This window comes from Erythranthe guttata, chromosome 7 (genome assembly GCF_056151865.1).
Source record: "Erythranthe guttata isolate IM_541 chromosome 7, IM_541, whole genome shotgun sequence".
Taxonomy (NCBI): domain Eukaryota; kingdom Viridiplantae; phylum Streptophyta; class Magnoliopsida; order Lamiales; family Phrymaceae; genus Erythranthe; species Erythranthe guttata.
The window spans coordinates 7,882,501-7,952,500 of NC_142539.1; the positions used below are offsets into that span (position 1 = coordinate 7,882,501).

The window sequence follows — 70,000 nt, forward strand, 5'->3', positions numbered from 1 at the left end:
GCATTCTTAGTTTCCTTTTGGCATTAACTTTGAGCTAAGCATTCTTACTTTCCTTTTGGCGTTAGCTTCGAGCTAAATATTCTTACTTTCCTTATGGCATTAACTGCGAGCTAAGCATTATTCCTCTCCTTATGGAATTAGCTTGTGCTAAACATTCTTACTTTCCTTTTAGCATTAGCTTCAAGCTAAGCATTATTCCTCATCTTATGGAATTAGATTGTGCTAAGCATTCTTACTTTCCTTTTGGCATTAGCTTCGAGCTTAGCATTATTCTTTTTCTTATGGAATTAGCTTGTGCTTAGTATTCTTACTTTCCTTTTTAGGCATTAGCTTCAAGCTAAGCATTATTCCTGTTCTTATGGAATTAGCTTGTGCTAAGCGTTCTTAATTTCCTTTTGGTATTAGCTTCGAGCTAAGCATTATTCCTTTTCTTATGGAATTAGCTTGTGCTTAGCATTCTTACTTTCCTTTTGACATTAGCTTTTAGATAAAAATTGTTACTTTCCTTTTGGTAGTAGCTTCGAGCTAAGTTTTATTCCGCTCCTTATGGAATTTGCTTGTGCTAAGCACTCTTACTTTCCTTTTTCCATTGTCTTCGAGCTAAGCATTATCTTCTCCTTATGGAATTTGCTTGTACTAAGCATTCTTACTTTCCTTTTGGCATTAGCACGAGCTAAGTATTCTTACTTTCCTTTTGGCATTAGCTTCGTGCTAAGCATTATTCCTATCCTTATGGAATTAGATTGTGCTAAGCATTCTTACTTCCCCTTTAGCATTAGCTTCGACCTAAGCATTCTTACTTTCCTTTTGGCATTAGCTTCGAGATAAGCATTATTCCTCTCCTTTTGGAATTAGCTTCTTTAGAGAATTCTTACTTTCCTCTTGGCAGTAACTTCGAGCTAATCATTATTCATTTTCTTATGGAATTTGTTTGTACAAAGCATTCTTACTTTCTTTTTAGCATAAGCTTCGAGCTAAGCATTTTTATGTTCCTTTGGCATTAGCTTCGAACTAAGATGTAGCTCTTACAAACGCATACACTGTTGTTTCGAAGGATCCAAATTACGGGACTAACCACACGATAGGAGGTATGTGGAAGAAAGCTATGTCTACCATGAAACAGATTCTTGATGAGGAGGGAATTACGTATAATATTAGAACAAAAGATGCCATACTTAGTCGGTGTAGAAGACAAAGTTATAAGTATTTGAACCATTGGAATTCAACAACTAAAGAAGCATCAATAGTTTGCGGTAGCGGAGGAAACCAGGTCGATGAGGTAAATGTTATTAAAATAGTATGTTGTATTATTTATATATTTGCATGAAGTATATTAATTCTTAGTTTCCTTTTGTCATTAGCTTCGAGCTAAGCATTATTGCTCTTGTTATGGAGTTAGATTGTGCTAAGCATTCTTACTTTCCTTTTGGCATTGTTTTTAATTTTATTTTTATTTCTATTTTTTTTTCTTATGTAATTAGCTTGTGCTAAGCATTTTTACTTTTCGTTTGGCATTAGCTTCGAGCTAAGCATTCTTCCTCTCCTTATGGAATTAGCTTGTGCTAAGTATTCTTACATTCCTTTGGCATTAGCTTCGAGCTAACCATTGTCCTTCTCCTTATGGAATTAGCTTGTGCTAAGAACTCATACTTTCATTTTGACGTTAGCTTTTAGCTAAACATTCCTACTTTCCTTTTGGGATCAACTTAAAGCTAAGTATTATTTCGTTCCTTATGGAATCAGCTTGTGCTATGCATTCTTACTTTCCTTGGGCATTAGCCTCAAGCTAAACATTATTCCTCTCCTTGTGGAATTAGCTTGTGCTAAGCATTCTTACTTTTGTTTTAGCATTAGCTTCGAGGTAAGGATTATTCCTCTTCTTTTGGAATTAACTTTGTTATTTATTAATTTATTAATTTATTTTTTTAATATTATGTTATTAGCTTGTGCTAAGCATTCTTATTTTTCGTTTGGCATTAGCTTCGAGCTAAGAATTCTTACTTTCCTATTGGCATTAGCTTTGAGTTACGCATTGTTCTTCTCCTTATGGAATTAGCTTGTGCTAAGCATTCTTACTTTCCTTTTGGCATTAGCTTCGAGCTAAGCTTAACACCCTCCATGAATTTTAGTTAAATAAGAATTATTTTAGTGGACTTTATTAAAAAATTTGGATCAATTTGAACTTGAGGAAATCTATTTATATTATATCAAAGTATTTTCCTTTACTTTAAATATACCCAGTACTCAAAGTTACGATTTTCATAAAGAGTGCTACGTAACCATCATCGGGGTTAAGAAAACACTCGTAAGACAGCGGAAGGAAAAAAAACTTGATTTAAATACCCCCGTTTAATAGACTGGATTCCTAAATCAGAGTAAAGTGAAAATCTCCATTTTTACAGAAAACCTTTTTACAGGCGAAAGTGAAAACATGATCTTTTAAGAAATCCGGGTAAGACGTGCAAGGCAACAAGGTTCGTGATTCCTCGAACTTCGCTCCGCTGCGCACTATGATTACTTCGAGAACCTGAAAGGGGAAATTCGCATAAAGTGTGAGCCCAACCACTGGCTCAGTAAGAACTTTGGCCAGACGATACTCACGCCTCTCTCAACGTGTCACTCACGTCCTATAAGAGCCCTAAAGTCATCGTCTCTATGTTCTTTCGTGTAGGGATAAGCCTAAAGCTTCCACTATGTCCTCTATATTCAATTTATTCATTTCGACCATGACATCCGATCATATACGTGAAAGCACATAACATCGCAAATGAATATAGTACTTTCATTCTTCAAAACTAAGAACCACGATGCATGAATATTATCATAACACATAGTCGAACATATAGCTCTGCATATAAACATATAATAATGTTTACCTCATTCTTGATATATTGGACACACAGTTCTCTTTCGTACTATACGGATATAAAATCCTTATATTGCTCACGGACATAAAGTCCCTCTAGTATCACTTTAACACTTTACGCATATAAATGCAATGCAACATGACCCTTATCAGAATCCCAACGTGACCATCTAAACATCGGGTAATATACGACGACACACCAGTCACAAAAGCACGTCATTTCCACATAAATAACTGTAATATGAACAAAGAACAAAATGCACGTGATGATGCTAATTACTTAGATCACCTAGGGTAGTGCAGAAAACGAGTTGGGAGAGCAAAGTTGATCAGTAGCTTGACAACTTGATGATCCAGAGGTCTTTGCGAAATGAGAACACGTGAACTAAGCCGGGGGTTGATCCGGCGGAAACCCCTCTGACGCTCAAGTTAGACGTACGAATCGTGGAGATAGTAGAGAGAATAAAGCTCTAGATTACTTGTGAATTAATAGAACGTACCTTTACAAATGTGTAAAACATCTATTTATATGTCGTTGATTGGGTTGGGCTTACTTTGTTGGGCCCAAACCTTACTTTGAAGGTGCATGGACTTTCGTGTAGTGGGCCCAATTGTAAGTGATTGGGCTTTCGTGTATCGGGCCTAATTATTAGATAAATTAGGGCCCATTGGGTCGGCCCAATTAGGTATATCATTAAGCCCCCCAACTCTCGAGTCGAGATAGTCGTGTATCGGGCCTAATTTTTGTTTCTTGATTGTTCTTCGGGGAAAAATATTTCTTATGTCGAACCCGGGTAATTCGAAATCTTTGCGAATTAAACTTCGAGATCCGGTTGAAGGGGGCGAGAAAAATTTCGGTATGGTGGGTATGGAACGCGAGAAACTTGTGTTATCGGGTGCGAAAATGGGATCCGCGGTAGGCGTTGCACGAATCGAAGGAAGAAGGGGGATTGATGGTGGCCGGTCTAAGCTCGGTGGCTTGAGCCGTTTAGCCGCGTGTGAAAGGCAGAGAGACAGCGCGCGCTTCGAGGCATCTGATGGCGGGGGCGGCTCGGCTGGATTCGGAGGCTCGGCGGCTTGCACGAGGACCGATGAAAGGAGAGAGAGAGATGGAAAGGGCGAGAGTACGCAGCGCGCGTCGGGCGTGGGGCAACGCGCGTCGCTGATTGGGACGTGCACCGACGCGAACGTGCTGGCAGAGGGGGGTGGCGGTGCTGACGCGCGCGCGCTGCCCAATAAAGGGGCGTGTGCGCGCGCGTCGATGGAGGATAAGGGAACCACCGACGCGCGCGCGCGTGCGCGCGCGTCGTTGGGGGGAATGAGAGCGCGTGAGCGCGCGTCTGAGGGGATGGAGCACGCGCGTGAGGAGGCGACATCCGAGGGGACGCGCACGCGTGAGGGCGCGTCCGGAGCTCTTTTTCGGCGCGCTTCGTGCGATCGGGTCGGTCGAACTGAGGAGCGATTCTATGTTGAAGATGATGTGTGTAAGCGGAGTTCCGAGAGGCGTGAAATCATTGAATCTTGGAGTGACGATGTAGAAACGAGTGATAAAGCGTTCGAGCAAGTAGATGGAATTCTAGCTAGTAGGCGTTATTCTCGACGCCAAGTCGTGGATTTTGGGAGTGATAGAGATGAGTCTACTCAATCGTATTCGGCGAGTCAGCCTGCGGTGCCGAGTAGTGAAGTTGATTCGATTGTCGAAGTTGAGGAGGAAGATGATATTCCGTTGGGTGATGTTGAGATTGATACAAGGAGGCAAAAGAAGATTAAGCCTATCAATTTGAACTTACTCGATTTTGATAGTGTGCTTACGGAAGATCGTTTGCAGCCACTTCGTCGACTAGTTGGGGCGCCAAGAAATATCGAGTTGCTGTTGCCTCAGAAAGGCGACCGTTTATATTTGCCACCCGATGGGTTTCATACGGTTTTTGTGGCGTACGTGACGTGTACATCTCAAATTACTCCGCATCCAACCTTGTTGAAGATTTGCGAGGAATTCAAGATAGGGTATAGTCAGCTAACCCCGACTGCTGTTCTGATGTTCGAGGCGTTTCACCATCGAGTGTCTCGAGTAGGTCTGCTTGTTATTGTGAGTTTGTTTAAGTCCTTATTTACATTGCATCGGCCGACTAATCTGCCTTTCTTTTGCGTTCACCCTCGCGTTCCCTACCAATTTTTGAAGAGTGTGAAGTTATCCTTGGGGAAATGGAAGTCCCATTTCTTTTATGTGAGGGCTCCCACTTTCGACGTCCCCCTAGTTTGGAAACCTACGTGCGAGAGCTTCAAGATTACTGCGAATATGGCGAAGAGGATTGAAGAGTCTAGGCTGTGTGATGTGGAATTTGACCCGAGGTGTTTGATACCGGATGGTCAGCACCATATATCCTTTTGTTGCATTGACTTTTTTTTGTTTTTTTTTTTTTTTGTTTTTTGGTGTTGTTCTTTGGTTGTATTTATCTCATGTCTCTTATGTGGTTATTTTCTTTTGTAGATGGGTGTATCACCTTTGTGGCACTTCGAGCTAAGGCGAATGAGACGTCGAAGAAGGCATCGAAGAAGGTTCCCTCTACGTTGGGAGGTTCTTCGGGTGGTTTGCTTAGAGAGACGGTCCATGTAGAGACTCCTCGAGTTATTGAAGACGACCGTAGCTGTGCTGGTGAAGTGGAGGGGCGTACACCTACGAGATATCGTGGCAAGGGAAAGAGGGTAGATACTGAGTATGTGGCTGTGCCAAAGCGTCCACGGGTAGACCCAGAGGAGACTTATGCTTTCCATGGTGGGGCAGGGAAACAATTGTTTACCTTTGGCGTGATTCATGAAGGGAAGGAATCGTATTGGGATGTGTCGGACCATGATTTGCCTATGTTGAGTACCGAGGGATTCGTTCGGGAGTACGACCGTGCTCGGATGTCTGGTAAGGGCCCTTCTCACATGTTGGAGTTGGCTGGTGGTGACATATGTCGGGTGAGTACTTGTCTTTTGAAAGTAAGATTTTATGTTTATTTATAATAAATTTTTGCTTTTGTTTTTTTTTTTTTTTTATAGTTGGTTGCGACTTGGAGATATCTCATGGAGCAAGATGGGAACGTGGAAGCTAGGAAGGAAGAGGAGAGGGCTCGAAGTCAAGCGCGTGAGGACGAACTTCGTAGCCAGTTGGAGATAGCGCGGTCCGATCTTGCTCATCGGACGGAAGAGCTTGCTGAGAGGACAGATGAGCTTGCTCAAAGGACAAAGGAGCTCGAGATTTTCCGAGGTGAAGCGAAGGCGTATAAGGATGATGTTCAGAAGTTGAACGAGTGCTATGACCAGCTCAAAGAGAAATACGAAGTTGAGAAGGCAACGGGGAAGAGGTTCCTCGCGACGTCAGGTGGTGCTGCTTTTAAGGAGTTCATCGTGGAGAAAACCAAGCTTAGCTTCCGAGGTAGTGCTGAGTGTGCTACTATGATTGAGGAGCATTCTTTGGCTGTGGTCTATAAGCCATTAGTTCGTGCCTGTCGCAAATACCTTCGCGAGGCGGGTGGTATCAGTGAGAAGGTTATTCGTGGGATGGAAGCCGGCATATCCGATGAAGAGGAGGATGAGGTAGATGTCAACGAGACGGGCACAGAGCTCGTGGATGACATGGTTGCTGATTGATGACCCCACTGTGGGGGCGTCTTCCTCCCGTGGTGGGGGAGTTTAGATTTATTTGCTAGGGTAGTTAAACTATTTTTTATTTATTATTTGCTATGGATTGTTAGTTTATTTTTGTCGCTGATGTAGATGGGTATGTCCACTACTTTTTCGTTTGAATTTCTTCCTTGTTTGACATTTGAATTTTGATATCATTGCTGATGTAAGTAAAATTACTAGCCACCCAGTTTACGCACCTCGTTATGGAGTAGAAAGTTTCCAAGCATGTAGAGACAGTTTTGTGAGACGAGGGACGTGGAAGGTTGCGGAGACTGCAGGGGTAACGATTTGTGAGTAATTTTCATATAGGAGGGGTATGGGAGGTGACTTCAACAGATCTTAAGTAAGGTAGAAGTATACCTTAAGCGTAGAACCGTTTGACGTTCCCTATATTCCATGTTCTGGGTATAGGATGTCCGTCAGTGTTCTCGAGGCGATATGCTCCAGTGTTGACCACTTTTGTGATTTTATATGGTCCTTCCCACTTTGGATCGAGCTTACCAATGGGGTGAGAGGCTTCAGCTTTTCGGAGGACTAAATCTCCAACTTGAAAGGATCGAGGGCGGGCCCTTGAGTTATAGGCCTTGGCCATGCGTGATTTATACATCTGTTGCCGGATACATGCGATCTCTCGTAGCTCATCTACGAGGTCTAGGCTTCCCTACATAGCTTCTTCGTTAGCTGCTGGATCATAGTTGGTGATTCTCCAAGATAGTTCGTCGATTTCAACGGGTGCGATAGCCTCTATGCCGAAAGCTAGATTAAAAGGCGACTCTCCGGTTGCTTCTCGTGGGGTTGTGCGATAAGCCCATAGAGCGTTAGGCAATTCTTCCACCCACTTCCCTTTGGCACTTCCAAGCCTTGTTTTAAGGTGTTGGAGTATGGTGCGGTTCGTGACCTCCGTCTGGCCGTTAGCCTGTGGATTGGCTACGGATGTGAATAACTGTTTGATGTCCAAGCCGAGGCACCAATTCTTTACTTTGTCGCCGCAAAACTGGGTTCCATTATCTGAGATAATGGAACGTGGGATCCCAAAGCGACACACGATATTCTTCCATAGGAATTGGATGACTTCTTCTTCTCGGATGCGTGCTAAGGGTTCAGCCTCCACCCATTTGGTGAAGTAATCCACTGCTACAATGAGGAATTTGCCCCCTCCTGTGGCGGGCGGGAATGGTCCCACTAAATCCATTCCCCATTGGGCGAAAGAAATGGGGCTGTTAATCGGTTGCATTAATGCCGCTGGCAGGTGAGGGATATTGGCAAGCTCTTGGCAGGGCTTACACCTCCGGACTAATTTCTTTGCGTCTTCATGCATCGTTGGCCACTAGTAACCTTGCCTTAGTAGTTTGAGAGCTAAGGTTCTCCCGCTCAAGTGATTTCCGCAGATACCTTCATGTACTTCTCGAAGTACGTAATTTGTTGTGGTCGGGTCGAGGCACTTGAGATAGGGGAATGAGAACCCACGTTTGTACAATTCTTCTCCCACTATGACGAAGCGAGCGGCTCTCGTTTTTAACTTCCGTGCTTCGGTGAGATCAGTTAGGAGTTCTCCCTTCTTGAGATACTTCATGATTGGAGTGAACCAGCATGGTTCATCCTCCCCGGTGTACTGTACTTCACTGGGTGAAGTTATCTCCGGCTGAGGTGAGGTGAGGAGCGTCACCTTCCGACTTCCGATGCTTGCCATGGAGCTTCCAGGCCTAGCTAATTTTTCAGCATGGATGTTACTGGAGCGAGGTACTTGTCTTATCTCGTAGCTCTCGAATTTATATAACAGAGTGTGCGTGAGAGCCAAATATTTGGCCATGGAGTCTTCTTTGACCTCGTAAATTCCATGTACCTGGTCAACGACGAGCTGAGAATCGCTTTGGATTAGGAGCTTACGCGCTCCGGCTGCTAAGGCGAGGCGGAGTCCTGCTATCAGTGCTTCATACTCAGCAACATTGTTTGAAGCTGTGAATTCGAATCGTTGAGCATATCCGAATTCATCTCCGTCAGGGTTCGTTAGTACGATACCTGCGCCACCTCCTGTGGCTGTGGAAGATCCATCAACGTTGATAGACCAAGTAGGGAGAGAGGTGCTCTCTTCTACCGAGATCATTTATACTAAAAAGTCGGCCAAAACTTGTGCCTTGATGGCGGGGCGGGGTTTCAATTCTATTCCGTACTCACTCAGCTCTATCGCCCATTTGGCTAGTCGTCCGGATGTCTCGGGACTCCTTAATATCTGCTTCAAGGGGTAGTTGGTGAGAACCACCACTTGATGTGATTGGAAGTAAGGTCGGAGTTTTCGAGCTGCATTAATGAGGGCGAGAGTGAGTTTCTCCATATTTGTATAGCGTTGCTCGGCTCCTTGGAGGGCGCGACTTATGTAGTATATGGGTTGGTGACTTTTTCCTCCATCTCTGATGAGGACTGCGCTGATGGCATCGGCTGAGATAGCTAAGTACAGTAGGAGGGTGTCTCCGGGCTGAGGTTTTGTAAGCAAGGGTGGTGATGCGAGATATGACTTCAGCTCAATGAACGCTTTTTGACATGCCTCATCCCACTCGAACTTTTTTCCTCCCCTTAAAATTTTGAAGAAGGGGAGAGCCTTGTCTGCTGATCTAGAAATGAACCTATTCAGAGACGCCAAACAACCATTAAGCTGTTGGACTTTCTTGAAAGATATTGGTGGAGCCATTGAGGTGATTGCTTCGATTTTTGCGGGATTAGCTTCGATTCCGCGCTGTGAGATCATATATCCCAAAAATTTACCTCCTCGAACTCCGAACGAACATTTTAGGGGGTTGAGCTTCATCTTATATCTTCGTAAGGTGGCGAAACACTGATCCAAATCGGTTAAATGGTCTGAGACCTTGACACTTTTAACGATCATGTCGTCTATGTACACCTCCATATTCTTGCAGATTTGATCTGCGAACATTGCGTTCACTAGACGTTGGTAAGTGGCTCCCGCGTTTTTTAATCCGAAAGGCATGACTTGATAACAGTAGATGCCTTGCTCTGTGATGAAGCTGGCCCTCTCTTTGTCTTCCGGGGCGAGTAAGATTTGGTTATATCCTTGATATGTGTCAAGGAAGCTGAGGAGCTCGCATCTGGAGGTCGAATCGATGAGTTGGTCGATTCTTGGTAGAGGAAAAGGGTCTTTCGGGCAAGCTTTGTTGAGGTCAGTGAAGTCCACGCATAGCCTCCATTTGCCACCGGGCTTGGGAACGAGTACTACGTTCGACAACCATTCGGGGTACTGAACTGGTCATATATGACCTGCCTCTAGAAGTTTCGCCACTTCTGCCTTGATGTGCTTGTTTCGTTCGGGACCGAATGTCCACTTCCTTTGTTTAACCGGCTTCAACCTTTTGTCGATGTTGAGCCGATGCAGAGCTACTTGAGAGGGAATGCCTACAAATCTTGATCTTTCTAAGCAAACACATCTCCATTGCGTCGCAGGAATTTGATTAGTTGCTTCTCCATCTCTGGATCTAAGTCGGATCCGATGCGTAAGAGTTTGGAATCATCTCCAGGTGTGAGCTCTATGAGCTTAAGCTCTTCAACGGCCGCTAGCTTGATGCTATCGTCAGGTACACTGATGAGGATTTCTCTATCGTCCTCAATGATCGCGTTGACCCATTTTCGTTTGTCGGGTTTTTGGGTGTCGTCTCCCCTTCCGGACGGTTTAGGCTTCTTGGAAGATTCTCGTAGGGCTCTTTCATAGCACCCTCGGGCGAGACGTCTATCTCCAAGTACTTCACCCATTCCATAGGGAGTAGGGAATTTCCACTTCTGATGGTAGGAGGAGGGTACTGACTTGAATGTATGGATTGCTGGCCTCCCTAGGATGATGTTGAAGGGGGACGGCTTGTCGACGATTAGGAATTTGATTATCTTGGTGGTTCGACAAGGGTTTTCCCCTAACGAGATGGGCAGCTCCAGTTCTCCCATGGACAAAATGCCCTCTCCCGTGAATCCTTTTAGGGCGTGGAGATGGGGCTAAACCGGGCATTATCTATGCCCAGCTGCTTGAAAGCGTGGAGGTACATGATGTCAGCTGAGCTTCCCCCGTCCAGTAATATTTTCTTAACCAAGAAGTTGGCCACCGACGTTGTGATTACTAAGGCATCAACATGATCTTCGTCTGGACATTCAAGGTCCGAAGAGTTGAAGACTATGTTATTATCGGGTCTCCGTATTTGGTAGATAAACGCGGATGAAGAGGCATGCTCTTGATTCATAAGTGCTGATCGAGGAAGGTTGCGTCTCGCATTTTGTGAATCGCCACCCGCCGGTCCTCCGGAGATAAATGCAATGACTCCCGAGGTGGGTTGATTATCATTGTTATCTTGTTCTCGCCGATGACCTCCCTCCTCTCTTCTCTGTGGTTGATCTCGATTGTTATCTCGGTGTGGAAGGTCATCGCGGCGCTTGTTTCGAGTCTTATCGATGTACTCGCCTAAGTGGCCCTGCTTGATAAATCTTTCAATGGCTACCTTGAGTTGTGCACAGTCCTCGGTAGTATGTCCTCTATCCTTGTGGAATCGACAGTAGCGATCCGACTTTTCTCGTTTCGCATTTGGCTGCATAGGACGTGAAGGTTCGGCTAAACCTCTTTGTTCTATCACATGAAGGATTTCAGTGAGGCGAGTGTTTAGCGGAGTGAACCAATTGTATGAGGAAGATGATTGGCCTTGAGGTGGGGGCGGTGGACGTCTATCATCTCGTCTTCTAATGTCTTGTCGATCATCTTCCCTCTTCCTCTTGGGAGGAGCATGGGTAGAAGCTTCCTCTATTCGTACGTATTTCTCAGCTCGGTTCAGCAACTCCTCTAGGTTGCCTGGAGGCCTTCCGGCGATAGATTCTTTGAATCTACCCGGCTTCAAGTTTTGTTGCATAATCCCAGAGAGCATGTTTTGCCCTACACTGAGGACTTCATGGACGGCTTCTACGAAATGCTTGATGTAGTTGTGGAGCGTTTCGTTATCTCTCTGTACTACAGAGAAAATGTGGGCTGGGGTCTTGGCATACTGCTTGTTGATGGCGAATTGATTGGTGAACCGTGTTGACAGCCGAACGAAGGTGTCAATCGATCCTGTGGGTAGAGAGTTGAACCAATTCATAACTCTCTTTGAGAGAGTGGTGCGGAACATTTTGCACATCGCAGCGTCCGTCGGGCCGTATAAATCCGCCATGGCGATGAATTTCTCTATATGCTCTTGTGGATCGGTGGTCCCTTCAAATTGAGGTAACCCCGAGATCTTCACTCCTTGAGGTAATACCTCGTTGAGGATGTCTATGGTGAGTGCTGACCTCGTTGAGGGACTCTCTGTGGAGACGCATTCCCCCGTGGGGGTGAGTGCTGACGTTGTTGTCTGGGTTGTGCCCCTCTGTGATTGGTGGATAGCTGCACTCGAGACCGTGGGTCCGAGGTGGAGGAGGAGACACTTATTTGGTTCTGGACTGGCGGTGGTGCCATAGGTTGCACCACAGGTGGAGCTGGCGCTGGTATCGCATTGGGAGTGTTTGCTCCCATCGTGGCGATATATTGAGTCACGGCCTCGATGGCGGCGCGAGTTGAGGCTTCTACTATCATGCGTTGGAGCGCATCCTCGGTTATTTGAACTGTTCGAGAAGCAGGGAGTGGTGGATCGGCGAGTGGTGGGTCCCGAGGGGGGATCACCTGAACCTCGCGAGGCGGATCCGCGACACGTGGAGGAGGTGGCAAGCCAGATCCTCCACGGATTGGGAGGTTATTAGCTGTGTCATTTTCTCTCCGAGCAGACGTCTCAGGAGGATCTTGTTGGCTACGTGATCTGGTTTGCATCGTTCCCACAGACGGCGCCAAAATGATGATGCTAATTACTTAGATCACCCAGGATAGTGCAGAAAACGAGCTGGGAGCGCAAAGCTGATCAGTAGCTTGACAACTTGATGATCCTGAGGTCCCTACGAAATGAGAACACGTGAACTAAGCCGGTGGTTGATCCGGCGAAAACCCCTCCGACGCTCAAGTCAGACGTACGGATCGTGGAGATGGTAGAGAGAATAAAGCTCTAGATTACTTGTGAATTAATAGAACGTACCTTTACAAATGAGTAAAACATCTATTTATATGTCGTTGATTGGGTTGGGCTTACTTTGTTGGGCCCAAACCTTACTTTGAAGGTGCATGAACTTTCGTGTAGTGGGCCCAATTGTAAGTGATTGGGCTTTCGTGTATCGGGCCTAATTATTAGATAAATTAGGGCCCATTGGGTCGGCCCAATTAGGTATATCAGCACGTGAATGCAATTCGTGTTAAAAATTCATTTTTCATTTTATCGGATCCATGAAAGATTAATTTATATACTTCGATAATGAACCTGTTACGAGCCCGTTTTCATTAACGGGAGCTACCCACCCATTTCATCATAGTTGGATACCGGCCCTCTATATCCGAGTTGTTTATTACCGAGCATTCCATTAATCTTCCAATTTCCAAACACGTGTTATGTATGGACATAAACACTTAGACCATAATCCTATTACCGTTTAAACCCCACAAATAACACACATATATATGTCACAATAAAATACCACAAACATTATTAACCACATAGTATCACATAGACTAATTAAATCACACATATGAGACAGATACAAACGCAGCTGTACACACAGTGATATCCAATCAAGTGTAGCACACTAAACACAAATCACGTAAAGATTATTGTTCATCCACGCACATACACATATAGTTGTACACACCCATACATATATTTATAATAGTATAATTTATATTTACATACACTATGGATCGGAGTTTTCACTCGATGACCACGTAGGTTGCTATAGAGATATAATATAGTATAGTACACATATTGTAACACCCCGCATTTTCGGTAAAATAATTTTACCACCTTTATGTGCATATTTGTGAAATTAGAATTTATAATAATTCTTGCATGATTAGTATTTACGTGAATTAGGTAATTATATGATTATTATGTGAATTATGTGATTATGTGAATTATGTGATTATGTGAATTATGTGATTATGTGAATTATATGATTATGTGAATTATGTGCTTAGGAAATATTTCGAGATATTATTTCGAAATAAATTATTTTCATGAATTAGGATTTTATTCTTGCATGTAACTTAAATGAGCATTTCATCATATTATGCATGCACAAAATTTTAGAAAAATGAATTTTCTCATGCATTTTAGGATTTTTAATTTATTTATAAAATTTGAAAATCCTCCCCACATTTTCTTGAATTTTCGGACACCACACACACACACACATGATTTTTAAATTTTTGCATATTAATTGGTAGAAAAACATGCATTAGTGTGGTTGTACTTTGAGCATAGAAAGAAATACCTAAAAGCCTAGTTCCCTACTCTATAGACTAGGCATGCTTTTCACTCCTTTAAGTAAGACCAAAGGTCTTCTTCTTCTCCCTTCCTTCTTCATTTCGGCAGCCTCACCCCCACCACCATAACCACCATTTTCTCAAGCTTGAACCACCCAAGAACCACCACCACCTCCTACTTTCGGAAATTGCAAAATCACCCCCACAAAAAATGTATTTTCCTTTCTTCTCCATTGGCTTTGAACTCTCCAAAAACTCTATAAATACCTCCCATGCCCAAGATCAAAATACACTCTCAAACTCCACTCTTACAATCCTTAAGTTCAAAGTCTCCTTCTATTTCAACAAGAGGAGAATTTTCGGCCAAGCTTAGGAGTAAGCTTCTCCTCCCTCTTCTTTCTTCTTCTTTCCCGAAAGAGCAAAGCTCTTCCTCCTCCTCTTTCTTTTGTGTTTCCTTTTATTTTCTTAATGCCTAATCTAACTCTTAATCTCTTCTTGTATTAGAGAGAAAAGAGCTAACAAATCCTTCCCCTAAAGAGTATAGGTGAGAATTCTTGAATTCTTGCTCAAACCTACAACACCACTAGTATTTTCGGTTTTTATATGTTTTCATTGTTGATTCTTGCATATTATGTGATTATATGTTTTAGATGATGATTGCATGTTAGTGTTTTGAAAAGATAACTTTATCCTTGAAATTTTATGATTTTTCGAAAATTGGGGAAAAATGTTTTAAATGGCTTATTTGGCTTAATTAGTGCCTTGCATGTGTTGATCTAGTATTTGATTGTTGATTTTTGAAAAGAAAATGAATTTTTGGCCTAGCCATGAAACTTTCAGATTTTTGGGGAAAAATGTTTTAAATGGCTTATTTGGCTTAATTAGTGCCTTGCATGTGTTGATCTAGTGTTTGGTTGTTGATTTTTGAAAAGAAAATGAATTTTTGACTTAATTAAGGAACTTTCGAATTTTTGAGGTAAAATGCTTGAAATTGCTTATGTGGTTTATTTTGTGTTTTGCATGTGTTGATCTTGTGTTGATTGTTGTTTTAAGGCCTTGCATGTTAAGATTGGTGATTGATTGTTGATCTAAGGTCTTGCATGTTAAGATCTAGTGATTGATGGTTGATCTAAAGTCTTGCATGTTAAGATCTAGTGTTTTCTATGAAAAATGATTTAAGAACTAAGAATTTGTGCTAACTTGATTTAGATTACTCTTGCATGTGAAGATCTAGTGTATTTACTTGAATAAATGTAAGGATGAAAGTTTTGAATTTTATTCTTGTAAAAATGCTAGAGTTAGTGAACTCTTGATGTTAGATTGTCTTTGCATGTTAAGATTTCGATTACTTCTATGTTTTTATGGCTAAATGATTTTGTGAAAGCTTTATGTGTATTTTCTATGTGCTCCTATGTGCTCTTGCTTGCTTATGTGAATCATTGGGTGTAAGGATGAGAGAAGGGTAAGTAGAAAGGGTGCATGGGTGGGTGCATTAGTGTCATGAATTTTTAAAAGATAAAACTATGTTGGAAAGTCTTTCGAGGTTACGGTAAATTTCTCGGGTACGGCGAGCCGGTACCGTAGGGCCTAGGGGTAGTTTTATCCCACGTAGTTAGTCATGGTTCGAATTATATGGGGTTATTTACCGGTAACTTAGATTGACTCTTCCGAGGGATTCCCGACAATTTTTCATGTCATGCATGTTGCATTATGGTGTTGTTGATATAGGTGGGAAAATCTCACTCTATGGTATTGGGATCATAGGGTTATAAAGGGGGGAAATTCCTTCTATAATCTTCAATACGTGTCATGGCATAGGGTTATAAAGGTGGGATATTCTCACTCTATGGTCTTGGGATCATAGGGTTATAAAGGTGGGAATTATCTCACTCTATGCGTGTGGCAATTATGTGAATGAAGAACGCCGACGAAAAAGGGAAGTATATGATTGTTTTACTTCATGTTGTATGTTCATGTATAAGATATATGTATGTATATATATATATATATATATATATATATATATATATATATATATATATATATAGATATATGTATGCTCTATGTGCTATGTGTATTCGATATTACTTCAAGATTCTCATTGAGTCCTCAAAGACTCATATAGGTGTTGTATGTTTGTAGGTATACCCGATTTAGGGCCCGAGGAGTGAAGTTGGGAATCGAGCTCGAGAATCGGAAGGAGATCGTATGGAGGGGTTGTGGATTGTGTTGGCTCTTAATTTGGTTATGTGGTTCTATTTGTATAATATACTTGTAAAAACGTTTGATACGGTTTTAGGTATTTTCTACCGATCGCTTCCTCCGATCGGTGGAAATTATTAAAAGATGATATGCGTAATAGTAATTAGGATTGCCCTATTTTGGATAATTAATCGGTAATCCGTAGCCTTTTGTAAGCGAAAGCAAATTTTCACTATTTATATGCATGCATGCTTCCGGCTAGTAATTTCTTCGTGTTTTGTCTCCATGTTCTAAAATTATTTTCATATAGGTAATCTGCTTAGAAAATCATGATATTTTAGGAGTCTCTGCATCTCTCTGTTTTCATCATATTGATAGGTCTTGTGCATGATTTGGGTAAGTATTTATTTAGTTATGATTTGTTTCTCACTACTGCATTGAAAAAGGGTCATTCGGGTGTTTTCTGGTATAACTGGAGTTTTACTCACTCAAATGCCTTGTTTCCACTCGGAAAATGTTTTAAACTTACCTTTCTGCCTTGGGGTAAAGTTTGGTAGTTTTTGGGTCAGTGAGGAATTTATTATGAATTTTCAAAACTCCCTCCCCTATTCTGGATTTTTAAACTGAGTGACTGTGCCATTTTATTTATTTCTCATAAATGGCCATGCATCTTTCAAAACTGTTTTAACTGAGTGATCTAGACCCGTGTTCGATGGTATGGTATAATTTTGGGGTTATTTGCATGAGTAGTTTAAGAGGAATTAATTTTTAAAGCTTCTGCATTGAATCTGTCCGCATTTGCATTAAGTCCATCATGCCTAGTTAATTTCTAGTCTTGCATGTAGTATGCATTGGTGTTAATTGATCGATTAGGGTTTAGCAAGTTGTGCCCTCTCTCCCTCTGATTTATAAAGAAAAAAATTTTACGTAAATTTTATATCCACAAAAAAAAACATGTTTTCAAAAGTCTTCCGCTGAGATTACATATAATAAGGGTAATCGAGAAAGGGGTGTCACACATATATAAGCCATGGATCGAGAATTATTCCTACGACCACGCAGGCTAGGATATATAAACATATATTCGTTTATTTATCATATATATAAAGTATGACATATAGTATATACTATATATCTTTAAAGAGTGTAATTAACCAATAAGTCCACAAGTAATCTCAACCATTTCTAATACTTACACACATACGGAACACATATAATGAATCTCAAACCAACATACCTAAAACGATTGAAACATATAGATAATAGCACATAATGACTTAAATGAATCATTCATGACCATAACTATAATTATATTCAACTTATCTTATTTAAACCCTATTTATAAAACATATTTTCTAGTTCAAATTTCACAAGATGGTCACCTATAAGTATATTCTACCTTGTTAAAACAGTTTAGCAAGAAACTTAACCATTTAAGAGAAATAATTAATTTAGTGCAGTGGCTCGGTCAGTTTTCCAGAACAGAGAAATCAACTTCAAAAATACCAATTAATTCTACAAAAAAATGTATCTTGTGTGACGCAGAAAATCGTCATATAATGTCTCAATTTCGTCACAACACTTTGTTATGACAAAATAATTCGTCACAGTGGTTGTCACATAAAGCCTGTCACGAAAGGTGTGAAGTAACGAATTGTACATTCGTCACGAATGACTGTGACAAAACCTCAATTCGTCGCGATAGTGCATGCTTTCGTGACGACATTTGTGTCATATAAACTCATAAATGTTGTCTTACAAGCTGAATTCGTCACAACACATCGGTCTCTTGCTTCGTTGTTGTGACAAACGTTTTTGTCACATGAACTGAACAATCTGTTGAGACATATATTTCGTCCCAATATATCCAACAGATTGTCACGATAAGAGAGTCCATATGACAACATGTTTTGTCACGTAAACTAAATAATTTGTTGAGACAATTCATTTTGTCTCAACATGTTTAATAGGATGTCTCAATAAGTTATTTATGTGACGAAATAATTTGTCTCGTCAACTAAATAATCTATCTGACAATTGCTTTTTCCCCAAAGATTAAATAAGTTGTCACAATAAGAAAGTCTTATGACGAAATATTTGTCACTTCAACAAAATGATTTACTCTTGTCGGTAAATATACTGTAATTTGACTAAACATTTGCTCACAATCATATCAATTCACTACAATAACATATAAAAATTAAAAATTCTATTCCATTGAAATCAAGAGTCATTCTAAAACTAAAAATACTTGAATACTAGGTTCAAATCTACATCTGAAATGAATAAACTATATATCCAAGTGCGTAACTAAAAATCATTCAAAACAAATTTAAATTTCTCATTGAAACAAAAAAAATAAAAATAAAATCCAATACGTTGAACCATCTACTTTGCCTGAACACCATCACAAGCTCCAGCTACCAAATCCAGCACTAGAAAGTAGCCAATCACATTGATTGATATGTCATAACAATAATAATAATAATAATAATAAAAAAACAAATTAATATCTGCCCATTTCAGCAAATATAAAATATATTTCTATATGATTATGTCAAACATGTATATTTCTATATGATTATGTCAAACATGTACAGTGGAAATAATTATATAAATCTGACCATTAAAAATAACTTAGAAATAAACAATATTACATAATGGCAGAATTCAACAACAAAGCAAGCGATACCATTAATCTAACAACGAATTTTCATCGATCCAGTCCCTTCTAATAATTCCACTTAAAACATGTATCAGAAAGCTCAACAAATCTAATAAAATAAAGGACATATTAAAAAGTTGTAGTCATAAAGATTCTTACCATTAGATGTCTGTGAAGTGTTAGTCCCTTGCATCAATAAAAAGAATTGATGCATTTGTTGCATTTGTACTACCAAATTCTCTATTTTTCCTTCATAACTCTTGTTTTTTTCCTTTTGCTCCGCTAGTTCTGTGGTGAGGGTACTAATGATGCTCTTTGCATTCTGAAGTTCAATTTGACTTTCTTGTTGAGCATTTGATGAATATTTATAGCCACAAGATACATCTACCCCATATCCCATGCCTTTTTGATATCCTGATCTACGACCAAGTGTTGTTACAAGAATTTCATCCTCAAACATGGAAGTTTCTCCTTCGTCCATTGATGTTTCTTCTAATTCCATCATTTTACCCTACAACGTTAACATATATATCAAATATATAAAATATACTGTATAGAAAGAATTTCTAGCATAATTGTAAATTATCTTACAAATTTCTTTGCCGCTTTAGAGTTAACAAATTGACCAGTTTTGTCAACACGAGTTTTCCTCCATAGTTCAATCTTGCTCGGAGTAGCCTGTACGTAAACCAACAATAACTAGCTCGTAAACAATAGTAAGATAACACATTATTATATAATTACATATTTGAAGTATGAAGCTGGCTTATAATATTGAGAATAAAAAAATTCATACCATTTTCCTACAGCGAGAAAGGTATCTAATCTTCCCTGAAGTATGGTTGAAAGGCAAACAACTTCTACTATTTATATTGATCAACGATCGTTCCTACATTAATATGTATATATAGTTCACTAATTTACTCAATATGCAATTACATACTTATTTTTTTAGTTAACCAGATGATTAACCTCATATTCATCGAATTCAAGCCAATCACATATTGCATGCCATTTTGCTATTGGTACTTCCTCACGTGGACTCATATCCCTTGGATTTTTTCCTTCTTCTACCAAATTCTTGTAGCATCCACTCAATCTGTTTCTCTAATGTCGATACGCAGTTTGAAACATTTGATCAACAATTCTTTGAACACGGTCCGAGTTCCATTCCTCAATTTCAAACCATTGCTTAAAAGAAAAAACAAAAAAAAAAAAAGATAAAGTTCATTATACTTGAACAAAAATAAGTAATTATTAAAAACAGATATATTTTTCCATTAAACCTTAAAGAAATGAAGTAATAATAAAGATTTACCAACAATCTTCTACGACAAACTTCTTTGTTTGTCTCTTGAATTTGTCTCCACCTATATACGCCTTCAAGTTCTGCACATGTTCTTACCGGAATTCATATACCCTCAGAAATTTTTTCCTCATTTTGAGACGGTATTTTCTCACGAGGATTGAACACAATCTTCATCTTTCCTGTAAAAAACGATCATGCATTTCAAGAACTTATTATTACAGGTTTGACAACATTATAAAGCATTACCTGTTTCACTATCTTGTCCAGATTTAAACTTCTGCTTACACCACGACCACTTCGTTTAACAATGGTTCCTAACCACCAATTTTAAAGCTGGAAAAATTCTAAACAATATTTCAAAAATATTTTAAACTTACGAAAACTCCCAATTACATAATACAACAATCGCTACTTTAATAAATCGAACATTATAGCATGTTATAAAACGCAATTAATTGCGCAAGGAGCTCCGATACCACTGTTGGGAATCGGACACGTGTACACAGCGGAAAACGAAAATTTTATGCTGTAGCACCCCCCTTCTAGACGGGCGATAAATCGAACCGGTTTATCGGAATATTATATACTTAGCGGAAGCAAAAAGGATCTATGTGCAATTTTAAAACTTTGGTTTGGGGCGAAAATGCAATTATCAAAAATATTTTCTTTTGAGTATTTAGAAGTTTGCATTTTCGAAAACCTTTTTAGGTTACTTTAGCCGAATAAAGGTTTTGGTTTGGAAATTAGTTTCGAGGGGAGGTTTTTCGTTCAAGCGCTACATTATCACTATCGGTTTTCGGTTCGAGAAGAAATCAGAGTTTGGAAAGGTTATTTTGGTGAATTAATTCGAAATTACTAGTGGAGGCATGAAAATAGCAAAAATTACAAAACGGACTATTTTATAATAGGGGTTAAGTACGATTCATTTCGGTAACGAGTTTAAAGGGTACGAAAAGGAAATAGTTAGGTTTAATATTACATCACCAAAAGAAAATAACCAAAAGACTTTAGCATCATTCATAGGTCCTCGTACGACTTCCAAAAACCCGGGCAAGATCTCGATCCGCTACTCGATCCATCCCGGTTGAGGGTTACTAGCACTACTACCTGCAATTAAAAGACATCTATATGAGCTATAAAGCTCAGTAAGAAATCCGATGAAATATCGAACTTTGAAAATACGTTATACATAATATATAATATTATATATCCATTCTTACCCATATTCCAAAACAACACAAGACAATCGGTACAATCACATAATTCACGAAAACATATATTCGCACATAATCACGTACTTATGCAAAATGACTAAAATGCCCCTTTTTATAAAAATCGTGAAAAACATATTTTTCGTTTTATCGGATCCGTGAAAGATTAATTTCTGTACCAGAATAATAAACCTGTTACGAGCCCGTTTTCACTAAGTGGGATCAAACCACATCATTTCATCCTAGTTGGATACCGGCCCTCTATATCCGAGTTGTTTATTACCCGGTATTCCATTAATCTTCCAATTTAAAAACCGTGAAATGCATCTTTTCAAAATTATGCTTATGACCCACACATAACATCACAAATGTCAATCAAGTGCCACAAAATCACACAATAATCACAATTCACCACATATAATAATTTGGGGCAAAATCCCCAATTTTACACACAATCACACACGGCACACACACATACACATTCAGCACACACACACTCACACATATTCAGCATACACACATGCAGCCACACATTAAAACATCACCATTTAATATTAAACCAAGCTTGTAAAGCAAGCACCCTTTTTTACCTTTCATTTAATGAACTTATTACCACTTCTAGGTAATAATCCATTACAATAAATTCCAGCAGTAATAAACACATCCATGCAGCCATTTAAGGTACAAAAACCCAAATCGCATCACTCATAGTTATTTAACCAAAGACATGAAAATAAAGGCACAAAGTATAATAAGTGACATGCAAAATGTCCTAATTTCAAAATAATAGCAAACTAATTCCAAAACTTCCAAATTAAATCCTAGTACTCCTAACTGATCCAAATTTTAGATTCTGAAATTATTTTAGATTCTGAAATTATTTTAAATTTTCACAAAGTTTCGAATTTTCTTGAAATTAAAAACTCAAAAATTCCATTTTTCTTTTAAAAATCAAAAACTCTAAAATAACCTTACTTACTTTAAAACCTTTGTAAATAAAACTTTTTCCCCATGTAATACTTGCTGGAAAACAGATTCCAAAATTTAAAATGACAGATTTTTCGGAAATTACAGTTTTGACCCAAAAGTTTCAAGATTTACACATGCAATCACACTAAAAGTTCAAAATCCAATTTTTCATGAAAAACCCCTAACAATCTGAATTTTTACTCTATTAGATGCCGAAAACAAAGTTAAAATGTTACTGTATGCAGAAATTTCGAAAATTTCATATTTTGCCCCAAGATCTCTAGATCTATACATGCAAGACCACTGGAAGTTCAAAAATCACTTTTTCTTACAAAACTTCTTTAAATCCGAAATTTTTGTTTAATAAATGCTGGAAAATAGTTTTGAAAACACATTTAGGACAGACTTCTTAAAAATTACAGATTTGACCCAAAACTTCTTAAGATCTACACATGCAACCCCATAAAAGTTTAAAAATTCATTTTTCTCGAAACCCCTTTTTGAAATCCGAAATTTTTAATGTTTTTGGCCAATAAAACTTGTATCTACCCACTACCAACATAGATGATGCATGCAAGAACAAGAAATCAACATTAAACACATCTTTTCCACTTTTCCCCAAAAAAGCCCTATTTTTCGAAATCACTCCAAATCTTTTAAGAAATTTTCGAAAACCAGTTTTTTACTATTGATGCCATTTAATTGCAGCAAGAAATCGGAATTTCTTACCTCAAAATCGAAGAGAAGAAAACAACCGAAGGAAGAGAGGCTTTCAAGCACCGAAATCTAACCAAGCTACTTTGATTGTGAATGAAATGGTGTGAGCTTCAAGAAGGGATGTGTTATTATCTCCCGTAAGGAGGCAAGTAGTTTTGATGGTGTTTTTGGTGTAGTCTATAGCAAGGGTTAAATAGGGGACCTTCATTTTTATTTTTGATTTTCTTGAAATTTTGGAGGTTGAGGTGGAAGAAGGAGAAGCCGATGGTGGTGGTGATGGCTTCGGTGGAGAGAGCTAGGAGGAGGAGACAAGTAAGGGGTTGAGGTGTTGAAAGAAAATAGATGAAGGGTGTCTTTTGGGTTACTTTGAGTGTGGGTTTAGGGAATGATTAGGGTGTACCAAGTGTAAAGACATGCACACTTAATCACTAATTATTTTATTTAAAAATAAACACTACTTGCTTTCGAGCCATTTCGTTTTCTCTCTTGCACTACCCAACCCTCCAATCGTTCTTGCAACGATAAGTTAGACTTCGATTGAACTGATGGATTTGATATTTCTTCAAGAGGAATCAAAACACCGTATTTTTTGATTGGAAGCCTTTTCACTCCTAAAGCCGACTTTTCTTCTTGTCGGGAAGGAAATAAGTGATACATATTCCTTTCACTTGTTTCATTTTGTGTAACATTTGTAGGAAAGTCAATGAAAACTAGTCTTTCAAAAAATATACAGTCTAGATAGTTGTGTTTATATTTCCTAGTTATATGATCATTAAAAGCAACTTATCAAAAAAAATTACGATCATCAGAAGCGTAAATATATATAGTTACATATATGGGCATGAGTTACACATTTTATGTGTCGGTCTTAGTGCAATAATTTTGGGGAATAGTAGCAATAATCTCTTATATGGTAATAAATTTTGAGTTCATTCAAAAGTAGTTCGAGGAAATCTTAATTTTACATAATAAATTTTCATATGTGGAAATTCTTATGAAAAATTATGATATTGTTCAACTTGTATGTGCTATTAACCTTGTCAAATAATGTTTTTCATGTATATTCCATTATAATAATAAAATTTCTAGGATATAATTAGGTGGTGTTTGTAAAAGCTTATTTAAAAGCGGAAGTTAGTGATTGTGACTTAAGTTGGAATTAAGTGATTGTTTCTAAAAGTTGGGGTGTTTACAAATTTGCTGGAAAATCAACTATAATAGAAAAAGCAGATAGATGTGCTTTTAAAATTAGCTTAAATCAGCTTATTTTAATAGAAGCAAAAGCAAAAGCTTGTTTCGCAAACACCTAAAAACAGATTATATGCAGAAAAAAGCTCATAATCTTTTTCTAAAAGCATTTGCAAACACCACCTTAGTGAGATATAAAATTGCTTAAAAATAGCCAATTTAATTCAAGAATCTTTAATCTATTTTTGGCAACTTGATGATGTCATTTTAGTTGACCATTTCTCTTTATTTCAATTTTAAAAAAAATTACGAAAAGAAAAATGAAGAATATCATGGACAATTGCAATCTTGACTTAGCTTGGAATATAATTTATGTTTTTATTTTTACTTTACGATTTTGATATTTTTACGCAATTTTGGTACCAAAACACGAGTACAAAGCACAACTTAGTTTTAGTCATTAAGTTCAATGGCCAATATTGTATTTTTCTTAAAAGTTATTGTGATCCATGTAATCGAGGTCTAACAGTCGCATTTTCAATACCCATCCGTGCACATACATCACCTGATCAATGCACACGTCTCTCTAAATGCACATGCATGTGCACAAAAACCTCACATGAAATGCAATTACTGTTTAGGACAGTAATATTACTGTTTTGGTATTCAATATTACTATATCAGACAATAATTTTATTTTTAACACAGTAATTTAGAGAGACAAATAAAGTTATAAAAAATGTCAACACCAGAGACCGGCGGTTGACTGGCCAGAAAAAAAATTTCAGAAAAAAAAAATTCAAAAATTATGAAAATGGGGGTTAATGTGATATATTTGTTCAAATCCGGGGTCAATGTGTAATATTGAGGAAGTTAGAATATAATGGATGGAATTGACAAAAAATATATTATGGAGGGTATTTTAGACGAAAGACATGGGGATGAGTTTATTTGCAAGACTGTTTATTGTCTGGACCTATCAGCATTTAAGTCCCATGTCATGGGCTTATTTGCCCTTCGTCCAAATCAATATAGTTCTACCTAGTGTAGATCTTAATAGTGTATTGCACGGCTCTCTATTTTGCAAGGCGTAACTTAAATTTATTAGGGTTGAAAAGATTCCACCCCTCTAACTATTTTAAGTTTATTGAGTCGGAAAAAATATTTATTTTGCTTCGGAGTTTGGGATTTTTTTAGAGTGAAAAATCTTCGATTAGGTTCCTTGGACTGGATATCCGAGTTGCCGAAAGACATCTTGCGGAGAATACTTTATTTCTGATGAGGTCCAATTTGGACCTCCTCATCATATTTCGCGTATTTGTATGTATTTTGTGTGTATTTTTTATGTATTGTGTGTTTTTGGTGTAATGTGTGGTTTTGTTGTGATTTCTCTGGTTAGTTGTGTTCACTCATTTTTTATCTTCTTATTTGTATTAAGTCTAGAGAGAGAAGAGAGGACAGTGGGCTGGACCTTTAGAGGGTATATAATGGGTCTTCAGAGGGTAGACAATGGGCTTTTGGGCTTAGGCAAAATAGCCCGGATCAATTTCACCTCCCAAGAAGATGCAGTCCGAACATTTGTCTTGTCCAAATCATGGTGTGACATCTGGTGCACTCGTCCCAATCTTGATTTCCAGCTATTATAGTTTCAAAGGATAGAGAAAAATATTTCTATCTATTATGAACAAGACTTTACAGCGATGCTATGATCGAAGCCTGTGCGTAGAGGAATTTCACCTTCGTATACAACTAAGAGATTTGTCTTATGATTTGGATGATGAATCGGCTCCGTTTATTGAAAAATGGATCCCATTACTCACAAATACGGGTACGAAGAATTTTTGTCTTTCTATTCGTACGATTTGGAACACCGGTCACGTTACAACTGCCTCCTGTAGTCTTTGGAGCAGAATCACTCCAAGATTTGCATGTGGAACGATTCAGCTTGGACGAAAAGGCTATTGAAAGTATAGTACTCTTGAAGCATCTAAAATCACTTCGTCTGGAAAAAGTCAGCATTGATGACAAGAAGATAATCACACTGTATTCTTATCGAAACTTTGGTCGTCAAAGATTGTAAAAGGTTGAGAACAATCGAGGTGAATGAACTTCACAATCTCAAGTACTTCTTCTTTACGGTGTCTCAGATAATCTTCGCAGACGGACTTTGTCCCATTGAAGTCCATCCCCCGTATCTTGAAACCATCGACATTGGTGACGGTAATCTTCAGTTCTACAAAGGAGCTGATTTTCGTAATCTCAAAGATTTATCTATGTGCGATGTGGAATCGTCGTTGGACCACTTGTCGTCGTGTAAATTCCCGAGTCTCAAATACTTGAAAGTTTCCGGTTGGCCGGCGGGTCTCAAAGAATCCCAGATATTTATTGATGCCCCAAACATTACTCTATTTTGATTTTATAGAAAACTTTGTCCCGTCCATCTCTTTTGCCGAAACTTCCGGTGAGTGGGATTCGGCGATATACATAAACTTTGAGCTTCCGCAGGTTACTTCGTCGTGGTTCCTCAAGCTAAAAAAACGCTGCAAATTAAATAGAAAAAGCACAAAAACCCAAAAAATCACGAAAATACCCCAACAACACACACAGTGTCAGTCAGAGTAAACTGCAAAAAGTACCCCCGTGTAATCTCTAAATAGCGAAAACCCCCGTATGATAAATAACCCCCCCCCCCCCCCCCCCCCCCCCCCCCCGTTAAATTATTTAAATAGCACACTCGGCCCATTACTCATTTGAGGATTGACTTCATATAAAAAGACCCAAATACCCCCTAGTTTTGCAATTAATAAATTCTTATATTTTTTAAATATTTTAATTATTTTATTTTTGTCATATCTTAATTATAAAGGTATAATGGGGTCTTTAATTTATATCTATTTTTATTATCACATAATTTTTGTATATATTTTAAATTATCCCTACATCAAAAGAAAACTTAAATTTCATTATTATATATTTAAAAAAATATATACTTAATTTGATTAACAAATTTTTAATAATTTTTCAATTTAATTATTTACTATTTTTTAACAATATTTTAATTTTTAAACAACCAAATTAAAAAGAAATTATATATACATATAATATATATACATATAAATACATTTTAAGGGTCAATTTCGTCATTTCACGTCCAAAAATCAACTCCCAGTTGCGCTACCCGCGAGTGAGCCACACACAAGTCAACCAGGGGGGTTTTTTCCTTTGACTAAATTTCACATGGGGGTTTTTGCTAGTTTATTTATCACAGGGGGTTTTTTGCTATTTAGAGATTACACAGGGGTACATTTTGCAGTTTACTCGTGTCAGTCACCAGAATTAGGAGCAAAAAGAAAACCTCACCATTCTCCAGCCTCTATTCTCTCTCACACTACTAATTCTACTCCCATTATTAATTAATTAATATACTAATATTAATTACAAATTAGCCACACACAGATACACACACTGGCCCGGATCTTGGAAACACCACTACTACTGCTACATTTTTTCTTAATAAATAAAATTGTTTAATAATTTGATATTGATAATTACTGTTATGTGAGGTTAGACATAGGTTGTAGTAGGGTTGAAAGATGTCTGGGTTTTTCTCATCACTAACTGCTAAATTAGGTTAGTCATATATATATATATATATATATATATATATATATATATATATATATATATATATATATATATATATATATATATATATATATATATATATATATATATATTGAATTATATTACTGTATTAAACTATTAAACTGTGGTATAGTTAATTTTACTGTGTTTAACAGTAATATTGTTAATATTACTATCAACCACAACAATATTGTTGGTTAAACGGGCGGCAAAAAGATGTTAAAGAAAAAAAATCAAAAAAAAATAAAAAAAGGTCAACGGCGGTGACGAACGAAATTGTCCATAAAATTGTTTTTTGGGTAAAAATTGAATAATTTGTGAAATTTGGGGTCACATTGAGGTTATATTAAATTAAAGGATAAAATTGAAGCATATTAAAATATGAGAGGCTATTTTAGTCTTTTACAAACCTCTGGACCATGTGTGGACTTTTTTTGTAAAAGATTTTATTGTCTGCGCCCATTTATGAATAAGTAGTCATTGATAAGCTTATTTGTAAAATTTTCTAAAAATTGGGGGCTCTAAGGGACTGCCTCTCTCGCCTGTAGTTAGAATCGACTCTTCCTAAAAGACAACTTAATACTCCAACATATACACATTGTCTTTCTATATATTTCCCTTCTAGTTCAAACATTCTAAATCTAATACACAATTCAAGATAGTACAGTTATTCAAATCTAATTTATATTAAGCTTAAGTCATCTCTTGATATAACAATCACATTTTTCTTGAAATCATTGTTAAACATGTATGATTACTATGATTGCCAGAAAAACATAACCTGCAAACTTATCAAAGCCAAATCCACCGCTCATCCCAACAATCCCTACAATTTCATTCATCATTCAAGTGGTTGAATCATCAGCATGCGTACTTTTGTTTGAAAGTAGAAATTTCCAATTGAGTTATGCGCCAAGATTCTACGGAGCCATAGTTCGTTAATCGATTTTATTGTTGGAAATTAAACTTGAATAAATGAGTCAAAATAATAATTAAATTGTGTTAATTGTAAGTTCATGTACGTAACTATTTTATGTACATGAATGTATTTGTCTAGTCATATTCTAGAGTATTTAAAAAGTCTAAGTCTTAGTCAAATATAATATTTATTATATTAGTCTAGAATTCTCCTATCCCTTGTATAAATAGGAGTGTTCACCATCACTTTGGGTGTAAGAAAATCAGTCGAGAGAAAACAAAAAATAAAATTGAGAGTACAAGTGTTGATTGAGTTGAGTTTTCATCTCCTCTCCACTAGAAACTAATAGTTCTTTTATTTATATTTTAACCCATCTTCCAACATTTATCCATCTGCAAATAATTGCTTAGTCTGTTTGAGTCCCAAAAAATTCTCGAGTTTCCAGGAATTCTAAGAAGAGATGGATCAAGTTCTAGAGATGTGTTAGTGAAAGGTGTTGCCTTTTTTTTCTCATTTTTTTATTTTTTATTCACAGTACAAATATGTCTAACACAATAATACTATTTTTTTAATTCTTCTTTTTTTTTTTTGACTTTTTGGCTGTATTACCTGTCAACAGAATTCTTTTTATATGATATAATTTATTAATCTATTTAAAAAATTTGATTTTTTAAAAAGAACGTAGCAGTAAACTTTTTTTCTTGCACGAGCAAATGCAATACCATGGGTGATAATCAAGATTACCACCAACAAGCGCTCTCGTGCGATCTTACCCGCGTTGAATTCACCGCCCCAGAGGAAGAAACCGACGATCACGATAATCAATCGGAAATCAACTTGAACTTCTCTTGGAAAGTTGATTTTTCCGAGTGGATAATTCCACATGCAGTTCAAGAATATTCTAATACATACCCACAGTTGGTTAGACGATCCAATGAATCCGCAACCAATTTCTCATTCGGAGTGAGCCGCATGCAGGTTCTGTGTCTCAATGAATTAAGGGGAGTCATGGAATTTGAGCTGAGGGGCATGTTGGGCGATTACGATGTGCGCAGAAACGTGGCTGATCATGTTCTTGTGATGACACTTGCAAGCGTCGACAACGATATTCTCGCAGAGGGCAGAGTTTTGAATTTTTACTTCGATGCGTTGGTAGATAACCAACATATTGTATTTGGAGTAATTTATGATGAGGAATTTAATTGTATGGTTCCCGCGGCGTTGAAGAGGGTGGCCGTTGATTGTGATCAGAATACTAGTTGCTCGATTTGTTTGGAAGATCTCCGCCGGGCGGCGACAATGATTTTGAAGAAGCTTTATGCATGCCGTGTTCGCATATTTATCACGGAGAATGCATCAAGAAGTGGTTGAGCACTAGTCATTATCGCCCACTTTGCCGCTTTGAGATGCCAACCACCAATTAGATAGATGGATGTAAATATGATATTGTTTAACTTTGATGTCTTAAGGCTTCACAACTATTGTATTTTTTTCAATGTAATCTTGGAGTTAATTTTATAATTATTTTTTTTTTGTTTGTTTGAATTAAATGTTATATATGCAAGTTTAATAAAATTGGGTCTTTTATGAATCTGGACTTTTAATTACCTGCACAAGAAAAGATAATATATATGCTTCATCCACACAGACCGATTAATTAGGTATCTCTTTTCTAGAGTGGTCTCAAGCTGATTTACACATCAAGTACATGACATGCAATCTAAGTTTGAGTATTATAGGTTCTGATTTTTTCTTGAATATTTTATTAGTAGTACGTAGTGCGTAGATATGGAACTGTGTATGCAAAGAATTTTCATCAATATTATTGCCTCGTCTGTTACATTGCATGGATATGATAAATTTGAATAATTAGAGCTGTGGTTTTGAGATTCGGAGGAAGTGAGAATGGAGATTTATGACGAGAATGAATAGGAATGGCATACGATATGTTTGTCGGAACTGCCGAACGATGAACAAAGGGGATTTCATTCTATTCGCTTCGCATTGAAATGGAGACAAACCTTTGTGAGTCTTTTGAGTCCTAAGTTTCATAGAATTATGCATTGAGGAAATTTTACGTCGACAGCCTTCGTTGCTTTCAATTTTGTTTTAAGTTCTATCAACGAGCCCAATTTTATTTAATTATTTCTAGATCCAAATAATCGTACTATTGAGAGATTAGTATGTTGTGATGTTCGTCTTAATTTTTTATTTTTTTTTATTATGTTTATTATCAGATGCTAGAACTTTTGATTTTTACGTCGTTGATTATGAGTTTACGAAGCTTTTGGTTCACAGATCGAGTTCCACCTGCAAACAACGGCGTTTCCATAATCCTGCAGATTATTTCAAATTAGTTAAAACATCTCAAAAAGTTAAGTTATAGTGTACATAAACAATATCAGATTACTTTGAAAAAGTAATCTCTTGCTTCTTAGACATTTATCAAACACCTTCTCTGATGCTTTAATTGCTCAAGCTATTCAATATCAATAATCTCATTTGTGACCCCTCTTCTTATTGTAATTCTTAAAAATCCGTATTCGCAAAATCAGGCCAGTTAGTTTGCCACATGATAAAATTAAGGGTAAATAACACTTAACCTCCATGTGGTCGATAGGAGTAGCGTAAATTTGACACGCACAGTTAAGTTTGTCAGGAAAAACTAACGGATGCTACGCCTTATCAACTTCAAGGGAGTTATGCATAGCACAATTAAGTTTGTCAGAAAAACTATCGCGCATTATCAACTTCAAGGGAGTTATGTGCTCTGCACAGTTAAGTTTTTCAGAAAAACTAACGGATGCTAACGCCTTATCAACTTCAAGGGAGTTATGCAGAGGGGGTCATCTTTGAAAGTTTGTAATCACACATGGAGGGGGTTTAATTGCTATTCACCTAAAATTAAATTCAAGCAAGAGATGACCGAAAAATGCTAATTAGTTTGCAAAGATATTCCATTGAAAATAGGATAAGTTATAGGACTAAATCCCCGACTCCGAGTACACCAAAATTACAATTTTCCCTTCGATTTATATGTGTGTGTATATATATATATATATATATATATATATATATATATATATATATTTTGATGATGCTAATTACTTAGATCACTTGTAGTAGGGTAGTAGGCGAGCTAGGAGAACAAAACTGATCAGTAGCTTGACAATTTGATGATCCTGAGATCCCTGCAAAATGAACACACGTGAACTAAGCCGGGGGTTGTTCCGGCGGAAACCCCTCCGACGCTCAAGTCAGATGTATGGATCATGGAGATAATATGCACTATAGAATATTTGTGAATAATCGAACGTACCTTAACAGATGAGTAAAAACCTCTATTTTATATGTCGTTGATTGGGTTGGGTTTACTTTGTTGGGTCCAAGCCTTATTTTGAAGGTGCTTGGGCTTTCGTGTAGCGGGCCCAATTATTAGATAAATTGGGGGCCCATTGGGTCGGCCCAATTAGGTATATCATTAAGCCCCCCAACTCTCGAGTCGAGACGGGAGACTTTTCGAGGGGAACCCGGCTCCTGTCGAGAGTTAATTGTGTCGTGGCTTGACGAGTTTCCATTGGCGTTGAATTAATCTCATTAATTAAAGAAGGGATAATTGTATTTATTCGGCAGCGAGGTATATATTTAAGGGTTTTAAATAACATATAGGGCCAGATAAATAGACACCTTTTGCGGTGGAAAGAATTAAATTCCAACTCCTGTGGAATAAATATGGGTAAGTATTTTTAACTTTGGGTCTTCTTCCGTGCTCTTGCTTCTCTAAATTTTTTTTTTGTGGTAGAGTAGAAATTTTTTGTTTCTAGATTGTTTCTTCGGAGAAAAATATTTATCATGTCTAACCTGGGTAAGTCGAAATCTTTGCGAATTAAAATTCGAGATCCGATTGAAGGGGGCGAGAAAACTTTTGGTACGGTGGGTATAGAACGCGAGAAGATTGTAGTGTCGAGGGCGGAAATCGGATCCGCATCAACTAGTGCACGGATTGATGGAAAAAGGGGGTTGGATGGTGGGGGGCTGCGAACGTCGGCTCGAGCCGCATAACCAGCCGTTCGAATTTCTGTGAGGGCGCGCACATCGAGGGTGGAGGGGAGCCAAGCCAAGCCGTGGAGTTGGGGGCTTACACAATTTCCGAGGAGAGGAGAGAGAGAGAGGGAGGGGCTGTTCTGCGCGCGTCGGGCATTGGGCGACGCGCGCGTGTGAGTGGGCCGTGCGCCGACGCGCGCACGATGGGAGGGGAGGAGAGGCTGACGCGCACGCGCTGCCCAATAAAGGCGCGCGTGTGCGCTCGTCGATGGGGGAGGGGAGAGGTGATGACGCGCGCGCGCGCTGCCCAATAAAGGCGCGCGTGCGCGCGCGTCGAGGGGAGATATGGGGGGGCGCGTGAAAGCGCGTCGGAGGGGGGGAACCGCGCGCGTGGGAGCGCGTCGCTCGAAGTGATGCGCGCGCGTGAGAGTGCGTCCGAAGTCTTTTTCGGCGCGATTCGCGCGAGCGGGTCGGGGGAATTGAGGAGCGATTCGCGTCGAAGATGATGTGAGTAGAAGGAGCTTTGGATAGCGAGAAATCATTGATTCTTGGAGTGATGATGTAGGACCGAGTCTTAATGGTTGTGAGCATGCGGATGGGGTGGAATCTAGTAGGCGTCGTTATGGGCGTCAATTTATGGATTTTGGGAGCGATAGTGATGAGTCAAATCAATCACATTCGTCGAGTGAGTGTGTTGGGCCGAATATGGCGAAGAGGATTGAAGAATCTAGACTGTGTGATGTGAAATTTGACCTGAGGTGTTTGATATCGGATGGTCAGCGCCGCATATCCTTTTTCCGCATCGCATTTTTTTTTTTTTTTTTTTTTGTTGTTCTTCGGTTTTATTTATATGTTGTCTTCTTTTTTATTTTTCGTAGATGATTGTATTAACTTTGCGGTGCTTCGAGCTAAGGAGAATGAGACGTCGAAGAAGGCATCGAAGAAGGTTCCCTCTACGTTGAGAGGTTCTTCGGGTGGCCTGCCTCGAGAGAAGGTCCGTGTAGAGACTCCTCGAGTGAGTGAAGATGATCGTAGCTATGCTGGTGAAGTGGAGGTGCGTGAACCTACGAAAGATCGTGAAAAGGGAAAGACAGTGGACACCGAGTATGTGGTTGTGCCAAAGCGTCCGAGGGTAGACCCGGAGGTGCCTTATGCATTCCTTGGTGAGGCACGGAAGCAATTGTTCACTTATGGTGTGAATCGTGAGGGGAAGGAATCGTATTGGGATGTGTCAGATCGTGGTTTGCCGATGATGAGTACCGAGGGATTCGTGCGGGACTACGATCGTGCTCGGATGTCTGGTAAGGGCTATTCACATATGCTGGAATTGGCTTGTGGGGACATATGTCGGGTGAGCGTTTGTCTTTTTAGAACAAGACTTTATGTTTATTTTTCTATTTTTCTTGCGTAATAATAATATATATATATATATATATATATATATATATATATATATATATATATATATATATATATATATATATATATATATATATATATTATACAGTTGGTAGCGACTTGGAGATACGTCATGGAGAGATAGGAACGTGGAAGCTAGGAAAGAAGAGGAACGGACTCGAAGTCAGGCGCGTGAGGATGAACTTCGAAGCCAGTGTGAGATAGCACGGTCCGATCTTGCTCAACGGGCGGAGGAGCTTGCTCAGAGGACAGAGGAGCTTGAGGTTAGCTGAGGTGAGGCGAAGGCCTATAAGGATGATGTTGAGAAGTTGAACGAGTGCTATGATCAGCTGAAAGTGAAGTACGAAGTTGAGAAAGCGACGGGAAAGAGGTTTCTCGCAACATTGGGGGTGCTATATATAAGGAATCCATCATGGAGGAAATCAAACTTAGCTTCCGAGGTAGTGCTGAGTGTCGTGCTATGATTGAGGTGTGTGCTTGGGCTGCAGTGTATAAGCCATTAGTTCGTACCTGTCGCAAATACCTTCGCGAGGTGGGTGGCATCAGTGAGAGGGTCATTTGAGGGATGGAGCCTGGTATATCCGATGAAGGAGAGGATGAGGTAGATGCTAATGAGACAGGCACTGAGCTCGTGGATGACATGGTTGCTGATGATCCTACTGCTGGGGCGTCTTCCGCTCGTGGTGGGGGCGCTTAGATTTATATGGTAGCTTGCTAGGATAGTTGAACCCCTTTTTTTTTTGAAACATTTAGTTTATTTTTATCGTTGATGTAGATGGGTATGCTTACTACCATTTCGTTTGAATTTTTTTCTTTATTTAACACTTGAAGTTTGATATCTTTATTTATATTTTGACATTGTCAAGAGTTTATTCGTTGCTTATATGTATTTTTATTTAACATTGTACGCGATGTACTTGAGGAGGGGATCAATCTCCCAAGGTTTTTGTTAAGGGTCGTGCCCTTTGCTCGGACCACGTGGGTCTTAAGGATGTTAGGTCGGTGGCCACATTTTAAAAGTATGACCCAGTAAAACAAATAAAGAGACTTAGATAATCCAACTGGCCAGGCTATATAGATTATCTTATTTTCTCTAACTGTTTGTAGGGTTGTAATGAAATGAACTTGTCGTAACGGTTAAATAGTATAGAGATAATAACATCGAGAGTAAAGCAAAAGCTTGATTTATTCAATGGTAGAAAGTGAGAATTGTTACAAGCCTACGTGAGGCGAAGGGAAATAAAGTTGCGAATGTAAATAAGTTGAAATTGTTAGAGTAGGTAATTAACCAAAAATCCAACATGTGGCTGTGGTCTTTCGTATTTATTATGGTAATAAACAAATCTTTTTCGTATTAATGATAAAACACCTTGGCATTCTATATATTTGTCCCTTTGTCATAGGCATAGATAAAGTCCTTATAGTTATTACAAGTACTAGTAATTGAGCGTTAGGATCGTGAGATATTTACTTAAGTATTATAACTGTTAAACGTGTTCCTAGTCGAAGGGTTACGCCACCACCGAGGATATCGACCTTTCCCATTAAGATACTAGCACTTAGTGTATGTGTACTGCATCTCATCAGTAAACGGCATTGTGATATCGGCATGCATAAGTTGGTGCTCATAAGTTGACGAGTTCACTGAGCTCCCTTACCCTAAAAATCTCTAAGTGGTTCCCAATAATCGAGTAGAGATATCTATGGTATAGTTGTACACCATTAGTCCTTATGACCTAGACATCACCGTGACTTCACTAGAGGACCAACTGTATCGTGACCTGTCCCTGATTTCCACCGAAGACCACCCCAAGGGCCAGTGTTCGTGCAGTCCGAAATCTAGTAGGAGGTCTGTGCATTGTAGTCGGGGATTGGATCGCTAGAATAGTCTTGGATGTCCTGTGTGTTCTTACAGTTTGTAATCTCTTTAAGTCTCTGGCCAGAGCTGACTAAGTGATGATTAGAGAATTCGATTATCTAAGTCATGCACGTAACAATTAGAACACTTAGAACGATCGCACCGTCATTGAACAAATAAAGAGGTCTCGATGAACCAATGCCTCTAGTTCAATCGGGACATATGTATCGAAGGGATCATACAGTACGCTAACTATATCAAAAGGTTCTTGTAGGCACTTCATTTGTATCTAGGGAATCATGACGCATAGTTGCTAGACGCCAATCTTGATTCGTTGGGTGATTAAGGTGAAATGAGCTTCATCTTAATCGTAACTATAAGGGATGAGTTTTGACCACAAAGGATTGTGGGCCCACGGCTAGCTTACACCTGAACCATCGAGGGTCACACTGCTCGTGAACATGAGATATTTGAATAAACGGTCAAAGGTTAAAATGGTTTATCTTTGCATGATTGGAGGTCAATATGATTGGGTCCAACATTTGTAATTTGGAATTATGAATGAGAATAAGAAAACGAAAAGAATAGGCTAACATCTTAGTGGACTTTCTAAATCGGGAAGTTTCCAAATTTAGAAAAAGCACTGAATTAGGGTTTCCACTTTTGGAAAGTTGGAAATCGAGAGTTGGCACTCATAATGACGAGGACATTTTAATGATTCCGAAAATGTAATAGTTACAATTTTCCGATCATTGAATTGAGAGAAACGAGCGAATAAAAGACTAACGAACTTAAGCTGTTGGGCCCAGTCCAACTTAAGCCCGTTAGGGCTTTTATGCAAGACACTATAAATACTTGATTTATAGGTCTTGCACACAAGAGTACACACGACCCTAACCCTAGCCGCTCCCTCTCTCGGCCGTTCTCCCCCCCTGCGGCCAACACCGCCGTTCGTTCGCCGGAATCGGCCTCGTCTTGGCCGATTAATCGTGCTAGATCTTTTTCCTTTTTATTCTTTCCGTTTTATTCTAACTACTTCGTGTCTAGTGCCACGTTTTAGTAGATCAAAGTATACAAGGTGAAATCCGAGAGGAGGAAGATCGAAGATCGAAGAATCGAGGAGCAGCCACCGAGCCGACGACGCACGCGCCTCTACGCGCCGCCCGAAAACAGCGCGTGAACCACACGAGCCGCTGTAGCTCGGATGTTCGCCGCTGCTGCATCGCCGTTGCTGCCCCGGATTACACGGATTGGTTTCCGTGGCAATCTAGCTTTGCTTAGTGCGTCTACCTCACGCTTCAAGAGGTAAATTTTCGAATCCCTTGTCGTTATATTCGGTTACGTTTAAATTGAATATATATGTTCGTTCTAGTACGAAACTTGTATGATTTTATGTGCTATATGAAATTGTATATTTATTGCGAGCATGATTATTTGATTTAAACGCGAGCGTGCTAATTGATTTAATTTCGATTAAGTAATTAAGCATGCATGTTGTTTTTAAATTCGCTGGAAGCGCAAAGGTACACAATTAATTGATTTCAATTATCGGGAATGTGTATATGTGTTTTAAATTCGTTTAATTCGCATATTTTTTTGTTTTTCGCTGCGTACACGTGTACGATTCCCAACAGTGGTATCAGAGCTCGTTGCGCAATTAATTGCGTTCGTTATAATATGCTATGATTTTATGCATGTTCGATTTATTAAAGTAGCGATTGTTGTATTATGTAATTGGGAGTTTCGTAAGTTTAAAATATATTTGAAATATTGTTTAAATTTTTCCAGCTTTCAAATTGTTTAAAATTGGAAAATTGGATCTGAAATTATTTTTAAAACATCGGTTTTTTAAGTATTCTGATCGAACCGGTCGAATCGGACGGTTCGATGGTTGTGTGTGATCCAATTGACCAAATCCACGTGGATTCAGGTCGGTCAGACCGGTTCTCGGTCCGACTGACCCGGCCCACTGATTTGGGTCAACTGGATCGGGCAGAACCGGACCGCTTCGGTCCGAACCGGTCAGACCGGTCGGGCGAACTGGTTCACTGAAATTAAAAAAAAAAAAAAAAAAAAAAAAAAAAAAAAAAAATTGATTTCTATAATTAAACTTAAAACAAATTGATTTTAATTTTCGAAAAATTATTTTCAAATTATCCCAATATCGAGTCAACAATCATCTATTTTAGTAAATAGGTGTTAGATTAATTAATTAATTGAAATTGTTAAATTGATTTGAATTAATAGAACACACATATAATATTGATTATAGTTCAACTTAATTGATAGTACCTCAACATTATTTGAATGATTTATGCTAGTTGAGGTTCTATAATTATTTTCAAGAACCCGATAATTAATTATGTAGTTAGGTCGTATGTTCCTCTTAGGACAATATGCGTTTCCATATACCTATAGAGAACATAGATGTATGAATCACATAGACCAATCCGAACCTTATGATGAGATAAAACTTTTTAATAAAAATCCCTCATTCTTAATTTAATTAAGAATTATTTCAAGCTATAAAGAAAAACCAATTTTTTGAATTTTTCTTTCATTCTGCCAACGGTTGAATTATGTGTAGCCCTTTACTATAGTGCAGAAGCCGTGTTAGCGGGGATAGCTATGGTAAAGAAAGCTGTAATTCAATTGACATAGCGATGAAGGTATCCATAGAAAAGGGTTATGCTAGATTAACGTGGTCGGCTAGATTAACTAGGGGTTGCATTAGTTTTGCATAATCAAGTTCTATGAGCATCTTTGATTGGTAGGTTAGACCTGACACACGACGATTTTGAATTCGCGAGATTAACTTAGGTCATTAACAAGTGTGAGGAAAATTTATTTAGGGTCGTATTGTGGATATGATTGATTGTGATCTACCCTTGGGAAAATATAATCGGGCTAGATTAATTACGGGTTATATTTGTCTATTGTACCTAAAGCCCATTAAGAAAAATCAGTTGTCTCGTTTGTCTACTAGAGGGAAGTGGAACTCGATAAAATTAGTGGGAGAATAATTAAATAACATAAGGCCAAACATTTAATTGTAACAATCATTTAACGCGAATCTCTAATAATCCTCTTCTCTATACCTCTCAGATAATCATGTCTAAGAATCCCATAATGTCAATCCTCGACAATAAACTCAATGGCCCTAGTTATCTAGATTGGTTGCGTAGTATTAAGCTTGTGCTAACCGTTGAGGGGCGTATCTATGTTCTTAACGAGAGACTTCCTGCCACTATACCTGGCACAACGACTGATGCTGAAAAGGAAACTTATGAAGCATGGAAGAAAGATGACACTCATGCTAGGTGTTATATGATAGCCGCCATGGAGCCTGCGCTTGCGAGGAAATATGAGTCTCACATGCATGCTTTTGCATTAAAGGCTCATCTCGATAGTATGTATAGTGAGAATATTAGGGCATCGAGGTACGTTGCTACAAAAGAGTTGATCACGGCGAGACTGCGCGAAGGGACTTCGGTCCACGAGCACTGTCTCAAAATGATTAATCTCCTTGAAATGCTAGTGAATCTCGATGTCACCCTCTCGGCGGAGCTCTCTTTGGATTTGATCTTGTTGTCTCTTCATAGTTCCTATGAATCGTTCAAAGTGAACTTCAACATGAACAAACTAGATCCTCTCTTGGATGAGTTAATGAACATGTTTGTCAGTTTCGAGTCCACCATTAAGAAAGAGAAGTATGTTCTCATTGCTGCTACTTCTGGAAACAAGGGTTCTTACCAAAAGAACAAAAAAAAAAGAGTTCCCTTTCCAAACAGCAAGTTCGAAGTGGGTGAAGGTAGTGGGGGCCCCAAGGCAAAGGTCAGCAAGCAAGTTGATGATGCTTGCCATCATTGTGGAAAGAAAGGACATTGGCGCCGCAACTGCAAGGCTTACCTAAAGCAGAAAAGTTCTGAAAAGGGTACGTATTTCATTGACGTAAATTTGTCTATCAATTCTTCTTCTTGGGTATTGGATACGTGTTGTGGCTCACATTTGTGAAATGATTTTCAGCTAATGACAAGAAGTAGAAAGATTAGAGCGGGTGAGACCTACCTAAGGATGGGGAATGGAGCAAGAGTTGCTGCTGAAGCCATTGGCACTATTTACTTAAATGTTTTGGACTCTAGTTTTCCTATTCTTTTGAACGATTGTTTATTCGTTCCGTCTCTTATTAGAAACCTTATTTCTATTCCTGTATTAGGCATTGAAGGTTTTACTTTTGTTTTTGGAAATTCGATTTGCATTATACAAAAGAATGAGAATTTGATTTGCAAGGGACGACTATTAAAAAACTTGTATGAACTAAGTCCAAATGAAATACCTATTATTGTTATATCAGCAAAACGTAAGGAGATAGATCAAAACCCCGCACAACTTTGGCACGCTAGATTAGGTCATGTCTCTTTAAGAAGGATGAACGATTTTGTTAGTGAAGGATTGTTCTCTTTGGAGGACGTGAAATCACTACAAACTTGTGAATCTTGCCTTAAAGGGAAAATGACCAAGTCACCCTACAAAGGGAAAATAGAACGAGCCGAAGGTCTTTTGGATTTGATCCATACAGATGTATGTGGTCCACTAAGTGTTAGTGCGACGGTTGGATACAACTACGTGTAGTTGATGAAGTACAAGTCCGAAACATTTGAAAGTTCAAAGATTTTAGACACGAAGTAGAAGCAACTCAGACGAAGTATTAAGAAGCTGCGATCCGATTGTGGTGGAGAATACTTGAGCATCGAGTTCATTGACTATCTAAAAGAGAATGGAATACAATCTCAATGGACTCCACCTGGAACTCCTCAACTTAATGGAGTTTCCGAATGTCGGAATAGAACTTTAGTAGATATGGTTCGATCAACGGCATACTTGTGGGGTCATGCACTTCGCACTGTCGTGTATTTACTGAATAGAGTTAACACCAAAGTAGTTAAATCCACACCTTATGAACTTTGGTATTCCCGGAAACCCAATTACAAACATATTAGGATATGGGGTTGTCCCGCTTATGTGAAGCGATTAGTGGGAGACAAGTTGGATAGTAAATCCGACTTGTGCTATTTTGTGGGATATCCCCAAGACTCAATGGGATACGAATTCTATTATGTCAAGGAAGCAAAGACGTTTGTTTCGAGAAATGCCACCTTTTTGGAAAGGGAGTTTCTATCTGATAGAAAAGGAAGCACGATAGAACTTGAAGTAGTTCAAGAACCGCAAAGTGAAGTTCAAGCGCAAGAACAAGTAATCGAATCAATACAACAATCCATTAATATACCTCCTGAACCTACGGTACGTAGATCCGAAAGAGTTCGGAAAATGCCAAATAGGTCATTCCTCCTCGAAAATGATGAAGATCATGTTGATCTTGGACGAGATTCAAGAACATACAATGAGGCCGTATCGGATGCGGTCATGGGACATTGGCTAACTGCCATGAAATCCGAGATGGACTCCATGTACTCCAACAAGGTGTGGACCTTGGTAGATCCACCTAAGAGAATTGTTCCCATAGGCTGCAAGTGGATCTATAAGAAGAAAATTGGACTGGATGGAAAGGTATCGACCTATAAAGCTAAATTGGTAGCGAAAGAATATACTCAAAGGCAAGATGTTGACAATGAGGAAACCTTTTCTCCAGTCGCGATGCTAAAGTCCATTAGGATTTTGCTGGCCATAGATGCATGGTACGACTACGAGATATGGCAAATGGATGGGAAGACCGCCTTCCTTAATGGAGATATTGATGAAGAAATTTACATGGTGCAGCCGGAAGCTTCATATCTTCTGGAAGTGAGCAAAAGGTTTGCAAGCTCCAGCGATCCATTTATGGATTGAAACAAGCATACCGTAGTTGGAACATTAGGTTCGACTCAACTATCAAAGAGTTTGATTTTGAGAAGAATCCGGATGAACCTTGTGTATACAAGAAGGTTAGTGGGAGGGCAGTTATTTTTAGTGCTTTACGTTGATGACATTCTGCTCATTGGGAATGACGTAGGAATGTTGCAACAAACAAAAGCATGGTTGTCCACATGTTTCTCAATGAAGGATTTGGGAGAAGCATCTTATGTATTGGGAATACGCATTTATATAGATAGAGCAAGAAAGATGCTTGGCTTATCCCAAACCCTGTACATAGTCACCGTTATAAAATGGTTTAGCATGGAAGAATCGAAGCAGGGATTCTTGCCAATGTCCCATGGGGTTCGTCTCTCAAAATCTATGTGTCCGCAAAAACTTAGTGTAATCGAGGAGATGAAAAGGACGCCGTATGCTTCTGAGATAGGAAGCATAATATATGGCATGCTATGTACGAGACCCGATATTGCGTATGTTGTGAGTGTCACAAGCCGATATCAGTCTAACCCCGGCCCGGCTCACTAGAAGGCCGTGAAAGATATCCTCAAGTACTTACGAAGGACTAAGGATATATTTTTGGTTTATGGGGGTGCCGAGTTGAAATTAGAGGGCTTTACGGACTCTAGTATTTAATCGGATGTGGACGACTCAAAGTCGAACTCGGGATTTATATTCACGATTAATGGTGGTACCGTGTGTTGGAAGAGTTCCAAGCAGAGCACGACGGCTGATTCCACTACCGAAGCGGAATACATTGCAGCATCCGAAGCTGCAAAAGAAGGGACTTGGATAAGGAAGTTCATCCAAGAGTTGGGTGTCATTCCTAATGTTAGTGATCCAGTACCGTTGTACTGTGATAACACCGGAGCCGTGGCGCAAGCTAAGGAGCCGAGATCTCATCAGAAGTCGAAGCATATTCTGAGGATATATTATGTGATCCGAGAGATCATTGATAGAGGTGAAGTTAAAGTAGAACGAGTCACCTCGGAAGAGAACGTTGCAGACCCCTTCACGAAGCCTTTACCGAGATCGGTCCACGAGAAACATCGAGAGTCGATGGGATTGCGATACATGGGTAGTTGGGTTTAGGTCAAGTGGGAGATTGTTAGAGTAGGTGACCAACAAGCAAACATGTGGTTGTGGTCTTTCGTATTTATTATGGTAATAAACAAACCTTTTTCGTATTAATGATAAAACACCTTGGCATTCTATATCTTTGTCCCTTTTGTCAGAAGCATAGATATAGTCCTTACACTTATTACAAGTACTAGTAATTGATCGTTAGGATCGTGAGATATTAACTTAATTATTATAACTGTTAAACGTGTTCCTAGTCGAAGGGTTACACCACCAATGAGGATATCGACCTTTCACATTAAGAGACTAGCTCTTAGTGTATGTGTACTGCATCTCATCAGTAAACGGTATTGTGATATCGGCATGCATAAGTGGGTGCTTGTAAGTTGACGAGTTCACTGAACTCCCTCACCCTAGAAATCTCTAAGTGGTTCCCAATAATCGAGTAGAGATATCTATGGTATAGTTGTACACCATTAGTCCTTATGACCTAGACATCACCGTGACTTCACTAGAGGACCAGCTATATCGTGACCTATCCCTGAGTTCCACCGAGGACCACCCCAAGGGCCAGTGTTCGTGTAGTCCGAAATCTAGTGGGAGGTCTGTGCATTGTAGTCGGGGATTCGATCGCTAGAATAGTCTTGGATGTCTTGTGTGTTCTTACAGTTTGTAATCTCTTTAAGTCTTTGGCCAGAGCTGACTAAGTGATGATTAGAGAATTCGATTCTCTAAGTCATGCACGTAACGATTACAATACTTAGAATGATCGCACCGTCATTAAACAAATAAAGAGGTCTCGATGAACCAATGCCTCTAGTTCAATCGGGACATATGTATCGAAGGGATCGTAGCTAACTATATCAAAAGGTTCTTGCAAGCACTTCATTTGTATCTAGGGAATCATGACGCGTAGTTGCTAGACGTCAATCTTGATTCGTTGGGTGATTAAGGTGAAACGAGCTTCATCTTAATCGTAACTCTAAGGGACGAGGTTTGACAACAAAGGGTTGTGGGCCCACGGCTAGCTTACACCTGAACCATCGAGGTTCACACTGCTCGTGCACATTATATCTTTGAATAAACGGTCAAAGGATAAAATGGTTTATCTTTTCATGATTGGAGGTCAATATGATTGGGTCCAAGATTCATAATTTGGAATTATGAATAAGAATAAGAAAAGGAAAAGAATAGGCGAACATCTTCGTGGACTTTCTAAATCGGGAAGTTTCCAAATTTTTAAAGTGCGCTGAACTAGGGTTTCCAATTTTAGAAATTTGGAAATCGAGAGTTGGCACTCGTAATGACAAGGACATTATAATGATTCCGAAAATGTAATCGTTACAATTTTCCGATCATTGAATTGAGAGAAACGAGCGAATGAAAGACTAACGAACTTAAGTTGTTGGGCCTGGTCCAACTTAAGCTCGTTAGGGCTTTTATACAAGACACTATAAATACTTAATTTATAGGTCTTGCACACAAGAGAACACACGACCCTAACCCTAGCCGCTCCCTCTCTCGGCCGTTCTTGTTAGAGTAGGTGACCAACAAGCCAACTTGTGGCTGTGGTCTTTCGTATTTATTATGGTAATAAACGAACCTTTATTCGTATTAATGATAAAACACCTTGGCGTTCTATATCTTTGTCCCTTTGTCACAAGCATAGATATAGTCCTTACAGTTATTACAAGTACTAGTAATTGATCGTTAGGATCATAAGATATTTACTTAAGTATTATAACTGTTAAACGTGTTCCTTGTCGAAGGGTTACGCCACCAATGAGGATATCGGCCTTTCCCATTAGAAGACTAGCACTTAGTGTATGTGTACTGCATCTCATCAGTAAACGGTATTGTGATATCGACATGCATAAGTGGGTGTTCGTAAGTTGACGAGTTCACTGAACTCCCTCACCCTAGAAATCTCTAAGTGGTTCCCAATAATCGAGTAGAGATATCTATGGTATAGTTGTACACCATTAGTCCTTATGACCTAGACATCACCGTGACTTCACTAGAGGACCAGTTGTATCGTGACCTGTCTCTGAGTTCCACCGAGGACCATCCCAAGGGCCAGTGTTCGTGCAGTCCGAAATCTAGTGGGAGGTCTGTGCATTGTAGTCGGGGATTCGATCGCTAGAATAGTCTTGGATGTCCTGTGTGTTCTGATAATTTGTAATCATTCTAAGTCTCTGGCCAGAGCTGACTAAGTGATGATTAGAGGATTCGATTCTCTAAGTCATGCACGTGACGATTACAATACTTAGAACGATCGCATCGTCATTGAACATATAAAGAGGTCTCGATGAACTAATGCCTCTAGTTCAATCGGGACATATGAATCGAAGGGATCGTACTGTACGTTAACTATATCTGAAGGTTCTTGCAGGCACTTCATTTGTATCTAGAGAATCATGACGCGTAGTTGCTACACGCCAATCTTGATTCGTTGGGTGATTAAGGTGAAATGAGTTTCATCTTAATCGTAACTCTAAGGGGACGAGTTTTGACCACAAAGGGTTGTGGGCCCACGGCTAGCTTACACCTGAACCATCGAGGGTCACACTGCTCGTGCACATGAGATCTTTGAATAAACGGTCAAAGGTAAAATATGTTTATCTTTGCATGATTGGAAGTCAATATGATTGGGTCCAACATTCGTAATTTGGAATTATGAATGAGAATAAGAAAAGGAAAAGAATAGGCGAACGTATTAGTGAACCTTCTAAATCGGGAAGTTTCCAAATTTAGAAAGTGCACTGAATTAGGGTTTCCACTTTTGGAAAGTTGGAAATCGAGAGTTGGCACTCGTAATGACGAGGACATTATAATGATTCCGAAAATGTAATCGTTACAGTTTTCCGATCATCGAATTGAGAGAGATGAGCAAGTAAAAGAACTAACGAACTTAAGCTGTTGGGCCCGGTCCAACTTAAGCCCGTTAGGGTTTTATGCAAGACATATAAATACTTGATTTATAGGTCTTGCACACACACAACTAAGAGAACACACGGTCATAACCCTAGCCGTTGCCTCTCTCGATCAGCCACCCTCTCCCACGGCCACCACCACCGCGCCGTCGCCGGAATCGGCCACCCGTTGGCCGATTTCTTTCGGTATTCGTTTCCTTCTTTCTTTTCTTCCGTTATTCTGACTATTACGTGTCTAGTGCCACGTGTTTATTAGATCAAAGTATACGAGGTGAAATCCAAGAGGAGGAAGATTGAAGAATCAAAGATGCGAGAAGGCAATTCTGAAAAAACTGCTCTCGGATTTTCTGCGCTGTCCAGCGAGAAAATTCTCCATAAATCAACCGGTGATCGGATGGACGTGAAATTTTGTCAGAAGCTTCAAGACTCAGAAATATACATTCTTACAGAAGGAATTGTCCATCCAGTAAATAAGCATGGAGATATCTAAGTCGGAGCAAGGCTGTAATTTCAGATCAGCAAACAGGTTGGATCAATAGGAGTGGGAAGAGCAGCTGGCCATCTTCTCGAGTCTTCGTTCGATTGATGCTTCAAGGACAGCACGTGAATCACACGCGCCGCCGTTGCTGCCCCGGATTGCACGGATTGGTTTCCATGGCAATCTAGCTTTGCTTAGTGCGCCTACTTCACGCTTCAAGAGGTAATGTTTCGAATCTATTGTCATTCGATTCGGTTACGTTTAAATTAATATATGCATGTTCGTTTTAATAAGAAACTTGTATGATTTTATGTGTCTACATGAAATTGGTTTTATTATTGCGAGCATGATTATTTGATTTAAACGCGAGCATGCTCATTGATTTAATTTCGATTAAGTAATTAAGCATGTTGTTGTTTTAATTTCGCTGGAAGCGCAAAGGTACGCAATGTATGTTGTTTTTAATTTCGCTGGAAGCGCAAAGGTACGCAATTAATTGTTTATAATCATCGGGCATGTGTTTATGTATTTTAAAGTTGTTTAAATCGCATAAAATTTTTGTTTTCCGCTGCGTACACGTGCCCGAAAAAAATATTTTAGATTTCTAAAATTAAACTTAAAACAAATTGATTTTAATTTTCGGAAAATTATTTTCAATTAATCACAGTTAGATAATCGAGTCAACAATCATCTATTTTAGTAAATAGGTGTTAGATTAATTAAATTGATTTAAATTGTTAAATTGATTTCAATTAACAGAACACAAATATAATATTGATTATAAGTTCAACTTAATTAGTAGTACCTCAACATTATATGAATGATTTATGCTAGTTGAGGTTCTATAATTATTTTGAAAATCCGATAATTAATTAATGTAATTAATTATGTAGTTAGGTCGTATGTTCCTCTTAGGACAATATGCGTTTCCATATACCTTTAGAGAACATAGATGTAGGAATCACATAGACCAATCCGAACCTTCTGATGAGATAAAACATTTTAATGAAAATCCCTCATTCTTAATTTAATTAAGAATCATTTCAAGCTATAAAGAAAAACCCAATCTGTTGAGTTATTTCTTTCCTTCTGCCAACGGTTGGATTATGTGTAGCCATTTACTGTAGTGCAGTAAGCCGTGTTAGCGGGGAGTGCTATGGTAGAGTAAGCTGTAATTCAATTGACATAGCGATGAAGGTAGCCATAGAAAAGGGTTATGTTGGATTAACGTGGTCGGCTAGATTAACTAGGGACTGCATTAGTTTGGCATAATCAAGTTCTATGAGCATCTTTGATTGGTAGGTTAGACTTGACACAGGACGATTTTGATATTCGCGAGATTAACTTAGGTCATTATCAAGTGTGAGGAAAATTAATTTAGGGTCATATTGTGGATATGATTGATTGTGATCTACCTTTTGGCAAATATAATCGGGCTAGATTAACTACGGGTTATATTTGTCTATTAGACCTCAAGCCCATTAAGAAAAATCAGTTTTCTCGTTTGTCTACTAGAGGGAAGTGGAACTCGATAAAATTAGTGGGAGAACAATTAAATAACATAAGGCCAAACATTTAACTGTAACAATCATTTAACGCGAATCTCTAATAATCCTCTTCCCTATACCTCTCAGATAATCATGTCTAAGAATCCCATAATGTCAATCCTCGACAATAAACTCAATGGCCCTAATTACCTAGATTGGTTGCGTAGTCTTAAGCTTGTGCTAACCGTTGAGGGGGCGTCTCTATGTTTTGAACGAGAGACTTCCCGCCACTATACCTGCCACAACGGCTGATGCTGAAAAGGAAACTCATGAAGCGTGGAAGAAAGATGACACACATGCTAGGTGCTATATGATAGCTGCCATGGAGCCCGCGCTTGCGAGGAAATATGAGTCTCACATGCATGCTTTCGATATAAAGGCTCATCTCGATAGCATGTATAGTGAGAATATTAGGGCATCGAGGTACGCTGCTACAAAGGAGTTGATCACAGCGAGGCTGCGCGAAGGGACTTCGGTCCACGAGCACTGTCTCAAAATGATCACTCTCCTTGAAAAGCTAGTGCATCTCGATGTCACCCTCCCAGCCGAGCTCTCGTTGGATTTGATCATGTTGTCTCTTCCTAGTTCCTATGAATTGTTCATAGTGAACTTCAACATGAACAAACTAGATCCTCCCTTGGATTAGTTAATGAACATGTTGGTCAGTTTCGAGTCCCCCATTAAGAAAGAGAAGTCTGTTCTCATTGCTGTTACTTCTGGAAAGAATAGTTCTCCCCAAAAGAAGAGAAAGGAAAGAGTTCCCTTTCCAAACAGCAAGTTCGAAGTGGGTGAAGGTAGTGGGGGCCCCTAAGGCGAAATTCATCAAAACGTAGTGAGATATTAATGATAAAGAACTTTGGCATTCCCGGAAACCCAACTACAAACATATTAGGATATGGGGTTTTCCCGCTTATGTGAAGCGATTAGTGGGAGATAAGTTGGATAGTAAATCCAAATTGTGCTATTTTGTGGGGTATCCCGAAGATTCAATGGGATACGAATTCTATTATGTCAAGGAAGCAACTGAAATAATAAAAAACTCGTTTAATTCGCATAAAATTTTTGTTTTCCGCTGCGTACACGTGTCCGATTCCCAACTGAAATAATAAAAACTCTTTTAAGTGATTATACTAATTTGTTTTTCTTCCACGTCTTCCTTGCATTCATCCGTGTTGTTGTGCTGATGGTAAGTCGATTTCATTTGTGCTAATTATATAAGCAGGGGTGATGTGTACTATGATATCACGTACCCACTAAGGGGATTATTTCTCTTTCTCTCACTCCGAGATATGAAATCAACTCGTGAGTTGCTGTGATTTGCTGTGTAATCATGCCAGTTAAAGGAAATGACCTTATCATGTTAGTATGAATACCCAAGAACATGCGTGTGATATCTTTTGGTGGAAGTAGTGTTACCCTTGGCGATGTGGTATGGAGTATCTTCGCTCTTTGGGTCAGTGATGAATAGTAGGCATCCCCTCGTAATTGATTCTCCATCTATAAGAAGGTGATGAAAAGTGATTATGGAATGTCGATGTAAGTAATATTACTAGCCCCCTAGTTTGGGTGGGACGTTTACACACCTCGTTATGGAGTAGAAACTTCCCGAGCGTGTAGAGACAGTTTTTGCAAGACGAATGACGTGGAAGGTCGCGAAGCCTGTAGGGGTAATGGTTCGTAAGGAACTTTTTTATGAGGAGGACATGGATGGTACTTAAACAGATTGAAGTAATGTGAATGTATACCTCAAGCGTAGAACCTTTTGAGGTTTCCTATATTCCAGGTTCTGGCTATAGGATGTCCGTCAAGGTTCTCGTGACGATATGCTCCAGTGTTGACCACTTGTGTGATTTTGTATTGTCCTTCCCATTTTGGGTCGAGCTTACTAATGGGGCGCGAGGCTTCAGCTTTTTGGAGGACTAAATCTCCCACTTTGAAGGATTGAGGGCAGACCTTCGAGTTATAAGCCTTGGCCATTCGTGTTTTGTACATCTGTCGTCGGATGTATGCAATCTTTCGTAGCTCATCTACGAGGTCGAGGCTCCCTCGCATAGCTTCTTCGTTAGCTGCGGGATCATAATTGGTAACTCACCAAGATTGATACGATCCTAGCAAGCTCAAAGATGAAGAATTGGAGGAAGCGCAAGCGTACGAGTTTTAAGAAGATATTCAAGTTTTCCTTGGAGAAGAAAGGCTGGAATCGAACGTTTGAGATGTGTATGGTTTGGAATTGGAAGAAAAGAGAGAGGAATTCGTTGGACAAGTCGAATTCCATGCATCCGAGATTCTCGCATATTCTGGCAGATTTTACAATTCGAGTTATAAATCATGCATCTGAAGTCCATTTAATCTGATTCAAAATGATTCGGAAAGCTAACTGAAAGATCTACAACTTTCATGTTTTGAGAAAAGATATATTCGAAGTGAAACAGTGTCGAAATTGAGCATTAATTGCATGCACGTGCACAACCCAACGTCTACGCGAGTTAAGAAGGGTGATCGAGAAGTCGACTTGAAGATCAAGATATTTAATTTACTTATTCACGTTTTTAATTTAGGATTTATTATGTTTTTATTATTTTACAGTCTTTTATGGTTAGGATTTGTTTATTTATGATTTTCCTTATTATAGATTAGGTAGGAGTCCTTTCCTTGTGAAAAAAAGGAGTCTTCTTAGATCTTATAAATAGGTTACCAATTTGGCTTATTTTATAGGACGAATTTTAATAATTAATTGACTATTTGGTGAGATTAATTCTCATTCGCTGTTCTACAGCAACTTTCGGGATTTTACAAGTTGATTCTTGTAATTTTCTTAGCGCAATAATATTGGGTTCTGGTTGTTTATAACCACGGGGTCAATATTATAAGTCACCTTGATAATAATGGTTTCTAGTTCTTCATAGCTATGGGGTCATTATTCCTTGCTTCCATCAATCTGAATACTTTGTTTTTGGATGTCTTCGATCTTGCTTCCGCGTAAGGTATTGGGTCTCGTAACGAGTTCTACGGGGTTCGTATCAGTACCTTACGCGGAAGCAAGATCGAAGACATCCAAAAACAAAGTATTCAGATTGGCGGAATCAAGGAATAATGACCCCATACCTATAAAGAGCTAGAAACCATTATTATCAAGATGATTTATAACATTGACCCCGTGGTTATAAAGAACCAGAAACCAATATTATTGCGCTAAGAAAATTACAAGAATCAACTTGTAAAATCTCGAAGGTTGCTGTAGAACAGCAAAGGAAAATTAATCTCACAAAATACTCAATTACTTATTAAATTTCGTCCTATAAGATAAGCCAAATTGGCAACCTATTTATAAGATCTAAAAAGACTCATTTTTCACAAGGAAAGGACTCCTACCTAATCTATGATAAGGAAACTTATAAATAAGAAAATCCTAACCATAAATGACTCTAAAATAATAAAAACATAATTAATCCTAAATAAAAAACGTGAATAAGTAAATTAAATAACTTGATCTTCAAGTCGAATTCTCGATCATCCTTCTTAACTCGCGTAAACATTGGTTTGTGCACTGACTTGGATGGTTCTCGTAGGGCTCTCGCATAGAACTCTCGAGCGAGACGTCTATCTCCAAGTACCTCCCCCATTCCATAAGGAGTGGGGAATTTCGACTTTTGGTGGTAGGAGGAAGGCACTGACTTGAATGTATGGATTGCTGGCCTGCGTAGGATGATGTTGTAGGGGGACGGCTTGTAGACAATGATGAATTTTATCATCTTGGTAATTCGACAAGGGCTGTCCCCTAAGGAGATGGGAAACTCCACTTGTCCCATGGATAAAATGCCCTCCCCAGTGAATCCTTTTAGCGGTGTAGTGATGGGGCTAAATCAGGCGTTGTCTATGCCCAGCTGTTTGAATGTATGGAGACACATGATGTCTGCTGAGCTTCCCCCGTCCACTAAGATCTTCTTAACCAAAAAGTTGGCTACTGATGGTGTGACTACCAATGCGTCGACATGGTCTTCGTCTGGTCCTTCGAGGTCCGTGGAGTCGAAGACTATGCTATGATTAGGTCTTCGTATCTGATAGATAGATGCAGATGGAGAGGCGTGCTCTTGATTGATACGTGCTGACAGAGCGAGGGAGCGTCTCGCATTTTGTGAGTCGCCACCCGCCGGTCCTCCGGAGATAAAGGCAATGACTCCCTGGGTGGGTTGATTATCATTGTTATCTTGTTCGGGCCGATGACCCCCCTCCTCTCGTCGTTGCGGTTGATCTCGATTGTTGTCTCGGCGTGGGAGGTCATCACGTCGCTTGTTTCGAGGCTTGTCGATGTATTCTCCTAAGTGGTGCTGCTTGATCAACTTCTCAATTGCTAATTTGAGTTGTGCACATTCCTCGGTAGTATGTCCTCTGTCCTTATGGAATCGACAATAGCGATTCGATTTTTCTCGTTTCGCATTTGGCTGCATTGGGCGTGGAGGTTTTTCTACACCTTTTTGTTCTATCACATGAAGGATTTAAGTGAGGCGAGTGTTTAGCAGAGTGAACCGATTGTAGGAGGAAGATGTTTGGCCTTGAGGTGGGAGTGGTGGACGTCGATCATCCCATCTTCTAATGTCCTATCGGTCATCTTCTCTCTTTCTCTTGGGAGGAGCATGGGTAGAAGCTTCCTCTATTCGTACGTATTTCTCAGCTCAGTTCAGCAGTTCCTCTAGGTTGCCTGGAGGCCTTCCGGCAATAGATTCTTTGAACCTACCTGGCTTCAAGTTTTGTTGCATGATCCCGGAGAGCATGTCTTGTCCTACGCTTGGGACTTCGTGAAAAACTTCCACAAAACGCTTGATGTAGTTGCGGAGCGTTTCGTTGTCTCTCTGTACTATAGAGAAAAGGTGTGCTGGGGTCTTGGCATATTGTTTGTTGATGGCGAATTGGTTGGTAAAGCGTTGCGACAATCGAAAGTAGGTGCCGATCGATCCTGTAGGTAGAGAGTTGAACCAATTCACGGCCCGCTTGGAGAGAGTGGTGGGGAACATTTTGCACATCGTGGCATCTGTTGGGCCATACAAATCAGCCATGGAGTGGAATTTCTCTATGTGTTCTTGTGGATCGGTGGTTCCTTCAAACTGAGGTAACCCTGAGATCTTCACTGCTTGAGGTAGGTAGTACCTCGTTGAGAATGTCCATGGTGAAAGGACTGCGTCTTACTGGGGCATTCATTCTTCCGCCAATTGGATTGTTCAATTGGGGAAGGAGGCTTGGCGAGACATTCTGCTGTTTACCTAGCCTTCTCCCTCATTAAAGAGAGGGACTCTCTGTGGAGACGCATTACCCAGTGGGGGTTCGCGTTGACGTTGTTGTCTGGGCTGTGCCCCCCTGTGATTGGTGGATAGTTGTACCCGGGACCGTGGGTCCGATGTGGATGAGGAGACACTTATTTGGTTCGGGACTGGCGGTGGTGCCATGGGTATGGCACCACAGGTGGAGCACGTGCTGGTATCGCGTTGGGAGCTTTTGCCCCATCGTGGCGGTATATAGGGTTACGGCCTCTGTGGCGCCGCGAGTTGAGGCTTCTGCTATCATGCGTTGGAGCGCATCCTCGGTTATCTGAACCGTCCGGGGAGCAGGGAGTGGCGGATCGAGGAGTGGTGGGTCCCGAGGGGGGATCACCTGAACCTCGCGAGGCGGATCCGGAGCACGTGGAGGAGGTGGCAAGCCAGAGCCTCCGCAGATTGGGAGGTTGTTAGCAGTGTCATTTTCTCTCCGAGCGGATGCCTCAGGAGGATCTTGCTGGCTACGTGATATGGTTTGCATTTTCCCATAGACGGCGCCAAAATGATGATGCTAATTACTTAGATCACCTATAGTAGCGTAGTAAGCGAGCTAGGAGAGAAAAGCGGATCAGTAGGTTGACAACTTGATGATCCTGAGGTCCCTGCGAAATGAACACACGTGAACTAAGACGGGGGTTGATCCGGCGGAAACTCCGCCGACGCTCAAGTCAGATGTATGAATCGTGGAGATAGTAGAGAGAATATGCACTCTAGAATATTTGTGAATAATCGAACGTACCTTAACAAATGAGTAGAAACCTCTATTTATATGTCGTTGATTGAGTTGGGTTTACTTTGTTGGTCCCAAGCCTTATTTTGTAGGTGATTGGGCTTTCGTGTAGTGGGCCCAATTATTAGATAAATTGGGGGCCCATTGGGTTTATTTGATAGCCTTTTTTTTGGTGGACTAATGTGCATTTAAGTCCCATGTGTTGGGTTTATTTGCCATTCGCCATATATATATATATATATATATATATATATATATATATATATATATATATATATGGCGAACGGCAAATAGACCCATCACATGGGACTTAAATGCACATTGGTCCACAAAAAAAACAGTCTTTAAAATACCATCAATAATATAAGGGGTTTTTTGCAAAAACCACCCCTGTGTAATCTCGAATTGCTGAAAACGAACTCGTGTTAAAACAATTAGCAAATACCCCCCTATAAAAATTAGTCAAAGGCAATAAGGCCCTTAAGAGCTCACCGTGCACTTCACTCGCCATGGATGAGAGTGGGGGTTCGTTTTTTGACACGAAATACCAAAATGCAACAATTTTAATTTTATAAGTACCAAAATGAAGTTTTTAAAATTTTCAATTGAGTCCTTTATATTTTCAATTAAGCCATCTTCTTCAACCTCAAGAGCAAACCTCCAATTTTTTCACCATGATTTTTTTCCAGCAAAAACCATCAACCAAATCCATATCTGAACATAAAGTTCATTTCTATTCGAAATCCAAGAAAACAAACGGGAAGAAAAACGGCGCCACCAAATTTTTCGGCACATCCCTGCCCAAACAAAAAAATATACAAAAATACCTCAAGGGAACTGTTCGAGTTTCGAAAAGAATATTCCTCAGAGATGTGTAAAGAATCCCACAGTTTCAAATAGAATGGGGGTTTCGAATATTTCGCGGGCGAATGAAGTCGTCGTAGCTTCGCTCCAAATAAATGTTGGCCGTGCGGGGACAAGCCGCGAAAACGTTGTGGTACCGACCGAACACACTCTGAAAACACCGGGCGTTGTTTATAATTGTGGGCCCGCTACAGTTGTAAGACTTGCCAGAATTACGACTCCAGATGGGAAGACCGTTACTCGAGCTTTCAGTAAGCTATAATATTATTCAGCTAGATTTAATTAGTTTAATTTTATGAAATATAGATTTAAAAGGGGGCAGATGGGTCTAATTAAGATTTTCATTTCTTTTTTAAAAAAAATGAAAATTACAAAAAAAACATATTAGGGGTAGTTTAGTCATTTCATATAAGTCAACCATCAATTTTGAAGTAAGGGGCAGTGTGTTTCGTAAAACACAACATAGGGGGGTCCTTGCTAATATTTTTAACACGAGGACTTTTTCGGCAATTCGAAATTTCACAGGGGGTTATGTGCAATTAGCTCATAATATAAGTCTTATCAATTCCATCCATTATGCTCTAACTTCCTTAATATTACACATTGACCCCAAATTTAAACAAATATATCACATTAACCCCCGAAATAATAATTTTTTGAAAAAATATTTTTTTTTCTGAATTTGTTTTTCCCGGCCACATTCCGGCGTTGACCGCCTGATGGCGTTGACTTTTATTTTTTAGAAAAAAATATTTTAATTAATATTACTGTCTTGGCTACTAAATTACTGTCTCGGACAATAATATTACTGTTTGTGACACTAATATTACGAAAATTATTTTCCCGAACAGTAATATTATTAATATTACTGTCTGAGATAGTTAAATTTGGGGCTGGGCATTTGGGACCGGGATTCGGGATCCCGTCCCGTCCCGATCGGAATATTTCTATTTGGGACTAAAACTTCGGGATTTCGGGATTACGGGATTCGGGATTGGGATTAGGAACAAATACGGGATCAGTATTAAGGAATTGGTTCAATCCCGATCGGGATATTTTAATCCCGAATTAGGAAAAAAAGAAAAAAAAAACTAATAGAAAAATACACATCTCCTTGACAATATATATATATATATATATATATATATATATATATATATATATATATATATATATATATATATATATATATATATATATATATTGTCAAGGAGATGAGAAATAAAATATAAAATATATTGTTTCAACTTATTTTTAAATTTTTAAACTTTATTTGTAGTAAAAATAATACTAATGGAAAAAAAGAAGCAATATTTCTTAGTTTTTAGGCAAAATATGGGATTTCCCGATCCCAATCCCGAATTGCCGAAATATTTAGGGATACCGATATAACCGGGATTTAATAGTATGGGACGGGATTGCGATTTAAAATTTCTATCCCGAATCCCGAAATCCCGATCCCGAAAATCCCGAACTCCCGAAATCCCGTCCCGAACTCACCCCTAGTTAGATTACTGTTAGAGAAAATAATTTAGCAGCCAAGACAGTAATATTAATTAAAATAATATTTTTTAAGAAAAAAAATTCAAAAAAAAAAAAACACAGTTAAATTATTGTCTCCCACAGTTAAATAACTGCTGGAGACAGTAATTTAGCAGCCAAAACAGTAATACTAATAAAAATATTTTTTTTAAGAAATAAAAAGTCAATTAACAATTGAATTACTGTCTTCGACAGTTAAATAACTGCTGGAGATAGTTATTTAGCAACGAATACAGTAATAGCAATTAAAGTATTTAAAAAAAAAAAGTCAATTAACAGTTAAATTACTGTCTCTGATAGTTAAATAATTAATTAAAATATTTTTGAAGAAAAAAAAAGTCAGTTAATAGTTAAATTACTGTCTCGGACAGTTAAATAACTGTTGGAGACAGTAATTTAGTAGCCAAGACATTAATATTAATTAAAATATTTTTTTTAAGAAAAAACAAAATTATAAAAAAAAAAAAATAAAAAAAAAAACAAGTCAACGCCGGAGACCTGGCGGTCAACTACGGTTGACCTACCGGAAAAAAAAAAAATCAACGCCGGAGACCGGCTGACCAGCGGTCTCTGGTGGGGGTGGGTCAAAATTGGGGTCAAAATTGAAATAAGGGTTGAAATTGGTTAATTGATGAAATTGGGCTAAATTGAGGTGTAAATCATGAAATTGGAATTTAATTGGGTTTCAATGAATTGGGGGTAATCTTGGTATATGTAAAAGGATTTTCCTTATTTGCAAATAAGATTGAATGTGCTACATTTATTTGATAGACAAAAAAGCTGGATGTCCCTCTTTTAATTAAGTGCCCTTGTCATGGGCCTATTTGCCATATATATATATATATATATATATATATAATATTATTATAATATTGTGGACTAGCAAATGGACTTAATCCTTCTATTGACAAGTGTCCTAGATAGGTGTCACTATTACACTATAGGATTTACCAAGTAATGACATGTGTAATGGTGACTAAGGCATTCTCATGCCTATAAATACATGTACACTCTTTGAATAAATAATATGGCTATGAGCCTTCTTTTCTCTCAACCTCTTATATTTCTTTGTTTGTAATGATCCCACTAATTAGTGTGATTTTGTATTATATTACATTATTTTGCCTTATATGATGACAAATATATACATATACAATTCTTATTATATACAAATGGCTTTTCCACTAATCTTATTTTGGTGGATTATTCCATATATCATTAACATTCATCAGCTAATGGGATTTATTTCACAACACGTTATCAGTACGAGGTTCTGCTCGAAAAAAGGTAAGTTATGTAAGTTTGTTTATTTTATTTTATTTGATAAAATTCAGATCCTCGATATCTAATGATGAAGCGAATACTACGGTATTTTATACGCCACCGATTTTCGGAGGAAATGAAGGATATATATCTATAATTATGTACATGTTGATTCAAGAGAAAAAAAAAAAGAGAAGTTATTATCTCTCGCCTCGGCCATGAAAATTACTCCGAACATAATGTTCGTAGAGATGGTGGACGTCGTAGTCCCCAATAATGGCCGACATAGAAGCCGTAAATATAACTCTGAGTGTGATGCCCGTAGAGTCACTAAAAGTTGTAATTCCCCTCAAAGGCCAATAAGACTATTAAAATAAAATTAATTGGGTCGATTGAAAGGCCATTATAAAATTAAATATGGGGTTAGGCGTACAACGACGATGTGAAAGAAAGTCCTCGTCAAGATGTTCTTAAATTGACCAAAGTGGATGTAAATATTTACGCAGAAATAATCATCTGATTATACTCATGAGTTTATTGCCTACAACATATATTTTGGCCTACAAGTAAATGTTATATATTTGAGATCATGCATGATAAATTATTTAATGACTACGATATAACTCTCTCGATGTAATGGTTTTCGAGATTGAATTTATTTATTTATGCCTCAAACGATTTATACCCGAGGTTGAGCCTATAATATTTTCTCGAGATAAATATAAACGACGTCAAATTTAAATACTTCTCTTGGATGATTTTATTCCCGAGATTGAGCTAATTTCTAAGATAAAATTTATATATCTCTCTCGGACGACATATGCCCGAGATCGAGTTTATAATATCTCCCTCGGACGATACATTCCTGAGATTGAGCTTAATTATATATTCCCCAAATAAAAATTTACGACTCTCTAGCTTGAACGATTTATTCCCGAGTTTAAGTTAGTAATACTCCCTTGGAAGAAATATTCCCAAGGTCGAGCTTATACACCCCGGATGATATTGGTAATATTTCAAAGTTAATTCGATATGTCTACTAATTCTGTAAGGCCATCTCCAACAGTTGTCTAAAATCTGACTGTCTATATCTATAATTTAAGAGATGAACAGTGTTATGCAATACCACTTTTAACATCACCCTCCAACAACATTATTTATATTTTACACAATTATCATATTTTATTATTTTACAACATTTTAGTTTTAAATTATTAGTTATTAAATATAAATGTTTTTATCACTATACGTATATTAAAAAAAAATTAAATTAAAAAAATTAACTACTCCTTGTTTTTATACATTGAAACATATTGTGGGAAAAATAATCTGTAAATTTAATTTAAAAAAACAAACCAAAAAAAATTGCTTGCCAACTCTCATTTTTTTAATTAAAAAAATAAGCACTAATACATTGTTTAAGTTACCAAATCCTCAAGAGAAGAGACGCAAAAGAACCAGAAGCAAAAAACAGAATAGGGAAAAAAAAAAAAAAAAAAACAGCAGAGGAAAAATCATGCCGACTCTCATCCACCGTCCATATCTCCATTATTTGGAGATTGACAGAGTAGTGGTGGTAGAGAACTAGTTTTACCATCTTCCATTGATGCGTTTAAAATCCATGTAAGTTTTTTACTTCTTTAAATTCTTTTAGATACTGGTTTTTTTTTTCCTTTCCAGTTGAGGATGATTTTTGATGAAATCAAATACCACAATTTATAGAGTTGATTAGTGTTAAATTTTTTTACAGTGGTGGTTGATGAATTAAATTAATAGTTGATATTGACAGTTACAGTTGAATTACTGCAGATTTGGTTGTTGAAAGGGATGGGTTGTGGAATTTTTTATTATTTTTTTGTTTTTACACAATTGTTAAATTGTAATTTTGGTTTCTCAATTTTGAACATGCAAAGTTAAAATTTAATAAATTTTGCCTTTTCCCATTTTGTTGTTGGAGAGGTGATATTGGGTACAAATTGTGCAAAGGATGTAAAATATAAGTATGCATCATGCTCTTGGAGATGCTCTAACATGTACATATTTCTCTTGGATGTTGGATTTCTGAGATCAAGTTCACAAAAAAAAAAAACTCTCGAACCAGAAATTCTCGAGGTTGAAATTATATATCTCTCTTGGATATTAAATACCCAAGATTGAGTTAGCATTTTATTGACATATTATTTAATAGGGATGTACACGTGAAACATAAACATAATAGACTTGTCTATATATTATATTTAGAACTTCGAAATTGAGTTATATATCTTCCTCGGACTGATTCTCGAAATTAAGATAAGCTAAATATTTCACTCGGGTGAAATATTCACAAGGTCGAATTTTAGAAGTTTCTCCTTAGATGAAATATTCCTGAAGTAGAGTTTGCATATTTCCCCTGAAATATATATATTCTCGAGGTCGAGTTTAAACATCTCCCCGGATGATAGATTGGTCAAATTAACAAATTGATAAATACTAAAATTTATTGAGTGTGATTGTAGACGAATAAATTTTCAAGCAATTAAATTGCTAATTTTCATAGAGCCGAGTGATTTTTAATCAAGTGGCAAATATGTAATTATGCATATAAAGTCATATATATATTATATATTAAATATCAATTATATGTTTTTTATTTTAATTTAGGAATTAAATAAATTCCTAATTTAAATAGATAATTGATTTTAAATATATATATATATATATATATATATATATATATATATATATATATATATATATATATATATATATATATATATATATATATATATATATATATATATATATATATATATATATATTGACCAATAGGATTATTTATTCTCCCTCAAGTTACAAGAGATAAATATCAATTTAAATCAGCCCAATCAAATCGCGCCACCTCATCAAGAAGGCCCATCAAGAACTCTTGTTCTGCCACTATAAATAGGGACCCTCCCTTCACAATTCAAAAACAACTGAAGGAGCAGAAACCGTAGGAGCAAAATTCTCTCTACAATTCAAGAAGAAGGAAGAAGAATTCGTAGGAGGTAAGATTCTCTCTCTCTACATTCAAAGTGTTTTTCGTCATATTCGAGGTGTTCTTGAGCAAATTCAAGGCATTCTTCATCAAATCCAGCATTCGATCCGAGATAACGGTGCCAAACCTTCGGATTAACGTTAATCAATTCTAGTCAAGATCACTGGAAGATTGAAGGGCCAAATCCATCAAGAATTTCAAGATCTTCAAGTCAAATCAAGTCAAAGTTCAACGCTCGATCTGAGATTCAAGTCGCAAGACCCTCGGAAAACGTTTCAAATCCAAAATCAAATCCGGAGAAGATCAAGTCAACGACCCGACTCCGAAAATTCAAGTCAACTATATATTGTTCTAGAGAGAAGAATCAGAGGATTAAAATAGAGATTGTAGCCCGCAATTTATTTATTTTAATTCAATAAAATCATCTTTGTTCAATTTTTCTTGTTTGTTTATATCGCAGATAAGAATTTGTTGTTACAGTGATATAATGCAAAGCATGAACTAAGATTATATTACTTTCCATAAAGATTATGGCTCCGGGAATAAACAATTGTTCTGCTTATGATATTAAGAGCATTAAGTTTTATATTGTATTGTGTTCTAATACGAGTTTTCAATTCGTACACCACCATGTCATATAAACTGGTTAGTCCTAAAATATTCAGATTTTGGCATGTTGAAATGGGGACGTCCATAAAATATTACGGTGACTTGAATTAAATAATATACTACGGACATTCGTACGATATAAGGTTGTATTATCTTAAATATTTATGATTTTGTCAAACACATCTTATAAATGGTCTCGGGTGTGTTTATTATATACATGCAATATGATTTTGCACGTTTTATGCACAAGTTACTATACCCCGGGCATATGATAAGAGATAGTGCCAGAGAAACTCAATCAAAATAATTTTGATAAGATTGTGCAGTACATGGGATAAATATACTCAGTACCTTGTAGCACACGCTCACACTCATTTGGATTAATTGAATCCACTGAATAAACGGGTCATAATAAACATGCTCCAGATAATTCTATAGAGCTTAACCTCTCAAAAAAACGCAATTATAATTTTTCGGGATGATTATGCCAGTGAACCACCTTCAAAACAATAGAATGTCGGCTGAGCCGAGTTTCGGCCTAAATGCGAGAAAGCGATTGAATCGGAATTGGCTTTCCTAGAGAAACAAAATAAATACAAACTACTGGTACCAACTCCGAACAATATAAATTACCTAGATATAAATGGGGTTTTGTTCGTTAGAAGAATAATGACAACAAAATTGTACGATATAATGTCGGCCTTATTACTCAAGGATTCTCCTGATGATATGGGATTAATTATGATTAGATGTATTCACACGTAATGAATACAATCATTTTTCGTTTCCTAGGGTTGTCCATGAGGGAATGGATATACGTCTAACAGACATTCTAATGTCATCTTTATGGTTCACTGAATTTTGTTATACTGTCGTGGATTTAAAATGCATAAAGCAAAGACGAAGTGATAATATGTTGCACTATTTTTCCCTTTTGTTCGGTCTTTTTGCAATGTGGTTTTTCAGACATAAGGTTTTTAACGAGGCAACTTATGAATCTTTAAATAGCCTATTTCGGAGGCCTATATTATTTATTTCAGGATGAGCACATAATGCTATGATATGTTGTACCTTTTCTTTCTTTTTGACTGGTTTTTTCCCATAGGGTTTTCCAGCTCAAGGTTTTTAATGAGACAACCTACAAATTGATTGATAGCCCATATTGGGGGCTTATATTGCTCATTTCAGGGTGAGCAATAGTGCACTGCACTCTTTTTCCCTTACAATTGGTTTTCATCCCATTGGGTTTTCCAGCTAAGGTTTTTAACGAGGCAGCTTATGCACACGACTTGGATTTGAGTGAAGCACTTTTTTTCCCTTCTGATCGGTTTTTCCCACTGGGTTTTCCGGCTTAAGGTTTTTAATGAGGCATCAATTCAGTTGATACAATGGTGCTACGTCCAAGGGGGAGTATTATAATATTGTGGACTATCAAATGGACTTAATCCTTCTATTGACAAGTGTCCTAGATAGGTGTCACAATTAGACTACAGAATTTACCAAGTAATGACATGTGTAATAGTGACTAAGGCATTCTCATGCCTATAAATACATGTACACTCTTTGAATAAATAATATGGCTATGAGCCTTCTTTTCTCTCAACTTCTTATATTTCTTTGTTTTTTAATGATCCCACTAATTAATGTGATTTTCTATTTATATTATTTTTCCTTATATGATGACATATATATACATATACACTTCTTATTATATACAAATGGCTTTTCCACTAATCTTATTTTGATGGATTATTCCATATTTCATTAACATTCATGAGCTAATGGGATTTATTTCACAATATATATATATATATATATATATATATATATATATATATATATATATATATATATATATATATATATATATATATATATATATATATATATATATATATATATGAGAAAATTAGAGAAAACCCCCAATCTAGGAAATATAGTTAAGGAAATACCCCCTTCCAAAAATAATTAGAGAAAACTCCCTTAGCTAATATTCCACCCATGGTGATATTTTCATAATTCCAGTATTACCCTTAATTACCTATTACACTTTTTCAAACCCCTAATATTATTTTTAAACATATTCCGCCGCTTTTCTCGTTCTCTTCTTCTCTGTGTTTCTCTCTTCTCTTCTTCTCTGTTTTCTCTCCTCTGTTTTCTTCTCTCTTTTTTCTCTCTTTTTTCCGACAATCTTCTCTGCCGCTGCCGTCGCCGGAAGATGGAGAAAGAAAGAAGAGGAAGCACCCATCAAACATTATAAATGATTTTGATAGTGATTCTGAATTCTAATGCTAGGATTGCTACATCGGCGGCGAAAAAGAGGTAAAATTGTCGATTTGTCGCCGGAATCGGATTTTGATGGGTGGTGGTTTTGCTTCGGTTGGTGGTGTGAGTTGTGATTTTATTTATTTATTTGTAATAAAAAAAACGTCTTAATATCAAAGTAAGGTGATGAAGGTGTGTTGTGGCGGCGGTGTGGTGACGATGGGGAGGCTGATTTAGGGTTTTTTGGTGAATCGGGCAGAGGACAGCGCGTGTATAGAATTTCGCCCAGGTTGAAACCTTAATCGGCTATGTACATGTTCATAGTCGATTAAGCTAATCAACTATGTTCTGGCAGTTGATTAAGGTTGATCGACTCCAATTTTTTTTATTTTTTTTTGAATTTTTTGTTTATTGATTCCAATTGTATAAATCATTTATAATGTTTGTATATATTTTGTTTGTGTAATATATAGTTGATTTTTGCATTTTTTCGCAGTTGTGATTTGTTATTTTTAGTAGCAGATTCTTAGTCGATTATGCTTCACATCACAGTCGATTAATATGCTTCATTGACTCCATTTTTTTACTTTATTTTTTATTTTTTGTTTATTGATTCCAATTGTATAAATCAATTATAATGTTTGTATATTGTTTGCTTTTGTAAAATATAGTTGAGTTTGAATTTTTGTAGATGTGATTCGTTATTTTTAGTAGTCGGTTCCTTAATCGACTATAGTTCATCATAGTCAATTTAATATGCTTCATAGTCGATTAACATACCTGATAGAGAAAAAAAGTTAAAAAACGAAGGAAAAAAAATAAAAAAAAATAATAATAAATTAATAATAATAATAAAATAATAACAATATATAAAAAAATAAATAAAATAAAATAAAATAAAAAGAAAGAGAGAGAAAGACACGGTCATGGGATAGTGGGCTGATGGGTCATGGGGATAGTGGACTGATGGGTTATGGGGATGTGTAAGGTGGAGGGATATAAATGGAAAAATGAGTGGCTAAAATTTGGAGTGGGTTTTTCTCAAATGGTGCAAAATAGTTTGGGTCTTTCTCTATTAATAGAAGTATTAAGGGTTATATCAAAGAGTATATATATATATATAAATATATATATATATATATATATATATATATATATATATATATATATATATATATATATATATATATATATATATATATATGTATATATATGAAAATATATATTTCGCCACATAATTATATCGTTTTTTGTTTTTTGGTAATAACATAATTATTACTATGATATTTCAAATACAATATTATACTTGGGACAATATGTACTTCACCCCTGTAAATTTTCTATTTTCGCATTCTCCTTCCTAAAAATAAAAAAGGGGAATACTCCCCGTCCTAAATACTATTTTGGTTGAACTTTGCGCCAGAAGCCAATTTTTGGAGGGCATTGTGCAACAAAAATAACATTTTAAATGGGCAACGTGCAACAAAAATAAATTTTAAAGAGGTAACGTGCAACAAAAATACTCAACTCTGATGAATAATCCATCGGAGCAAGAATAACATTTTGAAGGGGAACATTCATTCACTTTAAAAAAAAAACTTGAGGGGGTAAAGTGCGAAAAGTAGTTGTTTTCACTAATTTTATAGTTGTTCTTGATAATTTTTAGTTGATTTCATTAAACAACTAGATTTTATAGTTGTTTTCGATATTTTATAGGCGATTTCAATTTTTTTATAGTTGATTTCTTTGATTTTTAGTTGATCTTATTTGGTAAACATGTTATTGAAAACTACTATTTTTTTGTGGTTGTTATAGTGTTTTAAGTTGATTCGGAGAAAAAACGAAAAACAAAATAGCCAAAAAAGGGGAAAAGAAAAATGAAGATTTAGTTGTTTAAGAAATATTGTAGTTATTTGCGGAAAATTTATAGTTGTTTTCGAAAATATTATAGTTGATTTGAAAATCCAACTGAAAAAACATATTAATTTCTTTTAAATAAGGAATTGTTTTTAAATAATTATTTTTAAAAGAGAAACAAAAATTATAATTGAAAGAAATTAAGAAGTCAAAATAGTGGGTAGTTAATAATAGAGAGGGTAAATTAGGAATAAGAAAAAAACTGGACATATAACTAAGAGTAAAAAGCAGTTTGCCATCTAAACTAAGGGTCTTTTTGCACTTTACCCCAAACAAAAAAACTTTGCACGTTTTTACCTAAACTTGTTAATTCGTTGCACGGTGCCCCCTAAATTGAATTTTCCGATAAATTTGACCGGAATGCTAAAACATGTGCTTTGCACGTGATATTTGCAGGGATAAATTTGTCCCTTCACCTACATTCTAATCTTCTATATATTAAATATAAAAATAATAATTGAAATTAAAAAAAAAACGTTATCTTCTTCCCTTCACCCACCACCCCCAAACTCATCCCCTGCCAAAAGTTCCGTCTGCCACCGTAAACCTGAACAATAGGAAAAATCGTAGGCTGCAACAAACCGATCAGAAAAATCCTAAATCCCAAATTCACCAAAACGACAACCAAATTCGAAGTCGAATCAACATTAAAATAAGCATTACAGGCCCAACACAGACAAACCACCGCCTCCGACCCTCTTTCTTAACAAACTCTGCTCACCTCCAAACACAATCAAGCTGATAAACGAAAGTGATATTTCGAAAGCGGAAGCATACGGCAGCGGGTGCGGGGAAGAGACGAACAAGAGGAAAACGGAGAAGATAAAGAAAAGGAAAACAGTGGTAAAAGGGGAAAAGAAAGAGGGTTTTGGAGAGGAAAAATAGAGAAGACTGATTGGAGAATCTGCCATAGTAAGAAGCTATGGAATTGTTTCTTGATGATGGTCGTACGGGAGCCGCTGCCGCCGGCACCGTCTTTGTCCTTGAACAGTCTCCGATCTATGGCGGCGGAGATTAACATGTAGGAGATTTGCTCCACCTCCATCGCCGCCGTCCTTACAATCCCTTTACCGCGGCTGCAGTCCTTTCAATCTCTCCAGGGCGGCGGAGAAGATTGACTTTTTTATTTGAGTTCGGATGTTTTTGCTTATTTATTTATTTAATTTATTTAAATGATTAATTTATATTTAATAAATAGGATGTATGTGAAATGTGAATGGGACGAATTTATCCCTGCAAATTTACGTGCAATGCACATGTTTTACTCAAAATAGTCGGATAATTTAGTTCGGGGGCACTGTGCAACAAATTAACGAGTTCAGGTAAAAACTATTTTAATTAATATTACTGTCTTGGCTACTAAATTACTGTCTCAGACAGTAATATTACTGTTTGGGACAGTAATATTATGAATATTGGCACTGTGCAACAAATTAACGAGTTCAGGTAAAAACTATTTTAATTAATATTACTGTATTGGCTACTAAATTACTGTCTCAGACAGTAATATTACTGTTTGGGACAGTAATATTATGAATATTATTTTTCCGAACAGTAATATTATTAATATTATTGTCTAAGACAGTTAAATTACTGTTGGAGACAGTAATTTAACATCCAAGGCAGTAATATTAATTAAAATAATTTTTTTAAGGAAAAAAAAAAAGTCAATTAACAGTTAAATTACTGTCTCCGACAGTTAAATAACTACCGGAGACAATATTTTAGCAACGAATACAGTAATATTAATTAAAAATATTTTTTTTAAGAATAAAAAAGTCAATTAACAGTTAAATTACTGTCCCCGACAGTTAAATAACTGCTGGAGACAGTAATTTAGCAACGAATACAGTAATATTAATTAAAATATTTTTGAAGAAAAAAAAAAAACAAAAGAGTCAATTAACAGTTAAATTACTGTCTCCGACAGTTAAATAACTGCCGGAGACAGTAATTTAGCAGCCAAGACAGTAATATTAATTAAAATATTTTTTTAAGAAAAAAAAAATTATAAAAAAAAAAAAAACAGTCAACACCGGAGACCCGGCGGTCAACGGCAGTTGACCGGCCGGAAAAAAATTTCATGAAAAAAAAAATTTCAAAAAAAAAAAAAATTCAAAAAAAAAAAAAAAAAGTCAACGTCGGTGACCGGCGGTCTCCGGCAGTCAACGCCGGTCAACGGCGGCGACCGGCGGTCTCCGGTGGTGGCGGGTCAAAATTGGGGTCAAAATTGAAATTAGGGTTAAAATTGGTTAATTGATGAAATTTGGCTAAATTGGGGTGTAAATCATGAAATTTGAGTTAAATTGGGTTTCAAATGAATTGGGGGTAATTTTGGTATATATAAAGGGATTTTCCTTATTTGCAAATAAGTTTGAATGGGTTGGATTTATTTGAAAGACAAAAAAGTTGGATGTCCCTCTTTTAATTAAGTGTCCTTGTCATGGGCCTATTTGCCATTACCCCTAACTAATAAGGGAAAAAAAGGCTGCCTTATTATAAAGGGTAAATTACAAACACCCCTGAGGTATGGTCAAATTACAAAAAACCTCCTCTTGTTTGGATAATTACATCTACCCCCTCAACTATGATTTTTTCTTACATCTCCACCCTTATGGTGCCAAATTCAACATAATCATCTAGATTCCGTAAAATGTGCTCTAGTTTGTACTCGTTTTGTGTAAAAATACAGTTTCCGATGCACCACAAACTGATATATACAAGCTAAAAATCACATATTATGATCATCTTGCTTCATAATGTAGAGTTTGAATGGGATAAAATGGGTACAAAAGTGATAATATTCTATATAATCTCGAAGATTGCACTAAATTTGAGGAGTTGAGGGGTGGTTGTAATTATCCAAACAAGAGGGGTGTTTTTGTAATTTGACAATACCTTAGGGGGTGTTTGTAATTTACCCTATTATAAAAGGCTAGTGGGTAGTCCCATCTTTATTATCACGTACATACGAAAAGCGGTTTCCTCTAGGTAGAATCCTAAACGAAGTAGGAGATCTCTGCGGAAGCTTACCCATCAAGAAAACCTTCAGTTTATATTGATGAAAATAAAGACAATTTAAAAAAGTGATTTTCGAATATTTAACCCATCAAGAAAATCTTCAGCTGCGAATTTCTGGGTTCGTCGTAACATGAAAAGGGCTAAAGGAGGAGATTGTTCAAACTCCACGGACAGAATATCCGATCTGCCGGAAGGAATCTTGCAGAGAATATTCTATTTCCTCTCCCAAAAAGAGGCTGTTCGTACATCTCTCTTGTCGAAATCATGGCGTAATAATTGGTGCACTCGCCCCAATCTTTTTCTTTCAGACGCCACCTTCAAAGATAACAAGCACGAATTCGTATCCGTCGTGGACAACGCATTACGCCGATACCGTGATCAAAGGATGTGCGTCGAGATATTCCACCTTTGTACATCGCTAGATTATTCCGACAGTGAATCGGTTACGATTCTCGATAAATGGATTCGTGCGGTAAGGAATATGGGTGTGAAGAAGTTTCGTCTTTCCAACTTTTCGAAACGCAAAAGGTCACGTGTTGTTGAAGTGCCGTCGGGAGTCTTTGAAGCCGAATCTCTCCAAGGTTTGCACTTGAACAGATTCAAGTTGGACGAAAAGAGTATCGAAAGAATCGTACTCTTCAAGCATCTGAAAACACTTTGTCTCGTACAAATCTCGGTTCACGAGGAGGTTTTTCATAAGGTAATCTCGTGTTGTCCGATGATCCAAACTTTGGAGGTCACGAGATGTAGAAGGCTAACAACAATCAAGGTGAGTGATCTTCACAATCTCACGAACTTCACTTTTTCAATGTATGGTTGCCCCCCGTCGAAGAAACTTCACACCGTCGAAATCCATACCCCGTCTATTAAAACCGTCAAAATTAGCGAAGGGAATATTCGGTGGTTCCACAAAGGAGCGGACTTTCGTAATCTCCAAGATTTAACCCTGTGGTGTGTCGATTCGTCATTGGAACACTTGTCGTCGTGTAAATTCCCGAGCCTCGAGAGCTTGTCTCTTTTGTGGTGCGATAGAATGGAAGACATCAAGCTATTTATTGATGCCCCCAACATACGCAAATTCGACTTTATCGGCGACTCCGTCCCATCCATCTCTTTTGTAACAACTTCCAGCAAGTGGGATGGTTCGGTTATACACGTAAGATACGATCTTTCCGATCTTACTTCATTGTGGTTCCTCAAGCTAAAAGAACTGCTCAAGTCGTTAAGCCGATCCAAAATTTCTCTTTATCTCACCCTCGACCAATACGATGGGGACGTAATTCCGGAAACCATTAATCTGGAACAAGACGACAACGATGGTGGTAATAGAAACGCAGTTGTGGTGGAGAACTTCATGAGTTGGAAGTGCGATTCATCTTTGCTTCCGTCTCTTTTAAATGGCGCGATTACTATTTGTCGTCCAAGAAACGTCGAAGACTACCTCTGCGGCGAGAAAGGGGAGATGGAAAGGATTGAGTGTCTGTGGAAGATTCTAATGCAGAGAGAGAGCGGAA

The 70,000-nt window shown here is 37.9% G+C and overlaps 5 protein-coding genes and 1 long non-coding RNA gene across 6 annotated transcripts in view; 2 read left to right on the forward strand and 4 right to left on the reverse strand.

The window, feature by feature from the left end:
- Window positions 1–7,199: 7,199 nt before the first annotated feature.
- LOC105954321 (uncharacterized) lies at window positions 7,200–8,642 on the reverse strand. The gene is made up of 2 exons (XM_088820244.1): window positions 7,874–8,642; window positions 7,200–7,546 (listed from the first exon to the last, which is right to left on the reverse strand). The coding sequence occupies exons 1-2, from the start codon at window positions 8,640–8,642 to the stop codon at window positions 7,200–7,202; spliced, it is 1,116 nt and encodes a 371-aa protein (XP_088676370.1).
- A 1,870-nt stretch (window positions 8,643–10,512) lies between these two features.
- LOC148769127 (uncharacterized) lies at window positions 10,513–11,727 on the reverse strand. The gene has a single exon (XM_088820245.1). It carries the CDS (start codon window positions 11,725–11,727, stop codon window positions 10,513–10,515), a length of 1,215 nt encoding a protein of 404 aa, XP_088676371.1.
- A 2,278-nt stretch (window positions 11,728–14,005) lies between these two features.
- On the forward strand, window positions 14,006–16,234 carry LOC148769128 (uncharacterized). The gene is made up of 3 exons (XR_016032019.1): window positions 14,006–14,270; window positions 14,400–14,439; window positions 16,038–16,234. It is a non-coding gene; the product is annotated as an uncharacterized LOC148769128 (long non-coding RNA).
- A 35,576-nt stretch (window positions 16,235–51,810) lies between these two features.
- LOC148769129 (uncharacterized) lies at window positions 51,811–52,395 on the reverse strand. The gene has a single exon (XM_088820246.1). The coding sequence runs from the start codon at window positions 52,393–52,395 to the stop codon at window positions 51,811–51,813; it is 585 nt and encodes a 194-aa protein (XP_088676372.1).
- Window positions 52,396–52,620: 225 nt separating this feature from the next.
- LOC148769130 (uncharacterized) lies at window positions 52,621–53,001 on the reverse strand. The gene has a single exon (XM_088820247.1). The coding sequence runs from the start codon at window positions 52,999–53,001 to the stop codon at window positions 52,621–52,623; it is 381 nt and encodes a 126-aa protein (XP_088676373.1).
- Window positions 53,002–68,616: 15,615 nt separating this feature from the next.
- Window positions 68,617–70,000, forward strand: part of LOC148769131 (putative F-box/FBD/LRR-repeat protein At2g05300) — a 1,805-nt gene continuing 421 nt past the window's right edge. The window contains exon 1 of the mRNA XM_088820248.1: window positions 68,617–70,000. This exon is cut by the window's right edge and continues 421 nt beyond it. Within this exon, the coding sequence (XP_088676374.1) occupies window positions 68,617–70,000 (1,384 nt within the window).

Excerpts from the sequence above, each read along its gene's own strand:
- LOC148769130 (XM_088820247.1), bottom strand. The coding sequence starts at position 53,001 with ATGGCTGATTTGTATGGCCCAACAGATGCCACGATGTGCAAAATGTTC.
- LOC105954321 (XM_088820244.1), bottom strand. The coding sequence starts at position 8,642 with ATGATCTCGGTAGAAGAGAGCACCTCTCTCCCTACTTGGTCTATCAAC. Across the intron at positions 7,547-7,873 it reads TCTCAAACTACTAAGGCAAG|ATAATGGAACCCAGTTTTGC; the intron begins GTTACTAGTGGC and ends CCATTATCTCAG.
- LOC148769127 (XM_088820245.1), bottom strand. The coding sequence starts at position 11,727 with ATGGCGGATTTATACGGCCCGACGGACGCTGCGATGTGCAAAATGTTC.
- LOC148769129 (XM_088820246.1), bottom strand. The coding sequence starts at position 52,395 with ATGCAGCCAAATGCGAAACGAGAAAAATCGAATCGCTATTGTCGATTC.